The sequence below is a fragment of the Ranitomeya imitator genome, chromosome 7 (assembly GCF_032444005.1).
Source record: "Ranitomeya imitator isolate aRanImi1 chromosome 7, aRanImi1.pri, whole genome shotgun sequence".
Classification (NCBI taxonomy): Eukaryota; Metazoa; Chordata; class Amphibia; order Anura; family Dendrobatidae; genus Ranitomeya; species Ranitomeya imitator.
The window spans coordinates 71,596,266-71,668,354 of NC_091288.1; the positions used below are offsets into that span (position 1 = coordinate 71,596,266).

At 44.4% G+C, this 72,089-nt stretch overlaps 1 protein-coding gene across 3 annotated transcripts; it reads left to right on the forward strand.

Annotated features, from left to right (window-relative positions):
- The first annotated feature begins 18,080 nt into the window (after positions 1 to 18,080).
- LANCL1 (LanC like glutathione S-transferase 1) lies at positions 18,081 to 51,275 on the forward strand. Of its 3 annotated transcripts, none has more exons than XM_069733424.1 (10): positions 18,081 to 18,247; positions 22,493 to 22,583; positions 26,216 to 26,333; positions 28,081 to 28,288; positions 34,003 to 34,150; positions 35,227 to 35,373; positions 39,827 to 40,009; positions 40,484 to 40,660; positions 41,810 to 41,882; positions 47,617 to 51,275. In XM_069733424.1, the coding sequence occupies exons 2-10, from the start codon at positions 22,500 to 22,502 to the stop codon at positions 47,691 to 47,693; spliced, it is 1,215 nt and encodes a 404-aa protein (XP_069589525.1). In that variant the 5' UTR covers positions 18,081 to 18,247; positions 22,493 to 22,499; the 3' UTR covers positions 47,694 to 51,275. The 3 variants fall into 3 exon arrangements, with proteins under 3 accessions (XP_069589525.1, XP_069589526.1, XP_069589527.1); XM_069733425.1 differs by having other exon boundaries at positions 18,212 to 18,325; XM_069733426.1 differs by having other exon boundaries at positions 18,219 to 18,360.
- Positions 51,276 to 72,089: the final 20,814 nt, after the last annotated feature.

Below are 72,089 nucleotides of genomic sequence, written 5' to 3' on the forward strand. Positions count from 1 at the left end.
ATTTTTGCATCGCTTTATTCTCAGGACTATAACTTTTTTATTTTTTTGCTGATGATGCTGTAGGGCGGCTCATTTTTTGCGGGACAAGATGACGTTTCAGTGGTATCATGGTTATTTATATCTGTCTTTTTGATCGTGTGTTATTCTACTTTTTGTTCGGCAGTATGATAATAAAGCGTTGTTTTTTGCCTCGTTTCTTTTTTTTTTTCTTACAGTGTTTACTGAAGGGGTTAACTAGTGGGCCAGTTTTATAGATCGGGTTGTTACGGACGCGGCGATAGTAAATATGTGTACTTTTATTGTTTTTTTTATTATTTAGATAAAGAAATGTATTTATGGGAATAATAATTTTTTTTTTCATTATTTAGGAATTTTTTTATTTTTTCTTATTTACACATTTGGAAAACATTTTTTAAACTTTTTTACTTTGTTCCAGGGGGGGACATCACAGATCGATGATCTGACAGTTTGCACAGCACTCTGTCAGATCACCGATCTGACTTACAGTGCTGCAGGCTTCACAGTGCCTGCTCTGAGCAAGCGCTGTGAAGCCACCTCCCTCCCTGCACGACCCGGATGCAGCGGCCATTTTGGATCCGGGCCTGCTACAGGGAGGGAGGTAGGAAGACCCTCGCAGCAACGAGATTACATCGCGTTGCTGCGGGGGTCTCAGGGAAGCCCGCAGGGAGCCCCCACCCTGCACGATGCTTCACTGTACCGCCGGCACACCGCGATCATGTTTGATCGCAGTGTGTCGGGGGTTAATGTGCCGGGGGCGGTCCGTGACCGCTCCTGGCACATAGTGCCGGATGTCAGCTGCGATAGGCTAAAAAAAAGATATTAAGTGAAGTCAAAGAAGTTAAGGAGGAGGATAAGAAAAAGAATGTAATAAAGTCATTTAACAATTGGTTGCAGGAGTTCTGCATTTTTGCATCGGTTTTAAGAGAAAAGAGTCCGGATTAATGCACAGGTCTTTTCCATTATGTTGACATTATTCTGGAAGCATATAGGAATTTCGGTGGGAATGCCTGGTTAATTTATGATATGTTCAGGCAGAAGTTAGCGGTGCATTCTCTGATGAAATGGGGTCAGAAGGATGTTAGTTTGTGGATCAACATAATGTTACCACAGAGGTCTAGTAGGTTGGCCCCTGCCAAAAGTAATGTTAATTTTCGCAGAGGAGCATGCTTCGCATTCAGTGAGGCGCAGTGTAAGTGGTTGTCTAACTGTCGCTACAAGCATGTATGCTCATTTTGTGGAGGAGCACACCCCATGGTCCACTGCTTCAAAAAAGCCATCCAGATTTTCCAACAGCAACTTAATTAAAAGGATTCATTGGTCAAAGGCTCTGACACCAGTGAAGCTGTCAAAAATGCTTCCCTGGTTAGAAGTGCATCCAGAATGCTTGAAGATGGAACTAATAACTAGTGGTTTTAGAGATGGATTTTATGTTCCGGAATTCAAGGGTGAAGGTCGCACATGGGTTGACAACTTAAAGTCGATCGATTTTAATAAAGAGGTGGTTCTTCATAAAAATTGTAAAGAAGTGGAGGAGGGCCGAGTTGAGGGACTTTTTCATCTCCGCCATTTGAGAACTTCCGTTTGTCAATTCTCAGTTTAATTCCTAAGAAGGAACCGAACAGTTTAGATTAATTCACCATTTGTCTTATCCATTGAAGCCTGTGTTAAAGAAATCGTTGAATAAGTCAAAAGCTTCAGTATATTATGTATCTTTTGACTTGGCGTTGGCTTTGTTGAGAAAGTTCAGGCAGGATGCCCTGTTAGCAAAAGCAGATATTAAATCTGCTCTTAGGCTCTTTCCAGTGGCCCCTAAGGGTTTTAATTCTCTTGGATTTCAGTTTAATGGATGTTTCTATTTTGATAAAGCTTTACCAATGGGTTTCACGTTGTTTCACGTTGTCTTGTTTTTATTTTGAATCATTTCCATCATTCCTTGAATGGGTTGTTGGAGTCGAATATAATGGCCAAGGGGGCATGTTACATTATCTCGACAATTTTTTATTTGTTGGAAGGGAGGGATTTGACGATTGCAACAAGTTACTGGATACGTTTTCAAATTTGATTATTTTGGCATTCCGATAGCTGAAGAGAAAACGGTTCACCCATGTCATTGATTGGATATTTTGGGTATCACAATTGATACAGTTTCAATGAAGTTTCGTTTGCCGACTCAAAAGTTGTTGAAGATAACACTGGTCAACGCAACGCAATTTTTCTGGCAAAAGGTTTTAAAACATATTTTAAGTCAATTTTGGCTGCTGATTACGAATATGAACTCCGTTTTTGGCTATCACATCAGGATTTCGAGATATTTTCAATTTTTAATGAAAATTACTCCTAATGTTTTATGATAAAAAACACATGATTTTCAGTACTACATTTTGTATATTTTTAATCAAGGAATAACAAAGATTACAAAGTCTATGTACAGCAAATGAAATATACTTACAGAATTAAACTACAAAATATAAAAAAAGATATATATGGCACACAGATGAATGGCAAATGGCAGTTATTTGAACTTTCTGTTCTTGGCTGATCTGTGATGTACAGCTTCTGGGTTGTCTCTCATCAAGCTCCAGCTATAGTAAGCCATCATATGTGCATACGATGAAACAAGAAAAGAAAACAGTGCGGCACTCACCCTTATTATTTGAAGCTGTGAAATCGTGCTCTTTATTGGAGAAAAATGTATAAAACATCCATTAGGACATCAGGTCAGCGAGAGGGTGCGGAGGTGGAGTGTGGACGACGGCCGTTTCGCACGGTATGTGCTTCAACGGGTCCAGTTCCTGGAACTGGACCCGTTGAAGCACATACCGTGCGAAACGGCCGTCGTCCACACTCCACCTCCGCACCCTCTCGCTGACCTGATGTCCTAATGGATGTTTTATACATTTTTCTCCAATAAAGAGCACGATTTCCCAGCTTCAAATAATAAGGGTGAGTGCCGCACTGTTTTCTTTTCTTGTTTCATCGTATTTACTCTGGATTGCCTATCAGTGCTGAGCACCATATACCCAGAACATTCGTGCCACCTGCGTATTTTTCGGATGTTCTTTAAGGAGTGTATGTCCATATTGTATTTGTGCTTCTCTAGTGCCGTCCATTGCTCATTCTGTGTGTTGGTCATCATATGTGCATCCCACCGGCCTTGATACCATTCTTCCATTGTTTTAATGTCCTGATGAAAATGCTCCCCTTGTTCCTCGCTCACATCCCCAAGGTTCTCTGGAAAAAAGTCCAAATGGCTGTGTAAATAGTGAATCTTGATCCTCATTCTACATCCAAGATTTCGCAGACTCATTAGTAGCTCTTCCACAATCTCTTCATAGTTGTCTTGAAGCTTTCTTATTCCCTAGAAAATTCTGCACCACATTACAAAATGCATTCCAAGCTCTTTCTTCTGTCTCATTCATTGATGTAATAAAATTTGGGTCTCTCATAAGTGTTCTTATTTGAGGTCCATCAAATATTCCAGCCTTTTTCTTCTCTTCACTAAGACCAGGAAAAGTTGAACATATATAGTTAATACATTCTCCACTGTGATTGAGAGCTTTGACGAACTGCTTCATCAATCCAAGTTTTATGTGTAAGGGAGGAAAGACAATGTCCTTCCTATCCACTAGAGGATCATGGATGACATTCTTATCGCCAGATGCCAAACTCTGTCGCTGAGGCCATTCAGTTTTCACCCAACGCTCTGCTGTAGCTCTACTGTCCCAGTAGCACAGAAAACAAGGGTGTTATCATAACAAATGGGAATTATGCATGTTTAAAGAAAACAAAGATATTCACACATTTATTGGGAGACTAAATGAAAACTAAATTTACCTTAGTGAACCGTATAAACCGACACTTTTCATACACTACTCATATTTATCATGGAATTCATGAAAATGGGCTATATACCTATAGCGCAAAAACGTGATGTGATAGAGAAATTTATAAGATCAGATTTGAATTCAGCACCCTCAAATTAGTCTAAAACTGTTCTTAACCCCTTCCCGACCTTTGACGCCACGTAGGCGTCATGAAAGTCGGTGCCATTCCGACCCATGACGCCTATGCGGCGTCATGGAAAGATCGCGTCCCTGCAGATCGGGTGAAAGGGTTAACTCCCATTTCACCCGATCTGCAGGGACAGGGGGAGTGGTAGTTTAGCCCAGGGGGGGTGGCTTCACCCCCTCGTGGCTACGATCGCTCTGATTGGCTGTTGAAAGTGAAACTGCCAATCAGAGCGATTTGTAATATTTCACCCATTATAACGGGTGAAATATTACAATCCAGCCATGGCTGATGCTGAAATATCATCGGCCATGGCTGGAAATACTAGTGTGCCCCCACCCCACCCCTCCGATCGCCCCCCCAGCCCTCCGATCTGTCCAGTACACTGCTCCGGCTCCCCTCCGTCCTGTGCTCCGCTCCCCCCCGTGCTCTTGTCCGCTCCCCCCGTGCTCCAATCACCCGCCCGTGCTCCAATCACCCCCCCTGCACTCCGATCCACCCCCCCGGTGCTCCGTTCCACCCCCCCGTGCTCCATTCCAGCCCCCCCGTGCTCCGTTCCACACCCCCCGTGCTCCGTTCCACCCCTCCCGCACTCCGATTCCCCCCCCCGTGCTCCGATCCCCCCCCCCGTGGTCCCCCCCCACCCCATCATACTTACCGATCCAGCCGGGGTCCCGTCCGTCTTCTCCCTGGGCGCCGCCATCTTCCAAAATGGCGGGCGCATGCGCAGTGCGCCCGCCGAATCTGCCGGCCGGCAGATTTGTTCCAAAGTGCATTTTGATCACTGAGATATAATCTATCTCAGTGATCAAAATAAAAAAAATAATAAATGACCCCCCCCCTTTGTCACCCCCATAGGTAGGGACAATAAAAAAATAAAGAAATTTTTTTTTTTCCACTGTTAGAATAGGGTTAGGGTTAGGGTTAGGGGTAGGGTTAGGGGTAGGGCTAGGGTTAGGGGTAGGGCTAGGGGTAGGGTTAGGGTTAGGGTTAGGGCTAGGGGTAGGGGTAGGGTTAGGGGTAGGGGTAGGGTTAGGGTTAGGGTTAGGGTTTCGGTATGTGCACACGTATTCTGGTCCTCTGCGGATTTTTCCGCTGCGGATTTGATAAATCCGCAGTGCTAAACCGCTGCGGATTTATGGCGGATTTACCGCGGTTTTTCTGCGCATTTCACTGCGGTTTTACAACTGCGATTTTCTATTTGAGCAGTTGTAAAACCGCTGCGGAATCCGCACAAAGAAGTGACATGCTGCGGAATGTAAACCGCTGCGTTTCCGTTCAGTTTTTCCGCAGCATGTGTACAGCGATTTTTGTTTCCCGTAGGTTTACATTGAACTGTAAACTCATGGGAAACTGCTGCGGATCCGCAGCGTTTTCCGCAGCGTGTGCACATACCTTTAGAATTAGGCTATGTGCACACGGTGCGGATTTGGCTGCGGATTCGCAGCAGTGTTCCATCAGGTTTACAGTACCATGTAAACATATGGAAACCAAATCCGCTGTGCCCATGGTGCAGAAAATACCACGCGGAAACGCTGCGTTGTATTTTCCGCAGCATGTCAATTCTTTGTGCGGATTCCGCAGCGTTTTACACCTGTTCCTCAATAGGAATCCGCAGGTGAAATCCGCACAAAAAACACTGGAAATCCGCGGAAAATGCGCAGGTAAAACGCAGTGCCTTTTACCCGCGGATTTTTCAAAAATGGTGCGAAAATATCTCACACGAATCCGCAACGTGGGCACATAGCCTTAGGGTTAGGGTTGGAATTAGGGTTGTGGTTATGGTTAGGGGTGTGTTGGGGTAAGGGTTGTGGTTAGGGGTGTGTTGCGGTTAGGGTTGTGTTTAGGGTTATGGCTACAGTTGGGATTAGGGTTAGGGGTGTGTTGGGGTTAGTGTTGGAGGTAGAATTGAGGGGTTACCACTGTTTAGGCACATCAGGGGTCTCCAAACGCAACATGGCGCCACCATTGATTCCAGCCAATCTCGTATTCAAAAAGTCAAATGGTGCTCCCTCACTTCCGAGCCCTGACGTGTGCCCAAACAGTGGTTTACCCCCACATATGGGGTACCAGCATACTCAGGACAAACTGCGCAACAATTACTGGGGTCCAATTTCTCCTGTTACCCTTGTGAATCAAAAAAAATGCTTGCTAAAACATAATTTTTGAGGAAAGAAAAATGATTTTTTATTTTCACGGCTCTGCGTTGTAAACGTCTGTGAAGCACTTGGGGGTTCAAAGTGCTCACCACATATCTAGATAAGTTCCTTGAGGGGTCTAGTTTCTAAAATGGGGTCACTTGTGGGGGTTTCTACTGTTTAGGCACACCAGGGGCTCTGCAAACGCAACGTGACACCCGCAGACCATTCCATCAAAGTCTGCATTTCAAAAGTCACTACTTCCCTTCTGAGCCCCGACGTGTGCCCAAACAGTGGTTTACCCCCACTCATGGGGTATCAGCGTACTCAGGAGAAACTGGACAACAAATATTGGGGTCAAATTTCTCCTGTTACCCTTGGGAAAATTAAAAAATTCTGGGCTAAATAATTATTTTTGAGGAAAGAAAACGTATTTATTATTTTCACGGCTCTGCATTATAAACTTCTATGAAGCACTTGGGGGTTCAAAGTGCTCACCACACATCTAGATAAGTTCCTTTGGGGGTCTAGTTTCCAAAATGGGGTCACTTGTGGGGGGTTTCTACTGTTAAGCCACATCAGGGGCTCTGCAAACGCAACGTGACGCCCACAGAGCATTCCATCAAAGTCTGCATTTCAAAACGTCACTACTTCACTTCCGAGCCCCGGCATGTGCCCAAACAGTGATTTACCCCCACATATGGGGTATCAGCGTACTCAGGAGAAACTGGACAACAACTTTTGGGGTCAAATTTCTCCTGTTACCCTTGGGAAAATAAAAAATTGCAGGCTAAAAGATCATTTTTGAGAAAATAATTTTTTTTTTTTTTTCATGGCTCTGCGTTATAAACTTCTGTGAAGCACTTGGGGGTTCAAAGTCCTCACCACACATCTAGATTAGTTCCTTTGGGGGTCTAGTTTCCAAAATGGTGTCATTTCTGGGGGATCTCCAATGTTTAGGCACACAGGGGCTCTCCAAACGTGACATGGTGTCCGCTAATGATTGGAGCTAATTTTCCATTTAAAAAGCCAAATGGCGTGCCATCCCTTCCGAGCCCTGCCGTGCGCCCAAACAGTGGTTTACCCCCACATATTGGGTATCTGCGTACTCAGGACAAACAGGACAACAATATTTGGGGTCCAATTTCTCCTATTATCCTTGGCAAAATAGGAAATTCCAGGCTAAAAAATCATTTTTGAGGAAAGAAAAATTATTTTTTATTTTCATGGCTCTGCGTTATAAACTTCTGTGAAGCACCTGGGGGTTTAAAGTGCTCAATATGCATCTAGATAAGTTCCTTGGGGGGTCTAGTTTCCAAAATGGGGTCACTTGTGTTGGAGCTCCAATGTTTAGGCACACAGGGGCTCTCCAAACGCGACATGGTGTCCGCTAACAATTGGAGCTAATTTTCCATTCAAAAAGTCAAATGGCGCGCCTTCCCTTCCGAGCCCTGCCGAGTGCCCAAACAGTGGTTTACCCCCACATATGAGGTATCGACGTACTCGGGAGAAATTGCCCAACAAATTTTATGATCCATTTTACCCTACTGCCCATGTGAAAATGAAAAAATTGAGGCGAAAAGAATTTTTTTGTGAAAAAAAAGTACTTTTTCATTTTTACAGATCAATTTGTGAAGCACCTGAGGGTTTAAAGTGCTCACTAGGCATCTAAATAAGTTCCTTGGGGGGTCTAGTTTCCAAAATGGGGTCACTTGTGGGGGAGCGCCAATGTTTAGGCACACAGGAGCTCTCCAAACGCGACATGGTGTCCGCTAACGATGGAAATAATTTTTCATTCAAAAAGTCAAATGGCGCTCCTTCCCTTCCGAGCCTTACCATGTGCCCAAACAGTGGTTTACCCCCACATGTGAGGTATTGGTGTACTCAGGAGAAATTGCCCAACACATTTTAGGATCCATTTTATCCTGTTGCCCATGTGAAAATGAAAAAATTGAGGCTAAAAGAATTTTTTTGTGAAAAAAAAGTACTTTTTCATTTTTACGGATTAATTTGTGAAGCACCTGGGGGTTCAAAGTGCTCACTATGCATCTAGATAAGTTCCTTGGGGCGTCTAGTTTCCAAAATGGGGTCACTTGTGTGGGAGCTCCAATTTTTAGGCACACGGGGGCTTTCCAAACGTGACATGGTGTCCGCTAAAGAGTGGAGCCAATTTTTGATTCAAAAAGTCAAATGGCGCTCCTTCCCTTCCAAGCCCTGCCGTGCGCCCAAACAGTGGTTTACCCCCACATATGAGGTATCAGCGTACTCAGGACAAATTGGACAACAACTTTCGTGGTTCAGTTTCTCCTTTTACCATTGGGAAAATAAAAAAATTGTTGCTAAAAGATAATTTTTGTGACTAAAAAGTTAAATGTTCATTTTTTCCTTCCATGTTGCTTCTGCTGCTGTGAAGCACCTGAAGGGTTAATAAACTTCTTGAATGTGGTTTTGAGTACCTTGAGGGGTGCAGTTTTGAGAATGGTGTCACTTTTGGGTATTTTCAGCCATATAGACCCCTCAAACTGACTTCAAATGTGAGGTGGTCCCTAAAAAAAATGGTTTTGTAAATTTCGTTGTAAAAATGACAAATCGCTGGTCAAATTTTAACCCTTATAACTTCCTAACAAAAAAAAATTTTGTTTCCAAAATTGTGCTGATGTAAAGTAAACATGTGGGAAATGTTATTTATTAACTATTTTGTGTCACATATCTCTCTGGTTTAACAGAATAAAAATTCAAAATGTGAAAATTGCGAAATTTTCAAAATTTTCGCCAAATTTCCGTTTTTATCACAAATAAACGCAGAATTTATTGACCTAAATTTACCACTAACATGAAGCCCAATATGTCACGAAAAAACAATCTCAGAACCGCTAGGATCCGTTGAAGCGTTCCTGAGTTATTACCTCATAAAGGGACACTGGTCAGAATTGCAAAAAACGGCATGGTCTTTAAGGTCAAAATAGGCTGGGTCATGAAGGGGTTAAAGTCCATGCAAGAAATTTTTTATTTTTTTTTGTAGACCAGTGTAATAGATAAGTATGTTAGCCAAGAAGGTTTTACAAAAATACTTGTAATCGTTGTTAGGCATGTTAGTATTTGTGGCTTGGGTAATTCAGATGGGCAGAATTTTTGCTCGGAGACTGTACTTTTCGGCAAAAGGTTTAGTGTCCCCATACTCTCATATTCACCTCACTAAGCCTCTGAAGGAGGACTTGAGAATTTGGTGTGTTTTTATCAAATTTTAACTGTCATTATCTGTGGCAGTCGGATATAATTGAAGCAGGGGCACTAGGCCTTTTTACTGACGCAACTGGTCGTAAAGGGTTTGGAGCTTTTTGGAACAGTCACTCAGGGCCGGATTTAAGAGGTGGGTGGCCCGAGGCCCATTTTTCAAGGTGTTGCAATATGTAATGCAAAAACACAAGATGAAACGAACGCAAGTTTATTTACAGAAATAATTTACGCAGAGTAATTCAGGTAAAATCATTCATTTTTTACAATCCAGGCACTTTCCTTGATTTTCGTGCTACAAAATCACTAATGATGTCACTAAAGTCCAATTCACGCAGTATACCTGACTCGATGCTCATGGTAGCCAAATTTACAAGTTGTTCCTGCTTCATGGATGTCCTTAATCGGTTTTCAAGTTATTTGAGTTTTCAGAAGGAACACTCACCACGGCAGTTTGTTACCATCAAAATTAGATATATCCTTAGAGCTATCTCAATATTTGGGAAAGTGTCCTGCACACCCTTTTCCATGATAAGCTTGTACATGAAAAGTTCAGTGCTGATATCTTTTGGCTCCTCATCTGTCAATAAATTGGCAAATGTTACAAACTGACACAGTTCTTCGATAAATGTGTTGTCCAAGTCATCTGAATAAGACCTGACAAGTTGCTCTGCTGTGGCCTTAAGCTCGTCTGAAGACAGTTCTTTCAGAAGGCTAAAAGAGCTAAATTTGCTTGATAGATCTTAATATGCTTGAAGACGTTGGTAAGGAGAAGCAATAAACTGATCAATGATAGGCAAGAAAGTTTCTGTTCTGTGTTTTTCAGAAGGGCTGAGTTGTACTTCTTCCGTATGGCCATAATACAATGGATTGAGACACGTTTCGGCGCCTGTGTCGAGTTATCGTCTGAACATACTCAGATGAACCAGACAGCTCTTCGCCTTGCTTCTCATAAATTTTGAAGAGTCATGCTTTGATGCAACATAGTTTTTTAAGCTTTTCAGTGACGCCACAGCAGTGTTTAGATCGAGTTTTGCGTGTTATAGATTTTTACTAGTAGCATCTGTTCTTTGCAGGATATCACGCCAGAAGGTGGTGTTAATACCAATTTCAAGCTGATTCATTTGTCTTAACAGTCCTTCTGCTTCACACCGTACACAGCTTTTTTCTTCAAAGTCATCAGCAATCTGTTTAAGTACATCTTTAATCTGCTGATAGTCATGCTTAAGGGCCTTAGTAGCATTAGCTCTGCAGGACCAACGCATTGTTGTGACACGTTTGAGAGTCAATGCTGTTGCTGAGTCAATAATTTTCAAACGGGAGCTGAATAATTTTGACGGGAGCTGATGCCGATGCGCTGAAACTGAAGAAGAACAGCTTTTCAAAGAAGTAAAAAAAATGTACAGCACTCGAGCAGCTTTCTACAGCATTTTTAGCAACCTGATTTAAAGAGTGTGCCATACAAGGAATCCATGATGCAAGATTGTTCTTCTCTCTCACTTTGGCTTGCAGGCCGTTGTATTTGCCACTCATTGCAGATGCATTGTCATAACTTTGACCTCGGCAATTTCACAGGTCTAGGTCATGTCTCTTCAAAAATTCCAACAAGGCATTGAACATGTCTTGAGCGCCATGGCCTTTGTTTGCCATGAATGTTACAAAGACGTGTATTTTACATGTTTTGGGATATTTATTCCTATATTGGTGGGAGGCCCCACTTGGTGGGGCCTGCAGTCAATGGTGTGCAGAATGTTGGGACCAATCTTGGATTGATGTTGGAATAACAAGGAATTTAGTGCTACTTGAATTGTTTCCAGTCATAGTTTCTATAGAGATTTGGGGAGATTTCTTTAAAAATAAGAGAATTATTTTAAATACTGATAATAAAGGTGATTATGCTGTAAATTGCTTGTCATCAGAGTGTAGTAGTAGTGAATCTATTAAGATTTTGGTTTTATGTCGCTTCAAAGCAAAAATCTGGTTAAAAGCTAGGCATTTGCCCGGTTCACGCAATTTAATTGCTGGATCTCTTTCACATTGTCAAATGGACAGGTTCCGGATTTTGGTTCCAATGATGGACGAAAAAGGTTTAGATTGCCCCAAGCATCTATGGAATTATTATGGAAATATGGAACTAGCGTCCCGGTATCTTCAACAATCAGTAGCAGTCAAGAAGTGGGAGAGTTATTGTAACGCTTGGAATTGCCGGAGCCACTTTTGCAAGGATGGTAATATCTTGTGCAATAATTGTAAATCTGATGTGGCCCTGTCCTTTATCGGTAGACTTTTAAGTAAAAATCTATCAGTAAGTTATATTTCAATGTTATTAGCCGGAATTTCACTTTTTCAGAAATGCTGCAAAGTAAGGCCAATTGTTAGCTTGTTTCAAGTGAAGCAAGCTTTAAAAGGTTTTAAGATGAATAAAGTTACTCAGGACAACAGAAGGCCAGTCAGTCTTAATTTATTAAAAAAATTGATTGAGTCTTGCCCACCAGTTTGTTCGTCACCATACGAGAGTCACCTTTTTAAGGTTGTGTTTTCCACAGTCTTTTTTTGCAGCCATTAGAGTGGGTGAGTTTATGGCAAGTAGTAAATCTTCTGGTTCTATTTTGGAATATTCTGATGTGGTGTTCAGGGATGAATCAGTTTATATTAATCTTAAAAGATCTAAGACTGATCAGTTTTCGAGAGGTTCATGCATTAGAGTTAATAGTTTGAATGACAGTAAGTTTTGCCAGGTATTTTTATTGATGGAATTTATGAGGCTTAGGCTTTTGTCTTCTAGGTCATTCTTCATTCACTCAGATTCTTCACCATTAACAAGGTTCCAGTTTTCTTCAGTCTTACGTAGATCTTTAAATTTTCTCGGTTTGGATGATTTTAAAATTTCTTCCCATTCATTTCGTATTGGGGAGGCAACAGAGGCTGTCAGCTTAAAGGGAACCTGTCACCCCGAAAATCGCGGGTGAGGTAAGCCCACCGGCATCAGGGGCTTATCTACAGCATTCTGTAATGCTGTAGATAAGCCCCCGATGTTACCTGAAAGAGGAGAAAAAGACGTTAGATTATACTCACCCAGGGGCGGTCCCGCTGCTGGTTCAGTCGGATGGGTGTCTCTGGTCCGCTGCGGCGCCTCCCATCTTCTGATCTTCAGCCACAGCTCCGGCACAGGCGTACTTTGCCTGCCCTGTTGAGGGCAGGACAAAGTACTGCAGTGCGCAGGCGCCGGAAAGGTCAGAGAGGCCCAGCGCCTGCGCACTGCAGTACTTTGCTCTGCCCTCAACAGGGCAAAGTACGCCTGCACCGGAGCCGTGGCTGAAGATCAGAAGAGGACGTCTTGGAATGAAGATGGGAGGCGCCGCAGCGGACCAGAGACACCCATCCGACCGGACCAGCAGCGGGACCGCCCCTGGGTGAGTATAATCTAACGTCTTTTTCTCCTCTTTCAGGTAACATCGGGGGCTTATCTACAGCATTACAGAATGCTGTAGATATGCCCCTGATGCTGGTGGGCTTACCTCACCCGCGATTTTCGGGGTGACAGGTTCCCTTTAAGTATGGGTTAATCAATCATAAAAAGATTGGGTAGATGGTCGTCTGATAGATTCAACATTTATATAAGGCCTGACCTAATCGTTTATTAATTTATGTTTTACAGGAGTTCGGAAGTTGTTATTTTGGATTGTCAGCCATTCTTTCATCTTCTGGGCCCATAAAAGAGCTGCTTCCAGATCTTATGGAATCAATTTGTTTAATGAGGATCAGTTTGTTTTGTACTGGATAGGAGTTAGAGGTTTGAGATGGAGCCAATTAGAAGGTCTAATTCTTAAACAAGTCGACTTTCGGTCGGTGCTGGATGTTCTAATTATTCATCTGGGAGGTAACGACGTGGGCCGTTTGAATACTGCGGTGCTACTGTCTCAGATGAAATTGACAATGCATACTCTCAAATGGCTATTCCCTTGTTGTATTTTGTGATACTCGGAAATGGTTCCCCGTTTAGCATGGTCTTATCATTTGGGCTTTATGAAAAACATCAGGAAGCTATTGAATAGGGGTATGTCTAAAATTCGCAAGCGTGTTGGAAGTTTATCGTACAGACATGTTGACATGGAGGGTTTTTTCTTCTGGGTTCTAAAGATCTAATTTAGTTCATGCATCACAGGGGTCCCCAACCTGTAGCTTGGGAGCCACATGTGGCTCATGGTCCCATGAACTGTGGCTCGCGGCTGTCTGCCAGCTTGGTGCATTAGCTTCAGATTTAGTAAACTGGCATGAAGAGCACATCTTAAAATGGTAAACTTTGTGAGTAGCCCTGCACAGAAGAACAGATCTAGGTACACATCTACTGGTCTTGGGGGTTTAGAGATAATTTAAGTATGGTATGCTGGAGACAGGATGATACTACTGGTCAGAGGAGGTGCTTGAAGATGGATGTGACTGTGTTGGGAGTGCGTGATGGAATGCTGAATGAGGGTTTGGTGGAAACTCCTGGATCTTGGTATACTGCTTCAGGATGATTTGTTTGGAAAAGCTTTGGTCATTATACCCGTAATGGGAGTTTTGGTTGCCACTACTGTGAGGGGGACAGAAGCTGGATGTGGCTCGCGACCGTCTTGCAGAGCTGAATGTGGCTCTGAAGGTCAGAAAGGTTGGGGACCACTGATCTATTGGATATAGGACTAGATATTTATAATGTAGGCATTAATGGTTGTCTATGCATATCTCTCTTTTTCTATGGATTGATAAAGGCCCTGCACGGCCGAAATGTTGATCTATTGGATATAGGACTAGATATTTATAATGTAGGCATTAATGGTTGTCTATGCATACCTCTCTTTTTCTATGGATTGATAAAGGCCCTGCACGGCCGAAATGTTGTGATATTTATGCACTAAAAAAGCTACCAAAACAGAGTGCGTCTGGTGCCCTTGTTCCTGAATTTCTCTGTACTGCTGCAACCTTGTGGAGGGTTGCACCAAGTGTGCATGTCTACAGACTGGTGCACGGGACTCACCTATTGCAAACACTGCAGCTCTGTGAACTCAGATTGGGACAGACCCCTTAAAAATACAGTTCCAGGAGCTCAAAACCATATAACCCAGACCAGACTCCCTCTTTACCCCTTCATGACATGCACCGTACATGTACGGCGCAAATAGGCAGTGGGTGTATGGAGCCCCATACCAGGCAGATGATTCCTGTGTATTACAGCCAGGACCTGCCTCTAACAATCGTGGGTGGATTGGAGCTCCGCACGCAATTGTTAACCTGTTAAATGCCGCTGTCAAACTCTGACAGCCACATTTAACACATGGAAGCATGGGGCGGCATCAATCTGCATGCCTGTCAGCATGCCCGTGATGTGATCAGGGTCGCCGATGAGTCACTATGACAGCAGGGTGTGTGCTGAAGACCAGGGTCGGACTGGCTATCTGGCAATTCTGGCAAATGCCAGAAGGTCCTGTCTGGTTGTGGGTTGCCTTGTCTGCTATGTTGTTAACAGAATCGGTGTTCTCAAGATACCCATACTGTAAAGAGTTGTGAAGGAGCATAAAGTCGCTGACTCCATCACTTACCCCATCTGGCAGCGGGTATCAATAGAAATATTGGTCTTGTAGTAAATCTTGCTTTCCTCCATCCAGAGTAATATTATTAATATATTCCATCTGTTGCTTGGGGCAGGGACAGCATGGGCCTGTGTGATTTCAAATGCCAGGGTTGAATTTCAGCCTCAGTCCATACCTGCTGAAGACTCCTGTGCTTTTCATTACGGAGCTCCTTTGAAACTCTTCCTGTGGCCGGACATCAAAGGAGACCCTGATTTCTACTATATGCAGAGATGCTGTGGCATTGGACAATTGCATATATACTTATTTCGTAGACCAGCACTATTCCAGTGATCACAGCGCCATTTCTCCCGCCATTCATGTGACATATTTTTTTTAATTTTTTTGATGGGCAGTTTACTCGTAAGTAGGGGTTGTCCAATAGTGGACAATAATTATAAAGACTCAAGAGCAGACTTTCCGTGAAAGTGAATCTGTCACCAAGATTTTGCTATTTAACCCCTTCACCCCGAAGCCTGTTTTCACCTTCCTGACAAGCCAATTTTTACAATTCTGACCAGTGTCACTTATGAGGGAATAATTCTGGAACGCTTCAATGGATCTCACTGATTCTGAGATTGTTTTCTCGCGACATATTGTATTTTATGATAGTGGTAACATTTCTTTGACATCAAGGAAAATTGAAAAGCAATGTCTGACTTTAATTTGTTCATTTTCATAGATCTTTTAAGTATTATTACTTTTGTCAGATTCAAGTTATTTATGTGACCATTGTGGGTTTTTCTGTCATTAAATGAGGGGTACCAACAATTTTGACCACGTGTGCATATATATATATAGATGTCAGTGACACACACATATGTACAGTGGGTACGGAAAGTATTCAGACCCCTTTAAATTTTTCACTTTTTGTTTCAGCACAGCCATTTGGTAAATTTAAAAAAGCTCATTTTTTCTCATTAATGTACACTCTGCACCCCATCTTGACTGAAAAATCAGAAATGTAGAAATTTTAGAAAATTTAATAAAAACGAAAAACTGAAATATCACATGGTCATAAGTATTCAGTCCCTTTGCTCAGACACTCATATTTAAGACACATGCTGTCCATTCCCTTGTGATCCTCCTTGAGATGGTTCTACTCCTTCATTGGAGTCCAGCTGTGTTTAATTAAACTGATAGGACTTGATTTGGAAAGGCACACACATGTCTATATAAGACCTCACAGCTCACAGTGCATGTCAGACCAAATGAGAATCATGAGGTCAAAGGAACTGGCCAAGGAGCTCAGAGACAGAATTGTGGAAAGGCACAAATCTGGCCAAGGTTGCAACAGAATTTCTGCATTACTCAAGGTTCTTAACAGCACAGTGGCCTCCATAATCCTTAAATGGAAGAAATTTGAGACCACCAGAAGTCTTCCTAGACCTGGCCGTCCAGCCAAACTGAACAATTGTGGGAGAAGAGCCTTGGCGAGAGAGGTAAAGAAGAACCCCAAGATCACTGTGGCTGAGCTCCAGAGATGCAGTAGGGAGATGGGAGAAAGTTCCACAAAGTCAACTATCACTGCAGCCCTCCACCAGTCGGGCCTTTATGGCAGAGTGGCCCGACGGAAGCCTCTCTTCAGTGAAAAACATATGAAAGCCCACATAGAGTTTGCTAAAAAACACATGAAGGATTCCCAGACTATAAGAAATAAGATTATCTGGTCTGATGAGAGGAAGATAGACCTTTTTGGGGGCACATGTTTATAGCCTGGGAAGGGGGTAATACACATGGAGCTTCCCACACTATTAATATCAGCTCACAGCTGTATACTTAGCTGACATAATTATTGATTTGTAAAGGCTTTGCCCACGCTTGGTGTTCGAGTCTGCAATCACTATAGCGGCATTTATCCAGAATACCGCATTATTCTGCATTACTTGGAAATACATGACAGCAACGGGAGAGATCAATCATGAACAACTGACACGGTCTGGAGGAATCTGTGATTATGACCATGTTCATACCTTCAGTATATGGTCAGTACTCTACATTAGTATTTGTTCCACTCCTGAGTTTGGCTTATAAATACCGATGTAAAATAGTGAACGTGTGAATGTGGCCTAACAAGTCTTATCACCTATTATCACCGAGAAATACTGACATGAGTAAGGCCTATGGCTTAATCCACACTGGCATTCTGATTGTGTATTTCTGTCCTAAAAGGCCTCGGTCAGACGAGGACATGTGCAGTGGTGTGACTTGAGGCTCATGAGCCCCAATGCCAAAGCTCCAACGGAGCCCCCAATTATTGCAAGTCTTTAATAGTATTTGACTTTACATATAGGCCAAAGGGACTTTTTGGGCCTCTTAGGCTCCAGGGCCCGGGTGAGGTCGCGACCCCTGCACCTATGGTCCCTCTACAAGGAAGGCAGGACAGCAAACGACCAATGTCATTCTATGCAGCTGTTCAGAGACGTTTTTCAGACAAACCAACGGTCCGCGTGACGTAAATGTCCGCGTGCACTATCGTCTTCCAAATATCGGAGGAGACTCGCCCATTCGTGTCCTGCCCGAGCAACGAAAAAAATCGGGTCCCATAAAGAGCATCACTGCGGCATCCACATTTAGTAGCCTAACAAATGGCCTCATTTTCCGATCTACTGATGTTCTTGGGTGACAATACGGAGGAAACTCAGACTATTGGTCATATGCTCGCCAGAGGCCAAGTTTACACTTCCACAAATGGGGCCACAGCCCTAATAACAGTAATGGGGTTCATCGAATTTCTGCTGCGCTTCATTTGGAAGCTACAAAGCCTAAGGCTGCCGTCACACTAGCAGTATTTGGTCAGTATTTTACATCAGTATTTGTAAGCCAAAACCAGGAGTGGAACAAATAGAGGAAAAGTATAATAGAAACATATGCACCACTTCTGCATTTATCACCGACTCCTGGTTTTGGCTACAAATACTGATGTAATATACTGACCAAATACTGAATGTGTGACGGCAGCCTAAGTCAATGGACTCCGTGCTATGGCTGAGAGGCCCGGAACGGAAGAGCAGACGCTGTGCTGCGGACTGTAATAACCGGAGCACTCCGCCGTCCGCTGCACGCCGCTGTAGCTTGCACTGAGCTGAGCCCAGAGCCTCCACTGTAAGGCCGCGGGTGGTGGTGGGCGGAGACACCGCCGTTACGTCATAGGGGCGGGGCTCGCTCGCTCGCTCCGGATAACGCTGCGCACGTTGTGCTTCCTGTTGTCCTCTCGCTGCTCGTCTCCGCTGTGAGGTACGCGGTGCGCTCCGGACCGGGCCCGGGCGGCTCTGTGCACCGACCTGGGGTTTATCCATGCCGAAGAGCAGGCCTGTGCGTCCGTGTGCTCATACAGTGCCGTAGGCACGGCAAGTGGGGGTTTACAGGGGGAGATATATATAATCTATGTGTATTCACTCGGGACCAATTGGAAATTCTGCAGCCAATGCAGTGTGACTGGGTTTCCTCTGTGCTTCTGGTGGTCAAGTGTGTTGGTGACGGTCAGGCTCGCTGTACTGGCAGTCAGTCGCGCAGCGGGGGATCAGGCGAGGTGCTGACGGTCAGTCGCGAAGCCGGGGATCAGGCGAGGTGCTGACGGTCAGTCGGGGGTCAGGCGAGGTGCTGACGGTCAGTCGGGGGTCAGGCGAGGTGCTGACGGTCAGTCGGGGGTCAGGCGAGGTGCTGACGGTCAGTCGGGGGTCAGGCGAGGTGCTGACGGTCAGTCGGGGGTCAGGCGAGGTGCTGACGGTCAGTCGAGGTGCTGACGGTCAGTCGGGGGTCAGGCGAGGTGCTGACGGTCAGTCGGGGGTCAGGCGAGGTGCTGACGGTCAGTCGGGGATCAGGCGAGGTGCTGACGGTCAGTCGGGGGTCAGGCGAGGTGCTGACGGTCAGTCGGGGGTCAGGCGAGGTGCTGACGGTCAGTCGGGGGTCAGGCGAGGTGCTGACGGTCAGTCGGGGGTCAGGCGAGGTGCTGACGGTCAGTCGGGGGTCAGGCGAGGTGCTGACGGTCAGTCGGGGGTCAGGCGAGGTGCTGACGGTCAGTCAGGGGTCAGGCGAGGTGCTGACGGTCAGTCGCGCAGCCGGGATCAGGCGAGGTGCTGCCGGTCAGTCGCGCAGCTGGGGATCAGGCGAGGTGCTGACGGTGAGTCGCGCAGCCAGGATCAGGCGAGGTGCTGACGGTAAGTCGCGAAGCCGGGGATCAGGCGAGGTGCTGGCTGGGGATCAGGCGAGGTGCCAACAGTCAGTCGCACAGCTGCTGATCAGGCGAGGTCCTGTCGGTCAGTCGCGCAGCCGGAGATCAGGCGAGGTGTTGGTGGTCAGTTGCGCAGCTGGGGAACAGGCGAGGTCCTGACTGTCAGTCGCGCAGCCGGAGATCAGGCGAGGTGTTGGTGGTCAGTTGCGCAGCTACTGATCAGGCGAGGTCCTGTCGGTCAGTCGCGCAGCCAGAGATCAGGCGAGGTGTTGGTGGTCAGTCGCACAGCTGGGGATCAGGCAAGGTGCTGGCAGTCAGTCGCGCAGCTGGTGATCAGGTGAGGTGAGGTGCCGGCGGTCAGTCACACAGCTGGTGATCAGGTGAGGTGCCGGTGGTGAGTTGTGTAGCTGGGGGTCAGGTGAGGTGCTGGCAGTCAGGCTAGTTGCTGGCGGTCAGTCACGTAGCCGGTGATCAGGTGAGGTGCTGGCGGTCAGTCGTGTATCTGGGGATCAGGTGAGGTGCTGGCGGTCAGTCGCGTATGTGGATCAGGTGAGGTGCTGGCGGTCAGTCGTGTAGCCGGGGACCAGGTAAGGTGCTGGTGGTCAGTCGCACAGCCGGTGATCAGGTGAGTTGCTGGCGGTCAGTCGCGCAGCCGGGGATCAGGCGAGGCGCTGGTGGTCAGGCGTGCTTCGATGTCCACAGCCTCCGTTCCCATACTGCACGTCTGACCCACAGGCTGTTTATTCTCCAGATCAGGTTTCGGTACCTTTTATCCTCAGTGTCCGGCCTGTAATTTGCTGCAGATTTTCCATCCCGGGTGATTGAACCCCACAGGGTCAGGTTACAACTATGTTCTGCTCCATCAATGAAACTAACGGACAGAACCTGATGGACCCGGCTGACTAATGGTTTCTGTCTTGGCGACTCGCAGATTTGTGAATAGTTCCACTGAATTCTTTGGCTCCACATACCGCCTGCTTTTATAAGAGCGAAAAGATGGACGGGAAGTGCTGCTGTGTGAACATGGCTGACGTGAATGGCCGTTTACTTGTGTTGTATTCACATTTTGGTTTTGCGCCCTGTTTGCGTCCATTCGCCCAACATGCTGGGCTGATGTGAGCTCTTATATCTTTAGTCGCGGGATGTATGGATGGGCCTAGTAGAATGCAGGATATATACTTTTTGTTGCTAACAGTTTGATTCTCCGGGTGATGTACAACAGTAAACTGCGTGAAGAACAAACGCATCGCTCCAGTCAAGGGCTCAAATGTGAGGAGCATGGCCTTAGGCCAAACTCACACAGACTCAGGGTTTCTAACAAATTGCAGATACGATTCTTTTTGTCTACAACACCTTTATTCATCCTAACGCCTAACCGATGGGTGCAGGAGCCATCTGACCTTAAAAATAGTATGGTTTCCATCTGTAAATGATACGAGACCAGTGCATGTGACGGCCACCCCCCCCACACACAGTCTGTCCCTTATGTGCGTGTCTCATCCACTTATCCTCTGACATGTTACAGTATAGTAATTTTGTGCACAAAGGGGCAAAAAATGTATCTGCCAGCCCTGCACCATTATCAATATGGCCATTTGTAGGAAATGCTTGGTGATGGACCCAGGTGTTTGCTCTCTGAGGAAAGGTGGCCCTATGTGGATGTATATTCACTAGTAAAGGGGGTTCAAATCTCCAGTGCATAAGTCATAATTGTTGTGCCCACATCGCCCGTCCCTGCCGAGTTTATCAGGAGCAAGACTCTTCAGGAAACGGTGTTTTGTTTGTTTTTTTTTCTTTTATTTTGATAGTTTTTTTTTTTTTTCTTTAAGGGTATGTTCCCACGGCCAGTAAACAGTGCGTGTTGGATGCTGTGTGCATCCACAGCGGCCAGATGTTACAGCATAATGGATGGGATTTCAAGAAATTCCATGTCCACTATGCGTGTGATGCGTCTTTCCAGACCGCAGTATGTCCTTTTATGTTGTGGAGGCTCATGCCTCCACAAGATAAATATCACCTGTACAATGTATTGGGCGCGGTGATTCCGCACGGTTCAATGAGTAGAAGAGTCACCTGCGCTCAATAGCCGGCAGTGCTCTGGACAGAGCAGACATGTGCTGCTTCCAAAGCGCTGCCGATTACTGACCGTAGGAACGTACCCTTAAGCATCTTTTCGGTCATTTTCGAGCAGAAGCCATTTTCCCAGTCACTTCTTTTATCCACTTGACATCTTTGAAAATGTTGATGGGTTATAAAAGAAGTTCTAAAGCCTGAACATATGCGCTGCAGTATAAAATCTTTTGCTGTTCATATGTTTTTTTTGTGTTTGTTTTTTTAAAGCATTAATATAGCGCCTTTTCCAGCTGGTTATGGGATATACTTGTGTGAAAAAGATGTCCTTAAAAGAATGTTTTAGTTAAAAACAAAAACGAAAACCCGTCCCCAGGAGAAAAAAATAGAAAAGTTGTGTTTTAATAATCTCCCACCGTGTCCGGTGCTGACTCTCCGCCATTGCTCCGTTACTCTGTTACTGGTTTCAGCTCTTGTATCACATTGACCGAACTGCAGCCAATCACTGGGTGCGGTAATTGGCTGCAGCGCTGTTGACAAGACATTATCAGCAATGCAAACATTTAGACACCGGGATCAGAGTGTAAAGCAGTTTTTCATGAAAACAAACTGCAGCAAGAGAATGGTGTTTCTGAAACCAGAAAACGCATTAAAGCCAGCCATAGACCTGCAACATCTGATGGCCGATTGCTCGCTCAGTTGACAGCTATTTCTCCTGACTCCCACCAAAATACATGAATGTTCATCTCGTCTGCCCATACAAATGTTATCAAAGGGGAGAACAGCGAAAGCCGCCAAGTAAACTGTGACTGCCGACTGATGAATCCTCACAGTGTGCACATTGCGCACTGTCAGGATGCTCCAGCGCTGGGAGCGGGTGGTTATGTGACTGCAAGTATGCGATATATCCGTTCCTTCACGTTCTGACTAGACGTGCGTGACCTCGATCAATACAAGGACACAACTCGCCACGGACAGTGGGAACTCGGGGTTGGTGGTGGATCTTACCATGTCCCAACGGAAGGGCTAGTGTGTCCCAAATTCAATTTTCAAAACATCCAATGGTTGTCAATATCACATCTAATTTTTAACATGCTTTTTTTTCCCCCGAAACCATAGCATTTTACCTCAGTCTTGTGAAAATAGTTAAAACTGTAATATGAGCGCGACGTGGCTAGACCAATAGAAAAGGTAAAGTAACAACCATATCAATCAATATTCTCTTTTTTTTTCCTTAGTTATACCATGGATATCAGAGGCTTTCCAAATCCTTTTTTGTATCTAGATTACAGTAAAGATCCGTCCACACCCTTCAATTCGGCTGGACAGGTGAGTGAAGAGGCTCCTATTCTTAAAGTTGGAAACATCTAAAGATGGAAATATTTGGCCGATATATGAAGTAAGATGCAAAAATTCAGTCTCAAATTGAGGCAGATTACTGGCGCACATTTCATGTGACACACGTACTCTGTGTTCTAGACACTTTACTGAGGTGCCTAGAAAAAGGGATATGGCTTAGTGAATTTGGCATGTTTAAAGGAGTTTTTGGGAACTATTTTATTTTTATCTCAAGGGGCTAAGAACTGACGGAAAGTAGTTGCCAACTTTCTGCCTGTTCTGTCCAGCATTGGCTCAAAGAGGTCACTGACCGATCCTACCGGCAATTCTGCTGCTTCATTTGACCTCAAGTCAAAGAGCAGCTCTTCTTCTTCCAGGCTGCCCTGTTGATGGGGCATTACTGTCGATGCCATGCTGATTGACAGCTTACATCACTGCAGTTGGGCAGTAGGGAGCTGGCTGTCATTCGGCATAACTTTGGCAGTAATGCCCCGTGAACAGAGCAGAAGAGAAGCCGCTGCTCTGTCAACATCACAGAATGCGAAAGCTATAGTCACTGCCAGGTACAGTCTGTGACCACTATGAGCCAAAAAGAACAGGCAAAAAAATAGGTTTTGTCCTGATGAAGAGGTCCTGCGCGACCTCGAAACGCGTTGACTTTTAAAGGGAACCTGTCACCCCCAAAATCGAGGTAAGCTCATCGTCATCCGGGGCTTATCTACAGCATTCTGTAATGCTCTAGATAAGCCGCCGATGTTACCTGAAAGAGGAGAAAAAGAGGTTAGATTATACTCACCCAGGGGCGGTCCTCCTCCGATGGGTGTCTCAGGCCTGGAACAGCGCCTCCCATCTTGATTCCATGACGTCCTCTTCTGGTCTTCACGCCGCGGCTCCGGCGCAGGCGTACTTTGTCTACCCTGTTGAGGGCAGAGCAAAGTACTGCAGTGCGCAGGCGCCGGAAAGGTCAGAGAGGCCCTGCGCACTGCAGTACTTTGCTCTGCCCTCAACAGGGCAGACAAAGTACGCCTGCGCCGGAGAGGCGGCGTGAAGACCAGAAGATGATGTCATGGAATGAAGATGGGAGGCGCCGGAGCGGACCTGAGACACCCATTTGACCGGACCGCAGCGGGACCGCCCCTGGGTGAGTATAATCTAACCTCTTTTTCTCCTCTTTCAGGTAACGTCGGGGGCTTATCTACAGCATTACAGAATGCTGTAGATAAGCCCCTGATGACGGTGAGCTTACCTCACCATCGATTTTGGGGGTGACAGGTTCCCTTTAAATGTCTCAATATTTTTTAATGTAATATTTCGATATCAGCAGCGCATGAGAGATGCCTCTGTCTTCCTCTCTATATTTTGAATTGATTTAGTTTCATTGGGGCAGAAGAGAGGATTGGAACTTTCATATTTTTCTTTTTGTCATATTTTTAATTCATTAAGACGTGTGTGCATTTTAATGAATCTGGAGCATCTGATAAATGACGTGCGCCTCACCATGAATCTTGCTGCAGTGAGGGACTAGACCAAGATCTCTGGTGTAAGTAATGCCACAGTTTGTCATGAATTAGATGAGCTGTGGCACCATGTCCCCATCCCATTATAGTTCTGCCCATTTTGGCGGATCTGAGAGAATTTGGGTGAAAACTCTAACATTAACTTTGCTCAGTTTAAGCAAAAGTTTTGACTTAAAAGCTGGAGCACAAGTAGGCCCGATTCATCAAAGCATATATGTTTAAAAGGAACCTATAATTTGATTAATTCTGGTTAAATTATGAAATCAGAGACTGGGTGCCTGTTTGCAGCCAGGTATGTATGTATTAACCACTTTCTGCCATCGGACGGAATAGTATGTCCAATGGCCGAACCCCCGCTTTGATGTGGGCTCCGTTGGTGACCCCGCATCAAAGTTTTGAACAGCTGACATGTGCCTGCAATAGCCGTGGGTGGAATCGCGATCCACCCGCACCTATTAACTCGTTAAATGCCGCTGTCAAAGTCTTTGACAGCGTCATGTAACAAGCGCTTCCGGAAATGCGTGCATCGGTGACCCACATCACGTGATCGGGGGTCATCAGTGCGTCGGCATGACAACCAGAGGTCTCCTTGAGACCTCTATGGTTGTTGATGCCGGATTGCTATGTGCGCCACCCTGTGGTCGACGCTCATAGCAATGCTGTAATTCTACTACATAGAGGCGATCTGATCATCGCTAATAATAATAATAATAATATTATACATTTTTACCTCTATGTAGCAGAGCCAATCAAGTTGTGCCAGCTTCTAGTCTCCCATGGAGACTATTGAAGCATGGTAAAAGTAAAAAAAAAAAAAAAAAATTTATAAAAATATGAAAAAATAAAAAAATATAACAGTTCAAATCACCCCCTTTTGGCCCATTCAGAATAAAACAATAAAAAAAATCCTACACATATTTGGTATCGCCGCATTCAGAATCGCTTGATCTATCAATAAAAAAAGGATTAACCTGATCACTAAACGGCGTAGCGATAAAAAAATAAATAAATTGAAACGCCAAAATTACGTTCTTTTGGTCGCCGCGACATTGCAGTAAAATGCAATAACGGGCTATCAAAAGATCGTATCTGCACCAAAATGCTATCATTAAAAACGTCAGCTCGGCATGCAAAAAATAAGCCGTCACCCAACCCCAGATCACGAAAAATGGAGACGCGATCTGTATCGGAAAATTGCGCAAATTTTTTAAACTTTTTTTTTTTAGCAAAGTTTGGAAAAAATTTTACCACTTAGATAAAAAAAGACCCTAGACGTGTTTGGTGTCTATGAACTCGCAATGACCTGGAGAATCATAATGGCAAGTCAGTTTTAGCATTTAGTGAACCTAGCATAAAAGCCAAACAAAAAACAAGTGTGGGATTGCACCCGTTTTCTAGTACACGACATGGTAAAACCAATGGTGTAGTTCAAAAGTACAACTTGTCCCGCCAAAAATAAGCCCTCACATGGCCATATTGACGGAAAAATTAAAAAAGTTATGGCTCTGGGAAGGATGAGAGCGAAAAACGAAAATACCCCGGGTTATGAAGGAGTTAATAATACTACTAACGTCCGGACCGAGGCCGTAGGTTCATAGGTCTCTTAATATTTGTACATTGGAAATGACCTGTTTGTCAACTAGTGCTGTGGAGAGATGATGGCCGGGAGCGGCATTGGACTAGTCGCAACAGTCCCTATGGTCACTGGTCGGGTCTGCATACTATGCTTTCACTGCCAGGCCAGAGGATTTAAAAAAAAATAAATAAATAAAACATACCTGGCATTATACATTCCGTTAATAAATTCAACTAAGAACCTCGTATTCGGTTTTGTAAATTTTGTTTAGCTGCAATAGATCAATGTATAATGTTTGGATGTGAGAACCAAATCTATATTTTATTCTACAGTTATCCATGAAAAGTAAAGAAAGTACTGGTTCTAGTAAAGAAATAGACTAAAAATAATACTTATTCTATTCTTGTATTCAATTGCAGTTTCCATGTTCCCTTTTGTGTTTCCACTTTCCAACCTAATGTGTTTATGGACTCCTTTCTAAATATTGCTGGACCTAACAAATGTTTTTGGTTTTTTTTCCCTCTTTAAAGCTGAGTCCTGTTTTTATTGATCGTTTGAATAATAAAATCAAAGAGCTGCTACTGTTTATGGAAGCTGGCCTAAAATCTGCAGATCGTGGCGATTTCACTGTATACACCGGATGGTCTGGTAAAATACTTTTTTTTTTTTTTTAAGGAATTTGTTAGAGCTTTATTATAAGAGTGTTTGTTTCCTGCTATGCAAAGTCTAGATGACCATTTCATGTTGTATAGCATTATATTGTTTATTTCTATAACGAGGATCTTTATGATTGTTGCAATTGACCCAGGTTACAAAACTAAAGGGATATCCCACGATGAACATTCATCCTCTATCCACATGATGGGTAATAAATGTATGATCACGGGGGTCTCACTGGTAGGACCCCCGAGCTCCCCGTTTCTGCTCATTGCACGACCACAGTGAAGAGAAGCCTAAATGGAGTGGTGGCCATGTAACTGCCTTCTATATTCATTATCTTTGGTGGCCTTCTATATTCATTATCTTTGGTGTGGATCCGTGATAAAACGATTTTTATTGGATGACTCCATTGTACAAGAAATGATGGAAATCGATTGGTCGTGCTTCAAAATTTCTTAGTTTTTGACGGTTTGCTGCAAATGTAAGTGACTGTACGTCTATGTTGGGGGTTTTCATGAGTTTAACCTGCTGAGAGTTAAACAAACTCCTCACATGGCACATGCTGGCTGTGTTATACAGCTGTCATCAGCCTGTAAAAGTAGTGATTGGAGATGGCTCTCATCACTTGTGATGCAGGCTAAGCTTCATAGGAGACCGCAATCTTGACTATTTTCAAGTCTCATACGGAGCTTGAAAAACAAAGTTAAAACATTTTAAATAAAAATATTAGTACAATAAATAGCTATTTATTCCCCTTTCTAGTTTAAAAAATACAAAAATGTTAAAAATTGTCCAATAAATCAAAAGTAATTATGCCCCAAATTTATTTTTTAGTACATTGTCCCGTAACATGTGTTTCAGCCCCCTTGCTGTTTGTCTTCTATAGGTACTGTTCTTCACCGGTCACACCATGGCGGTCACACCATGGCGACACTTTTTGGTGCACAGTAGGCTTGCAGAATAGGGTAACGAAGGTGAATTCGTGTAGAGTCTTTTATTTTTGAAAGTTTGGGTTTATATTGTGGATAGTTTCTAGGAGTATTAGGTTACAGTGTAAAGGAAATACGTTATTTAGAGAGGTCGGGTTTAATGCTCAAATGTAGTTGTAATAGACAAATTAAGGATGCCATTACCACTGTCACTTTGTTGCCTAGCTGCCCCCTATATGCATTGGAGTGAAGTTGGTTGATCCTGCTGCTGAATGTTGTTGGGTGGGAGAAGGATCCAGACATTCTGAAATCGTGTCCTATCCTTTTACTAAAGATATTCTGTTGCCCTATTTGCAGCTGTGGTTTATTGTCTCGCCCAATAGGGTGAGAAGGGTTTGGGAGAAGACTTGTGTCCCGATCTTCCCTGGTTCTCCAGGATGAGTTGACTTGTGTAATAAGTTGCATTTGAATTTTGCTTCTTCATTTAGCTTTTTTATGACACTGACAATGCCCAAAATCTGCTGTTATGGACCTGTCACTCCATTCATCTTCATGTAGAAAATCTGGAAAAAAAAGTATCCAAGTCCCACATGTCTACGTTTAGGGTGGGTTCAGTGGACGGGTAATCCTTTGTTTTGTCTGGAACTTCCAGTGTAGTGGGATGATCCCATTATTTCTATGGTGTCCCAGTGGCAGGCCAGTGGGAACAGGTGATATCTGTATGCCTCCAGATCAGCTATGGGCGTTGGAGATTTTCATTACATTCCTTATTGTATAATTATTTGCATGTCTTTTATTTCCTCCAGGAATAGCCCTTTTATATCTTCACCTCTCTGAAGTGTATAGAGATCAGTCATTCTTGATAAGGGCTCAGGAATATGCCTCCATAGGACTGCGCTGCTTGACAAGACGAGATGTCACTTTTCTGTGCGGTGAAGTAGGACCATATGCAGTAGCTGCTGTAATTTTATATAAGCTGGGGTCCCATAAGGAGGCGGATGAATGTATTTCAAGGTAAGGGTTTCATATCTGCCAATGAAAAAAGTTACTTCTCTACAATATGACTAAACTAATATATAAACTCTGTTCCGCCCACTTGACTTGTGAGCAGCTGCAGGGAGAATATACCAAAACTTTTTCTCCCTGCCACCAAACTTCCTGTTTAAATAGAAGTGGGTATTTGAAAGGTATTTTCCTGCAAGTTAACCCTCTAGACTTTTTTTTGCTAGTTTCATTTTTTTATACACGAATCCAACTCAAATTGCTGGCATCTCATTCATTGATCTAACTAGTGATGTGTGGCTGACAATAATTCCTCTCCATACAGTCTGCACATTCTCATTTATTGCTGCATGTAACACAAGCGCTGTCCAAGGCTTGTAGTTGTTTTCTGCCCAGGAAAGGGACGCTTCATCTGACAATTTGTGTCAAAAGATCTTTTAGCTGCGAAAAAATGTACCATCTATTGACATTTTTGCATCCAGACAATCTACTTTTCAAAAAGTGTTTAGGGCTTAGTTGGAGTGGCGCGTCCGAGCACAGCCCAACAAATTACCCGTAAGTTACAGTGGTATAAATTACTACCCATCTGAATGCCACTGTGTGGCTGGAGGACATTTCTTGCGCTGGCACAAAGCATCTGTAACACGCACCATCTTTTTTGACTCCTGTGGTTTCATGTATTGGCCCCAATGTATTTTACGTTTCTAAACCTCTGAGCTGTAACTATGCAGAAGCTTCTTAAATTGAAGCATTTGATGAGCTTATACAAAAGTCACTGAGAAGGGAGGGCGAGCAGGGTAAGCTGTGATACCGCTTATTGTGATTGTTGTATCCGGTGGTGTTAGCTGTGGATAGAAGTGTTGCCTGTCATTGTAATCCTGCCTCTGATGATAATGAGCCTGTTGAAAATTCTTCCTAAAGAGTACAAGAATCTAAAGTGGCAAGTGTGAAAATTGTAAAAATTAAAAAAAAAAACTATATGAATTACAAAACCTGGCTTAAACTATCATTTTGTGATAATACATTCTCTTCAAAGCTATAATCTACTTTGGCTTCCAACATGCCAATTTTTTTTCTGTTTTCTTTTGTTTCATAATCTTATTTGAAAATCCATAAGGATGGCTATCCTATCTAGCAACCTACTTGACATCGCTTCCATTCCACTAATTACCTAAGACTAAGGCTACTTTCACACTAGCGTTAACTGCAATCCGTCACAATGCGTCGTTTTGCAGAAAAAACGCATCCTGCAAAAGTGCTTGCAGGATGCGTTTTTCCCCATAGACCTGTATTGATGACGCATTGCGACGGATTGCCACACGTCGCATCCGTCATGCGATGGATGCGTCGTGCTTTGGTGGACCGTCGGGAGCAAAAAACGCTGCATGTAACGTTTTTTGCTCCCGACAGACCGCTTTTTCCGAACGCGCATGCGCGGCCGGAGCTCCGCCCCCACCTCCCCGCACCTCACAATGGGGCAGCGGATGCGCCGGAGAAATGCATCCGCTGCCTCCGTTGTGCAGTGTGTTAAATGCTAGCGTCGGAATCTCTGCCCGACGCATTGCAACGGGGAGATTCCGACGCTAGTGTGAAAGTAGCCTTACACCCTCTCTGACCTGAACTTCCCGCTCCCGTTTCCAGGACTTCTAGGGCAGCACCGTGGCTCAGTGGTTAGCACAGCAGCCTTGCAGCGCTGGAGTCCTGGGTTAAAATCCCACCAAGGACCACGTCTGCAAGGAGCTTGTATGTTCTCTCCGTGTTTGCGTGAGTTTCCTCTGGGTTCTCCAGTTTCCTCCCACATTCCAGTGACATCCTGATGGGGCTCACAATCTAGATTCCCTATCGGGGACAGCGTGATAATGTGTGCAAACTGCTGCGGAATATATTAGCGCTATATAAAAATAAAGATTATTATATTATTATTTTTTTTGTGCTGCACCAGTTTTCTGGAATGCAGTACCCGAAACAATCCTGTTAATTCCCAGCATCCAGTTTTAAGGGAGCCCTAAATACACATTTCTTTAGGCTGGCCTATGCTCTCACTAGTTTAACAAACTATTCCCTGTTCTCCCTTCAATGCCGTCAATAGCAGTCTGTATTGGTACCTGCACAGATACTGGCTGATGACCGCTTTATTGCCCTATTTATTGGTGCCTGGACTGTGGACATGCACTTTTTACCATTTATCTTTCGTGTCTCCCCTATCGCCTCATAGATTGTAAGCTTGCAGCAGGTCCCTCACTCCTTTTGTCTCTGTTGAATTGTTAAGGTAACGTCACACTAGACGATATCGCTAGCGATCCGTGACGTTGCAGCGTCCTCGCTAGCGATATCGTCCAGTGTGACAGGCAGCAGCGATCAGGCCCCTGCTGTGATGTCGCTGGTCGGGGAAGAAAGTCCAGAACTTTATTTCGTCGCTGGATCTCCCGCTGACATCGCTGAATCGGCGTGTGACGCCGATTCAGCGATGTCTTCGCTGGTAACCAGGGTAAACATCGGGTTACTAAACGCAGGGCCGCGCTTAGTAACCCGATGTTTACCCTGGTTACCAGCGTAAAAGTGAAAAAAACAACCACTACATACTTACCTACCGCTGTCTGTCCCCGGCGCTGGGCTTCTCTGCTCTGGCTGTGAGCACAGCGGCCGGAAAGCAGAGCGGTGACGTCACCGCTCTGCTTTCCGGCTGCCCGGCGCTCACAGCCAGAGCAGAGCAGCACAGCGCCGGGGACAGACAGCGGTAGGTAAGTATGTAGTGGTTGTTTTTTTTTACTTTAACGATGGTAACCAGGGTAAACATCGGGTTACTAAGCGCGGCCCTGCTCTTAGTAACCCGATGTTTACCCTGGTTACCGGGGACCTCGGGATCGTTGGTCGCTGGAGAGCTGTCTGTGTGACAGCTCTCCAGCGACCAAACAGCGACGCTGCAGCGATCCGGATCGTTGTCAGTATCGCTGCAGCGTCGCTTAGTGTGACGGTACCTTTACTCTATAATGTCTCATATTGTCCGTACATGTCCCCTCTGGATTGTAAAGTGTGGAACATATTGGGGTAATAGAAATTAAATATTATGTCACACCCTTACACCACAAACGAAGCAGCAGGACACGTGCCGCCAGTCACTCTCCACTAGAATGCATTAGGCAGCAGTTTTGCGTTAGAGGGAACAGTGGATGTGAATCACCTGTTCTGGCAATTGTGGGGGGTTGAAGCACTGGAACATCACAGATATAACGATTATCACATGTCTGGTGAACAAGCCACGTTATCAGTGTTTCTTGCTATCAGGGCTGTGGAGTCGGTAAGTTAAACCTCCGACTCAGAGTCCCCAATTTCTCTGACTTTCAGCTCCCCAGCACTGATCACTACTGAGCATGTGCATAAAGTGCAGCACAGATTCATCTCCACTAACAGCTAAGATCCTTAGATCAGGAACAGCACAGACATTTACAGTTAACAACTTGTTAATCGTAAATCGAGTATTTTCACACTCATTCACAATTATCCTGCAGTGTAAAAGTCCCTTTTAAAATTTAAAACTGTGATGTTTTAGAGAAACAGATTGTAGAGCCGGGGCTGACTGGTGTGGTGCAGTTGCCAGCCGCATTTGATTGACAGGTGCTTCCCATGTATGTACATAGTGAGAGTTGTCAATCATCTGGAGCAGGTAGAATCTGACTCGGGTCTGCACCAGACTGGTCAGGGCTTTCCTAATAGTCCCCAGCCAGCACTTCAAGCTTAATTGTAGGCTCGTGTGGGTTTTTGGTTTTGTTTTGTTTTTTGTCACAGTCACCATATTGTTTATCCAGTTCTCTCTCCCGGTCGGCGCTAGAGGGCACCATAGTGACTTAACTGCCTGCCTGGCTGAGTTTTCTCACCATCTATTAAGAATACTATGTCCTCTACCTTGCACACTGAATGGTGTTGCTGCTACACTGGGCCCTGATATTCTTAGGGTATGTGCACATGCTGCGGATTACTCTGCGGATTTTTCCGGACTGATTTTGGTAAATCCGCAGGTAAACCGCACTTCGGATTTCCTGCGGAATTACCGCTGATTTACCGCAATTTTTTTTTTTTTTGCCGATTTTGTCCGGATTCCACCTGTGGTTTTACACCTGCGGATTACTATTATGAAGCAGGTGTAAACCGCTGCGGAATCCGCACAAAGAAGTGACATGCTGCAGAATAAACAACGCTACGTTTCCGCGCAGTATTTTCCGCACCATGGGCACTGCTGATTTTGTTTGCCATAGGTTTACATGGTACTCTTAAAATCAGGGAAAACTGCTGCCAATCCGCTGCGGATTCGCAGCAAAATCCGCAACGTGTGCACATACCCTTATAACTATAATGTTAGTGGCAAATGAGCACATGAAGACCTAAGATTTGTCAGCATTATGTTCTTTCTTGGAAATATTAGATGTGCTACCAACGAAAATGCACATTGAATGCAGTGCAGAATTTATTGTTCTTCTAAAATAACTCCATATTTGAAAGTAAATGAGCGCCGATTAGCTTGCTATATCTATCTTGCGGTCTATGTTCTGGCCTTAAGGTCTATGAAGGCTAATAGGGTAAAATCTTGTGGAAACTTCAGTACTGTATGGTAAGAACCCAACAAATTATGGTGTCTTTCATCAGTCTGTTTAATTGTTCATCTTTTGTTTTTATGTAGTGAGATCTGGAAGCCTGTCCCCACCAGCTTTTTTTCATCCATATGTTAGTGATGAGTGAGTGTACTCGTTGCTCGGGTTTTCCCAAGCACGCTCGGGTGATCTCCGAGTATTTGTTAGTGTTCGGAGATTTAAGTTTTCATCGCCGCAGCTAGATCATTTACAGCTATTAGCCAGCTTGATTACATGTGGGGATTCCCTAGCAAACAGGCAACCCCCACATGTACTCAGCCTGGCTAATAGCTGTAAATCATTCAGCTGCAGCGATGAAAATATAATCTCCGAACACTAACAAATACTCGGAGATCACCCGGGCAACGAGTACACTCGCTCATCACTACCATACACCATTATAGGATATATGAATAGGGGTGGAGAACAATGGACTGCCCCTTTACTTGTGTATAGGGGTGGGGGACAATGGACTGCCCCTTTACTTGTGTATAGGGGTGGGGGACAATGGGCTGCCCTTTTACTTGTGTATAGGGGTGGGGGACAATGGACTGCCCCTTTACTTGTGTATAGGGGTGGGGGACAATGGACTGCCCCTTTACTTGTGTATAGGGGTGGGGGACAATGGGCTGCCCTTTTACTTGTCTAAAGGGGTGGAGGATGATGGGCTGCCCCTGTACTTGTGTATAGGGGTGGAGGACGATGGGCTGCCCCTGTACTTGTCTATAGGGGTGGAGGATGATGGGCTGCCCCTGTACTTGTGTATAGGGGTGGAGGACGATGGGCTGCCCCTGTACTTGTGTATAGGGGTGGAGGACGATGGGCTGCCCCTGTACTTGTGTATAGGGGTGGAGGACGATGGGCTGCCCCTGTACTTGTCTATAGGGGTGGAGGATGATGGGCTGCCCCTGTACTTGTGTATAGGGGTGGAGGACGATGGGCTGCCCCTGTACTTGTGTATAGGGGTGGAGGATGATGGGCTGCTCTTTTATTTGTGTATAGGGGAGGAGGATGATGGGCTGCTCTTTTATTTGTGTATAGATCCATTGTTGCTTGCAATGTTTGGATGAGTTCATGCTTTGTACTATTTTGTGTTCCCAGAGTTCTCCAGTTTCACCCTGCTGTGATGAAGTTGGAGTCCCGTCTACCAGATGAGCTTTTGTATGGCCGGATGGGTTACCTATACGCCTTGTTATTTATCAACAAGCATTACAAGGGAGAGAAGGTTTCTTACAGATACGTACAGGAGGTGTGTGCTTGACCATTGGTAATGTTTTCTTATTGGTGGTTCTTGACCATGTGGTAGGAGAACTCGCATGTAATTTGGGATTTGTAAACCAGCATCGATTCAGTTCTATGTCCAGTAATAGTAACGGATCGACTCGCAACACGCTGGTCTATTGTGCATGCATCAACCTGCCACAATGTCATGTCGGCCCTACTACTCAGGAGGAGTGCCAGCAGCTAGGAGGAAGTTCTCGGGCCATTACTGATGTCACTGCTGGACTAGGGTTGTGTGAATCGATTTGTCTTCTCTTGTCTGCAAAGAGCAATGTAGTCATGGTCTACACAGCAGCTGCAGGCACCAGTTGGTCCAGCTCTTAACTATTCCCCTAATTAGTTTATATATTATATCCCGTATGTTCACATTACCCCTGAAGAAGCGACACGTGCTGGTGGCGATACGCCTGGGGTCTCCCCGTCCTCTCTACCATTTGTATGGCCTCTACTCCTTTTTCTTGTCAGTCAGGTTTGATTGCAGTCTCTTCACATACATGCTTTTCCACATCGGCACAATTTGTCTTATTTATCTGCTTTTATTGCGGCCTGTTAATAGCCATTTTTGGTCTCTGCATATTACCTTGCACTTCACTATTATCCCTTATCCCCTGTGTTTTACTTGCTTGGTATTCATTATTTTCACCATGTGATTATACCAGCTCCTTTTCATTCTTGCTTATTGCTTTTTTTAAGTGAGTACAGCTTTGAATTACCAGGTTTTGTGCATAGTGCAGATGTATATTTCTAGCACAAACTGTTGTGTTTTACCAATATTACGGTACCATTTAGATGGTTTGACATTATATGTCTTAGGACATTGTATCATAATTCTTGTCTACATTATTATATAATTAGCGGTCAGCATTTTTCACATTATTTGGCAAAGACCAGACCTTGTCCTTTGTAGATATTACCTTTTTTGTTTTAACTGCAAATAATGTTGTTTCATTGTTACTCCCTTGTTTGGCATGCTTCTTTCTCTTTTCTAGACACCACTTGTATTTCTCACATTTGTCTATTTTTGTTTTGTATTTTTTCACTAAGGTGTGCGAAGTAGTGCTGAAATCTGGTGAGAACTTTGCTGTTCACAAACGAATGAAACATCAAAGCCCGTTAATGTACGAATGGTATGGAGAGTACTACGTAGGACCGGCCCATGGTCTCGCAGGCATTTACTACTACTTAATGCAGGTAAGTTTACCAGGCAAAATAATAATAATAAAAAAAAGTATATAGCTGAAAAGGTTTGTCTTGTAAGCAAATAAAGCTTCATCTAGAAGAGATGAGTGACCATTACGCTTTACGTATTTAAAGAGACAGTGGGAAGACAACGCTCCTATAGGTCTTCTTAGATGGGACACAGAGTTCATCTGCTCAATGCCTGCCACTGTTTGCCAGGACTGCTGTCACTCTAGGGGCAGTATTATAGCCATGTATTATATGGACAGCCCTTGATACAATAAAAGCGCATTCTGAAACCAGGCATATGTAACTCTATACAGACCAAACTTAATAAAGGCATAACGACCAAGAAATGGGTTTTTCTTGCCTCCCTGGTTTTCAGTGATTGCAGCTTTTTTAAATGCAGAAAAAAGTCTTTTTTTTTTTTTAATGTATGTACAATAAGTGTTTTTAATTTTCGTGTGTGTCTATATACAGTTTGGGCACCCATTGTCAAAATTACTGTTATTGTGAACAGATAAACCCCTTTTAGAGATCATTTCATCTTTGACTTGCTTAAGTTAAAACAACACATTTCTTTTGTATTTTAGGCAAAATATTTTCATCTTTTTACATTTTAAAAATTGCAAAAAGGAAAATGGGCCCATGCGAAAGTTGTGGCACCCTTGGAGAGTTGTGTGCTCAGATGACTTTGACCAAGGTTTCAGACCTTAATTAGGCTGTTAGGGTTATGGCTTGTTCACGATCATTGTTAGGAAAGGCCAAGTGATGCAAATTCCCCAGCTTTATAAAAACCCAGCCTCCTCTAACTTTGTGTCAAAAAACAGCAGCCATGAATTCTTCTAAGCAGCGGCCTAGCACTCTGATAATAGTGGAGGTACACAAAGCAGGAGAAGGCTATAAGAACATAACCAAGCGATTTCCAAGTTGCCCTTTCCTTAAGGTGCCGTCTCACAGTGGCACTTTGGTCGCTACGACGGCACGATCCGTGACGCTCCAGCATCGCACCATTATCGCTCCAGCGTCGTAGACTGCGGTCACACTTCGCAATGCACGACGCTGGAGCGATAATTTCATGACGTGTTTGCGATGTAGAAGCTGTTGGTTACTATGCGCACATCGTATACAATATCGTGCACACCTTTGTTACACGATGCGATCATGCCGCCACAGCGGGACACTTGACGACGAAAGAAAGTTTCAAACGATCTGCAACGACGTACGATTCTCAGCGGGGTCCCTGATCGCAGTAGCGTGTCAGACACAGCGAGATTGTAAGTATATCGCTGGAACGTCACGAATCGTGCCGTCGTAGCGATCAAAATGCCACTGTGTGACGGTACCCTTAGTTCGAAATGTAATTGACATGCCAATTATCAGGAACAATGGAGGTCAAGATAGGGTCTTGAAGACCAAGCTAAATATCAGTGAGAGCTTCTCATTGGATCACTAGAGAGGCAAATCAGAACCCCCGCTTGATTGCAAAAGACCTTCAGAAAGATTTAGCAGACTCTGGAGTTGTACATTGTTCTACTGTTCAGAGACACCTGCGCAAATATGGCCTTCATGGAAGAGTCATCAAAAGAAAATCTCTCCTGCGTTCTCACCATATAATATGCAGAAGAACATCTAAACAAGCCTGATGGATTTTGGAAACAAGTCTTATGGACCAATGAGGTTAAAATAGAACTCTTTGGTCACAATGACCAAAGGTATGTGTGGAGAATAAGGGGCACAGAATTTCAGGAAAATGATATCTCACCAACCATTAGGCATGGGGGTGGATCAATCATGCTTTGGGGTTGTGTTGCAGCCAGTGAGAGGGGGAACATTTCACAGGTCAACAAATTATTGATGCAAACATAACACCATCTGTAAAATAGCTGAAGTTGAAAAGATGGCTTCTGCAAATGAATAATGATTCTAAACGCACGTCAACATCCACAATAGACTACCTCAAAAGGCACAAGCTGAATGTTTTGCAATGGCCCTCACAGTCCCTGATCTGAACATTGTTGAAAATCTGTGGCTAGACTAAAATAGCAGTGCAAGCAAGACGACCCATAAATCTCACAGAACTGGAACAATTTTCCAGAGAAGAATGGATAAAAATCCTTCGAATGTGTGTTGAAAGACTCTTGGCTGATTCTAGCAAAAAAGGGGTTGCTACTAGGTACTAACCATGCAGGGTGCCCAAACGTTTGCATAGGCCAATCTTCCTTTGTACTTTTTAAAATGTAAACGATGAAAATATATATATATATATATTTCTCATTTATTTATTTCTTTTTTGCTTAAAATACAAAAGGAAATTTCAATTTTTGCTTTAGGTCTTTTAGAGATCATTTCATCTTCTACTTGCTTAATTGTTCACAATAACAGTACTTTTGACCAGGGGTGCCCAAACTTTTAGATGCCATTGTATAATGTCCACCAAGAAGTCCTAAAAGTTCTCTGGGGGATATTGCATTTTTATTTAGTTGTTCACTGTGACTGGGGCATCCATAGAAGGTCTGGAAATTGGGAAAAACAGACCCGTATTGTGACAGGAGCTACCGGAAAAAAGAATCTGTTAATATCCAGCAATAGTGATAAACGAGTATAATCGTTGCTCGGGGGGTCTCCGAGTATTTGTAACTGCTCGGAGATTTAGTTTTTGTTGACACAGCTGCATGATTTGCAGCTGCTAGCCAGCCTGAGTACATGTGGGGGTTGCCTGGTTGTTAGGGAATCCCCACATGTATTCTGGCTGTCTAGCAGCCGGAAATCATGCCCGAGCAGTCACAAATACCATATATACTCGAGTATAAGCCGACCCGAGTATAAGCAGACCCCCCTAATTTTGCCACAAAAAACTGGGAAAACTTATTGACTCGAGTATAAGCCTAGGGTGGAAATGCAGCATTTACCAGTGAATTTCAAAAATAAAAATAGATCATTATTTCCCCATAGCTGTGCCATATAGTGCTCTGCACCGTTCATTATTGCCCCATAGCTGTGCCATATAGTGCTCTGCACCGTTCATACTGCCCCATAGCTGTGCCATATAGTGCTCTGCACCGTTCATACTGCCCCATAGCTGTGCCATATAGTGCTCTGCACCGTTCATACTGCCCCATAGCTGTGCCATATAGTGCTCTGCACCGTTCATACTGCCCCATAGCTGTGCCATATAGTGCTCTGCACCGTTCATACTGCCCCATAGCTGTGCCATATAGTGCTCTGCACCGTTCATACTGCCCCATAGCTGTGCCATAGTGCTCTGCACCGTTCATACTGCCCCATAGCTGTGCCATATAGTGCTCTGCACCGTTCATTATTGCCCCATAGCTGTGCCATATATGCTCTGCACCGTTCATATTTCCCCATATCTGTGCCCCATATATGCTCTGCACCATTCATATTTCCCCATAGATGCTCCACATAAATCTGTGCCGCTGCTGCCGCTTCAATAACAAAAAAAAAAGCCATACTCACCTCTCTTGCTTTAAGCTCCCAGCGTCCGGTCCCGGCGTCTCTGCGCACTGACTGATCAGGCAGTGGGCGCCGCGCACACTAGTACGTCATCGCGCCCTCTGACCTGAACAGTCAGAGCGGAGTGACGCCGGGAAGATAGAGCGGCGGCTGGAACGTGGACAGGTGAATATGCGATACTTACCTGCTCCCGGCGTCCGGCTCCTTCCCCGTACAGCTGGTCTTCGGTGCCGCAGCCTCTTCCTCTATCAGCGGTCACCGGCACCGCTGATTAGAGAAATGAATAGGCGGCTCCACCCCTATGGGAGGTGGAGCCGCCTATTCATTTCTCTAATGAGCGGTCCCACGTGACCGCTGAAGAGGGGAAGAGCTGCAGCACAGAAGACTGTGGGACAGGCGGGGAGCACCAGGATCGCTGGAAGCAGGTAAGTATGCCTCAGCGCCCTCACCCGCCGACCCTGCCACCCACCTTGACTCGAGTATAAGCCAAGAGGGGCACTTTCAGCCCAAAAATTTGGGCTGAAAATCTCAGCTTATACTCGATTATATACGGTACTTGGAGACCACCCGAGCTGGCTCGGGATATACTCGCTCATCACTATCCTGCAACTCTTCTATGCCCGGCACAAGAGTTGAGAAAACATGATTTGCATGATCCTAGTCTGGTGGCCAGGACACACCAGCATTTTGTCAGTGCACTGGTCCAGCTTGTCACGGAGTGAGAACGTAGACATTATACTGGGGGTATGTGAATATTTTTGCTCCGTTTTACCCAGCAGACGTCGTGCTTTTTTGTTTTTCTTGTTAGTTTGTTAGGCTCAGCTGGCAATTTGGGATTTGTTTTGTTACGTTGGAGGAGAGGGATCGCTTCTGTGTGTGCATCTACTAATTTAGTATAAATCCAAATGATTTACTAGCAATGTTGTATTTGGCTTCTGGTAGAAGTAATACGTTGGTAGTAAAAAATATATTGTTTTTTTTTCCGCAGCCTGAATGTTTTGTCAGTAGTGAAAAGCTACAGATCCTTGTTCGGCCAAGTGTGGAATTTGTCCGCCACCTCAAGTATCCTTCCGGAAACTATCCTGCCTGCATCGGGGATAACCGGGATCTTCTAGTACACTGGTGCCATGGCGCTCCTGGTGTCATTTACATGTTAACCCAGGCTTACAAGGTACTGATCGCATCTTTTGAGTATTTAATACAATATTGCTTGAAAAGGAATGATTAGGAGCTGAACGGAGTTTGTCGGACCCCCAATGATTTGATTTTGATGAACTGTTCTAAGAGCTCATCTGTGTCATCGTAGAGAAAAACTCTCTTTAATAATAGAAGGCCTCATTATGTAATTTTAGCATGGAAAATACAGCTTATGCAAAAAATAAATAAATATTCTTATGCAATAAATCCAATATTTTATTTTATGTATATCTTGTCCACCTGCTGTTCTTACAGAATTTGCTAGAGTTGGGAGCATCTATTTGCAGGCCCTCCTGTTCAGCGGCCACAGATTACTGACTTGTCCGATGGATTGGAGTTCTGCAAATCGATTTTTTTTTTTTTTTTTTTTCTTCTCCCCCATTTGTTGCATTCACTTCTCAAAAGGACCCATGTAAACAAAAAAACAATATATATATTTTATTCTCAGGTTTTTCAGGATGTTGAATATCTGGCAGATGCCGCACAATGTGCTGAGATCTCTTGGCAGCGTGGATTATTGAAGAAGGGTTATGGCATATGCCATGGAGTAGCAGGAAATGCCTATTCTTTCCTTGCAATGTACAACCTGACGCATGATTTGAAATATTTGTACAGAGCGTGCAAGGTGAGTGGTTTGTAAAATCCTTTCCTACCAAAAATACTTTCAGTGCATGACGATTACTCCGGAGTCTTCCATTGAAGCGGGGTTTAGATGATGGACATTCATGGCGTCTTCTATATGATTTGGCTATTTCCTCCATAGACAATAATGGCGAAAGCATTGTACATGCAAGGCTGGTTCTACCCTGTGTATCCACTGCCTTGCATTGCGCCCACAGAGCTTATACTGTAAATTCTGACACATACGTTCTACTTAAATGTGAGGATCCCCCCCAATTTAGTCTTTTATTATTCTTATGTTGTTGGGGGCCATTTCCTTCTTCTAAACTCCTTAGAAATGTATTAATGCACCTCGTACAAAAGGACCTATAGGTGCAGTGCAGTGCCCTGGGTGAACGTGATGGCTAGGAGTAAAATGCTGGAATGCAGCGACCATGTGATCTGCGCGGGTGTAATGGGCATGCTCCAGGTCTTATTACACTGCACCTATACCTCTTTTTGCATCAAGTGCATTTCAACATATCCTACTACTTTTGAGCCACAGGGGGATGCGGCAGCAATTGGACTAACACATTATCTTTGGTGTTATGACTACAGCACAACATCATAACGTAAGAGTCCACCGCATGGCTGGGATCAGAGTTCACCTAACCCTGGTCGTCACAGTGGAGCCCGGCTGAGCTTCTGTTGATCTGCAAGATGAAAGAAACTCTGACATACATGCACTTTGTGGTCTATTGAGAGATGGAAGGGAATTTATAAATGACTTAATTGTATAGCAGACCCTCAACGTGTGATCGGGGTCAGTCCGGCCCCTGGGAAGCCTGAGATTAGCAGGGTGATGGTGCCATGTTACTGCTCATCAGTGTGGCTGAGCTGTGGAGCAAGGCACACTGCATTTATGGATGAGCCATGTGCCCACTTAACGATTTTCCCTGATTATCACACTTAGAAGAGATTAGAAAAAAATATTTCAGGTTAGCTTGCTTGTGGACCAACACGCAGGACATTTTCTGTAGCTGCCAGTTGATTTCGATGTGGAGTATGTCGCCTTACTCCATTCTCAATGAAGGTTAGCAGAATATGATTGATGTTCATTAGTAATTGTATAATTGCTTAAATTCGCCCTTTTGATATCGGGCTCTTCTGTCAGTTTGCAGAGTGGTGCATGGATTATGGAGAACATGGCTGCAGGACACCAGATGCTCCGTTTTCCCTTTTTGAAGGTATGTAAAGTACTACATTTTGACAAATGTCACTGTCATGATTCTACCTTGAATCCCCAGAGGATATCGTATGGTCGTACTGGCCATCACCAGGATGGTTATAGTGAGTCTCCAATAATAGAAGTGGTGACAAGAACTTAAAGGGATTTTCCCACAAAAGTGCTGATTTAATCAATAGAGAATGGAAGATTAAGTATTTCACAATTTGGGTGTATTTGCACAGATAAGACGATAATGGTGCCCTTGAAATTTTAATAAGAAAAGATAAATGTTTGAGAGACGGTCAGGCGGTGGGCTGATATCACGGAAAGTTCTGTTCCATCTGGAGGTAATTTAAAAACCCTTAAGGGTATGTGCACATGTAGAATGGTCCACTGCAGATTTTTCCACAGCGGATTTGATAAATCTGCAGGGCAAAACTGCTGCGTTTTTCTCCTGCGGATATATCGCGTTTTCTATTGCGGATTCCGCTGCGGATTTACATCTGCAGTTTTCTATTGGAGCAGATGTAAAAACGCTGCGGATTCTGCACAAAGAATTGACATGCTGCGGAAAATAAAACTTTCTGCTCGTTTTTTTCCGCAGCATGGGCACAGCGTTTTTTGTTTCCCATAGGTTTACATTGTACTGTAAACTCATGGGAAACTGCTGTGGATCCGCAGCAAAATTTGCAACGTGTGCACATACCCTCACACCTTCATGACCTTGGGATTTTCCGTTTTTCCGTGTTCGTTTTTCGCTCCCCTCCTTCCCAGAGCCATAACTTTTTTTTTTTTTCCGTCAATATGGCCATGTGAGGCCTTATTTTTTGCGAAACAAGTTGTACTTTTGAACGGCATCATTTGGTTTTAGCATGTCTGTCGTGTACTAGAAAACGGGGAAAAAATTCCAAGTGCGGTGAAATTTGCAAAAAAAAGTGCAGTCCCATACTTGTTTTTTGTTTGGCTTTTTTGCTAGGTTCACTAAATCAGGGGTCCCCAACTCCAGTCCTCAAGGCCCACCAACAGGTCATGTTTTCAGGATTTCCTTTGCATTGCACAGGTGATGCAATTATTACCTGGGCAAGACTAAGGAAATCCTGAAAACATGACATGTTGGTGGGCCTTGAGGACTGGAGTTGGGGACCCCTGCACTAAATGCTGAAACTGACCTGCCATTATGATTCTCCAGGTCATTACGAGTTCATAGACACCAAACATGACTAGGTTATTTTTTATCTAAGTGGTGAAAAAAAATTCCAAACTTTGCTAAAAAAAAAAAAAAAAAAAAAGTGCCATTTTCCGATACTCGTAGCGTCTCCATTGTTCGTGATCTGGGGTTGGGTGAGGGCTTATTTTTTGCGTGCCGAGCTGATGTTTTTAATGATACCATTTTTGCGCAGATACGTTCTTTTGATCGCCCGTTATTGCATTTTAATGCAATGTCGCGGCGACCAAAAAAACGTAATTCTGGCGTTTCTGATTTTTTTTTCTCGCTATGCCGTTTAGCGATCAGGTTAATGCTTTTTTTTAATTGATAGATCGGGTGATTCTGAACACGGCGATACCAAATATGTATGTTTGATTTTTTTTTTTTTTTATTGTTTTATTTAGGATGGGGCGAAAGGGGGGTGATTTAAACTTTTATATTTTTTATATTTTTTTCATATTTTTAAAAACATTTTTTTTTTACTTGTGCCATGCTTCAATAGCCTCCATGGGAGGCTAGAAGCTGGCATAGCCTGATCGGCTCTGCTACATAGCAGCGATCATCATATCGCTGCTATGTAGCTGAAATGCAGGTGTGCTGTGAGCGCCGACCACAGGGGGGCGCTCACAGCAGGCCTGCATCAGTAACCATAGAGGTCTCAAGGACCTCTATGGTTACCATCCTGATGCATAGCCGACCCCCGATCATGTGACGGGGGTCGGCGATGACGTCATATCCGGCCACCCGGCCGGATGCGGTAGTTAAATGCCGCTGTCTGTGTTTGACAGCAGCATTTAACAGGTTAATAGCGGCGGGTGAATAGCGATTTCACCCGCCGCTATTGCGCGCACATGTCAGCTGTACAAAACAGCTGACATGTCGCGACTTTGATGTGGGCTCACCGCCGGAGCCCACATCAAAGGGGGATTCACGGCATGCGCAGTACTAGTACGGCGCATGTCGTGAAGGGGTTAAACTTTTTATATATTTATTTTTTTTACTTTTGCCATGCTTTAATAGCCTCCATAGGAGGCTAGAAGCTGGCACAACTCGATCGCCTCTGCTACATAGCAGCGATCATCAGATCGCTGCTATGCAGCAGAAATGCAGGTGTGCTATGAGCGCTGTCCACAGGGTGGCGCTCACAGCTACTGGGGATCAGTAACCATAGAGGTCTCAAGGACCTCTATGGTTACTATACAGAAGCATTGCTGACCCCCCGATCATGTGACGGGGGTCAGCGATGCGCTCATTTCCGGCCGGAAGCGGTAGTTAAATGCCGCTGTCAGCGTTTGACAGTGGCATTTAACTAGTTAATAGCGGCGGGTGAATCGTGATTTCACCGGTCGCTATTGCGGGTACATGTCAGCTGTTCAAAACAGCTGACATGTCTCGGCTTTGATGCGGGCTCACCGCCGGAGCCCGCATCTCAAGCTGGGGTTCTGACCTCGGACGTACTATCCCGTCCGAGGTCAGAAAGGGGTTAAAGAGAATCTGTCAGTACAATCAATTCTCCTAAGCCATCTATATGGGCACCCAGGTCATCGGAAGCTGAATAACATATCTGCCATCTAATGTCTTATTCCAGAGAAATCCATGTTTTTGTTATGAGCTGTTCCAGGCAATGGGACATGGATGTGCATGGGAATCTTCCTCCAGAGATTAATGTATTAATGTTTGATGTATAATGGCCGCTCTCTGCTCTCCTGATCTCACTGCAGAGCTGTGTGTGATTATACCTGACACATCTGCAGGTTCCTCTCTGCTTCAGCAATAGTTTTGTAATACAGCAGAGTTATAGAGCTGCAGCAAAAGTGTTTGTAAGGAGACAAGGTTCAGTTCTGCTCTTCATTGTTAGTTACATGTCTCATGCTGGTAACACCCTTTTTCATTTTCAACGATGTCTGATGGCAGATTCTCATGCAGATCTGTGTCCGGCCCACAGTCCTGAACAGTCTCATTTACATGTAAGACAGATGTGCATTTCTCTGGTATAAGACGTTGGATCTTGGCTATCACTTAATTAACTTCCTGTGGTTTGCATGCCCATATACTTAGGAGGGTGGGTTAGGTTTTTGCTATGTAATCTGTGAATAACCTGTTAGAGCAGAGACTCTGATTCCAGCGTTGTCACATACTGGGCTGTATGTTTGATACAGTATAATCGGCATTTTATTAGAAGGAGATTATCACTATCTGACGAGCTGCCTCTTGCTTGCTGGCCCAACCCACTTCCACCACTGATTATCAGCTCTCTGTCAATATACACTGTTCACAAAAAGCTGCCAATCACTTGTGTGGACGAGGTTATTTAGGGCTCAGCATTCTAATCTGTTAGAACATTTAACCACAACTTAGTATCCCTTCTGTCACCTGTACACATGTCTGCTAATCCCTCCCTAAAAAATCTAAAGCTCACCCTTCACATTCTAACTAGCCGCCCACCCACCATAATCATCAGAGTGGTGATAAGGTGTTGTCCGGTGCTGCTAACTTCCCATTGGAGGCAAGACGTCCAAAGAACGTTATTAAGCCCAAATACTCGCCGAGTCCTGTGTCCTAATGACGAGGACATGTTCTGACCCAACAGACCTGCCTGTTGTTGTGCACATCACCTGATGGAGAAGTAAGCGGTACTGGACAACTTTTTGAAGCTTAGTTGACCAAGTCACGGCCCCCACGTCTACTTGCTTTCAGCCCAGCTTCATGCAAGCATCACGGTAAATGATACAATAGATTTTAACCCCTTGGGTCTGTAAAAAGATGCATTGGTAGTCACTGAGATATGAGAACCGCATCCCCCGATGTGTGACCATGCAGCAGCTGTCGGCTGTACACTATAGCGGACATCATCAGCCGTGATCAGTGTTGCACAGACCATGGTCCTTTAATCCCTTGAGATTCTGCTGTCCATTGTTAATCATCTAGATGCCATAGTCACTGAGTGTGGGGGGCTCCCTCCTTAACCCCATCGGCACCCTAAGATCAGGATTGTGTGATCCTGATGGTTGTCAATGCAAATCACAGTCACATAATGACCTTGAAGTCAGCCGGCTATACTGACCTGTCCAGAAGTTCGCAACATTTAGATGGTGAAAATCAAATTTTGAATTAAGGTATTGCCACTTTTGAATTAATTCCTGAAAAACAGCTGACGGGTTAATAAACTCCCTGGCAGCAGTTCTGAATATGTTGAGGGCGCTGTTTTTAAAAGCAGTATCAATTTTGGGAGTTTCTCAATATATAGGACCCTGAAAGTTACTTTAAAAATAACTAGGTCCCTTTTTGAAAGAAAAAAAAAAAAAGTTTGTAAAATTCCTTGAAAAAAAATGAAAAGTTGATGCTACGTTTTGGAACCTAACATCCTAATAAAATAACATTTTACAAATGGTGCTGATGTAAGGTAGACATAATATAATGTAGCTTCACTTCTTTGTGTAGTATGACTATCTAGATTAAAGGGATAAATTCAAAGTTAAGGTACCTTCACACATAACGATATTGTTAACGATATCGTTGCTATTTGTGACGTAGCAACGATATCGTTAATGAAATCGTTCTGTGTGACAGCGACCAACGATCAGGCCCCTGCTGGGAGATCGTTGGTCGCTGAACAAAGTCCAGAACTTTATTTCGTCGCTGGACTCCCTGGAGACATCGCTGGATCGGCGTGTGTGACACCGTTCCAGCGATGTCTTCACTGGTAACCAGGGTAAACATCGGGTAACTAAGCGCAGGGCCGCGCTTAGTAACCCGATGTTTACCCTGGTTACCATGCTAAAAGTAAAAAAAAACAAACACTAGATACTTACCTAACGCTGTCTGTCCTCCAGCGCTGTGCTCTGCTCTCCTCCTGCACTGGCTGTGAGCCGGAAAGCAGAGCAGTGACGTCACCGCTCTGCTTTCCGGCTCACAGCCAGTACAGGAGGAGAGCAGAGAAGCAGAGCGCAGCGCTGGAGGACAGACGGCTGTAGGTAAGTATCTAGTGTTTGTTTTTTTTTACTTTTAGGATGGTATCCAGGGTAAACATCGGGTTACTAAGCGCGGCCCTGCGCTTAGTTACCCGATGTTTACCCTGGTTACCGGCATCGTTGGTCGCTGGAGAGCGGTCTGTGTGACAGCTCTCCAGCGACCAAACAGCGACCCGAATCGTTGTCGGTATCGCTGCAGCGTCGCTTAATGTGAAGGGGCCTTTAGAAAATTTTGGTTTTTTTCTTCTTACATTTTTGTTAAATTTTTGATTATTTTTGTAAATCATCGTCAAACATGTTTGACCTAAAATTACAATTTACATAAAGTGTAATGTGTCACAAAACCGATCACTGGGATCTTTTGAAAAATTCCATAGTTATTGCCACATAAAGTGACTTGTCAGATTTGAAGCATTTTGGCCTGGTCACTAAGGTTAATTAAATTTGGCGTTCCACAAGCTGTGTAAATGCCCTCTGCCTACCGCCTCTCACGGTTTGTGGTTGCAGAGGGAGTGTTCTGATCATGGACAGCATGATTCCATAACTAATTGCTGTTTCTCATTGCTTACTTACAGGGCTGGCTGGTACCATTTACTTTTTAGCAGACTTAATGGATCCTGCAAATGCGAAGTTTCCTGCTTTTGAGATCTAGCTCCTGTTCCTTTTCTCTACGCGGAGCAACGGGGGTCTGTCCATGTCTTCAGCACTTAGAATACTTCCTCTTACCAAGAGACGAAGTTCATAGATGTAATGTTTTCAGTGAATATGACGAGTGATGTCATTTTGCAGCTCTTTGTTAGCATGACAACGCTTGTCAGATGAATCTGTGTAGCGCCCAGCAGCCGCCTTGCTTCCCGTTACAATGGAGAAGATGTTAAGCAGTGATAGTTCTGCACAGTGGACCGGCTCTCGCCCTCTTCTTCCTGATAACGGAGGCCATTGTTATGTTTTTTTTTTTTAAATGCTACTTGTGTTTCTGTATATTACATGGACTTTCAAGAGGAAAAACTGTACAAATAGTTGAGCACGAACAGTGATATTAGTGTTTGGAGCACATAGCGTTCAGTTTTTGTATAACACTATCTGAAAAGAAAATCTGAAATTTCACAAATGTTTTCTTTGTTAACCTATTCAAGTCACGTATATTTTTTTTTTCTTTATTTATGGTGCAATATGACAGTCTTACAACTATTATGCTGATGTTCTGAAAACAAAATTAATTGGGACTAAATGTACACAGTTTAAAGGTGAAATCTCCAAGTAACTGAAAAGAATGTAACATGGGTATTCATGGTGGCTGGTGATCATTTTTCTGTGACTTTTCATTTTTCTTCTAATTTAAAGTGGTTGTTTTATTTGGAGCACTTATAGCATATTCACTAATCATTGTTTTTTTTATTTTTTATCCACAGCCTCTGTCTAAAAATATATATATATAGTACAGGCAGAGTATGGGGGTAGTAGTATGAAGTAGGTCTGGGCGGAATCGAACTGTTCTGGACAACATGTTTCTTATACATTATATATATCATGGGGGTAAATATACACTTACACTCCTCAAACAAGGTCAACCAATCGCAAAGGGTTTTAGGCCTTTGGAAAAGTTTCACCCAACTTAGTCACTAACGCTTTTTTTTTTATTCCATAAATCAATAGTAGATATGAAAATAAGCCACTTTGTAATATATCTTTTGTGAGAAATCAACTTCTTTCTCCTCCAGGACTGACCTTTCACTCAATTCAGGAGTAAAATCTGTTTGCAGTCAATACTAATGCAACTCCAACTAATATTGGACATTACTCGCCCACCCGGGGTTTAGCACTGGCTCTCTTCTATGCTCTATGGGCACTGGCGACTGTGCTGATGTCATGACTACAGCGCACATCACCGCTGCTGCCAATTGCTGAGCTCAGCGGCTGTGCTGATGTCATGACTACAGCGCACATCACCGCTGCTGCCAATTGCTGAGCTCAGCGACTGTGCTGATGTCATGACTACAGCGCACATCACCGCTGCTGCCAATTGCTGAGCTCAGCGGCTGTGCTGATGTCATGACTACAGCGCACATCACCGCTGCTGCCAATTGCTGAGCTCAGCGACTGTGCTGATGTCATGACTACAGCGCACATCACCGCTGCTGCCAATTGCTGAGCTCAGCGACTGTGCTGATGTCATGACTACAGCGCACATCACCGCTGCTGCCAATTGCTGAGCTCAGCGACTGTGCTGATGTCATGACTGCAGCGCACATCACCGATGCTGCCAATTGCTGATGTCATGACTGCAGCGCACATCACCGCTGCTGCCAATTGCTGAGCTCAGCGACTGTGCTGATGTCATGACTACAGCGCACATCACCGCTGCTGCCAATTGCTGAGCTCAGCGGCTGTGCTGATGTCATGACTGCAGCGCACATCACCGCTGCTGCCAATTGCTGAGCTCAGCGACTGTGCTGATGTCATGACTACAGCGCACATCACCGCTGCTGCCAATTGCTGAGCTCAGCGACTGTGCTGATGTCATGACTACAGCGCACATCACCGCTGCTGCCAATTGCTGAGCTCAGCGGCTGTGCTTATGTTGACCACATGAGTTGCTGAGCACAGTGATTGGCGGCAGCGGTGATGTGCCTTGTAGTTGGGACATCACTTTAGCAGCCAGTAAACAGACTCGATGGATGTAGAGAAGGCGCAAGTGGCATCCAGTCTTATTTTATCTATTCTTTCCCGAAACCTATAACCGGAAAATGCCTATGCACCAGTCTGAGGGCATCTATAAGGGCTTTTTCACAAATATACTGTTCTAATTTATTTTTATTTTTTTTCTGATCAATGGACTGTGTTGCATGAAAATCATAAATTGCGCACTTGGGTTCTTCTACTCGTATTTCACGGTTCTGTCTGCAGCAGTGATTTCGTGACTTCAACGAATTGTTCGGTGTATCATTTTGGCCCTCCCTATCGGCCCCATTTTCTAGTGTGGCCCTTGTGGGATAATTAATTGTCCACTTGTGGTCTTCACTGGATGCCGAGGTTACAGCGTGAAGTCAGTCGAGGAAAAGACGGAATGAGATTTATTAAGGTTAATGGTTGTTTATTTTCTTGCATACTGTTGATTTATGAACTATGGAGTTAAAACCATGCTTACTCTGTAAGTCTGATGTACAGTATTAGGAATATGGCTGCATATAAACACTGGTGGTACTGCAGCTCCGCTTCCCTGAAGATAATGGGGCTGAGCTGCAGTACCCCACACAGCCAGTATATGAGGCTGGGGGGGCTTATTTACATGTTTATGGGAGACCCCCAGTTAAGGCGTTTCTCACTTTTTGTGTTTGACCTATATGTTTTCAAACACATCCTTGGTGCCCCATTTATTTAATAGAGGGCAAGACTCTTTGGCCTCTTTTGGGCTGGCATATTTAGGTTTATTCATTTACTTATTTTTTTTTTTCCTTTATGCTTTTCCATACAGTACAAAAAGGCATCCCGCGAAACAAATTTCCATTTGCTTTAGATGCATTGGCATTGTTCAGAGCCTCGTACTATACACGTATATGTCTGACAATAGGCTCAGAGCAGAACCTTAGTTGTCCTCCCTCTGAAAACGGGACACCTGAAAAGATCAGTTTATTGTGACTGTTCTAGAGACAACATAAAAGCTAATAAAGAAAAGAACTGATGAAAGCGACACTCCAGTACGCTAATAGTAATGGGATAACATTTCAGCCCGAGCATGAGAATAGCTCTATGGAAAGACTGTAATTGACAGCTGGAGTGCAGATTTCATATGCCATTTGTTTTGTTTTTCTAGAGAGCTGCTCCTTTCCCGAAGGAGGGGGGGAAATAACAAAAACCCATGACACATTATCTAAATCAGGTATGTGTACTTGATTCAGCCCATCAGGGTGTTACTGGTGCAAACATGCATAAAGGGACTGCTTGGGATCAGGGAACCCTGTTGTCGTAATTTCAGTAACTTTTACATGTTAGGAAAAAAAAAAAAAAGTTGGTCTTGAAGAAAAAAAATTACAATGAATTATGTGGTTGTTACCGTGGCCTGTATTGAAATGAAGGAGCTGAAAAATGTATTTTGTTGATGTTGTGTTCCTAAACAGCCAGCAGGTGGCAGAAGAAATGTGGTTAGGTGGGTTTTTCAGGGAGGATGCACTTACAATGACATGTACGGATAGCAGTGTTTCTAGACATTTATTCATTAAACAGGTATTACTGATTTGTCTGGCGTCATGTGTCACTGGGTTCAAATTATGGTAATCATTAACGGTATAAATGCTTTGCGTTTACGTTTCTTTTATGCTTAATTGTTAAGAAGATTGCCAGCACATCCTCGGCTACAAAAGCACTTTCATTTAATGCAGCATTGGAGGAAACCGGTCTGGTACTATTTAGTTAATGATTTCCTCTCCCCCCGAAATATTTTGTTTTCTGTGAAATTATCCTGGCACTAAAAAATATATATATAATGTACAGCACCATGGAATCAATGGTGCTATATAAATATATACCGTATATACTCGAGTATAAGCCAAGATTTTCAGCCCACTTTTTTGGGCTGAGTGTGACCCTCTCGGCTTATACTCAAGTCATTGTCAGCAGGGGAAGGGGGGGGGTCGGCAGGTGAGCGGCGCAGTGATATACTCACCTGCTCCTGACGCTGTCCCTGCATGTCCCATGGTCTCCGGGCAGCTCTTCCTGTGTTCAGCGGTCACGTGGTACCGCTCATTAAAGTAATGAATATGGATGCATATTCATTACTGTAATGAGCGGTACGTGACCGCTGAACACAGGAAGTTGCCGCCGGCTCCCAGAGACCATCTGACAGTGAGACGCTGCCAGGGACCGTGCCGGGAGCAGGTGAGTATATCGGGGAGGTGAGCATTGCGCGATAGTCACCTTCCTTGTTCCACCGCTGCACGCTGCTCTGTCTTCCATCCTCTGCACTTACTGTTCAGGTCAGAGGGCGCGATGACGCGATTAGTGTGTGCGCCGTCCTCTGCCTGAACACTCAGTGCAGCGGATGGAAGACAGAGCAGCGCACAGCGGTGGAACGAGGAAGGTGACTATCGCAAGTGCCAGGGGCCTAAGCGAAGAGAGGTAAGTATGTGATTTTTTTTTTTTTATTTTAATCGCAGCAACAGCATGTGGAGCATCTTATGGGGCTATTATTAACCTTTGTGCAGCATTTTATGGGGCATATTTTAATATGGAGCATTATATGGGGTGTATTTTGTATGGAGCATCTTATTGGTCCCATCATGAACTGTATGGAGCATTATATGGGGCTCCTGATTCAATATAGATGTTCAAAAACACGTAACCTACTGATGTCTCAATTAATTTTGCTTTTATTGGTATCTATTTTTATTTTTGACATTTACTGGTAGCTGCTGCATTTCCCACCCTAGGATTATACTCGAGTCAATAAGTTTTCCCAGTTTTTTGTGGCAAAATTAGGGGGGGGTCGGCTTATAATCGAGTATATACGGTATATATATATTTATATATATATATGGAACAGAATATAACTCCAAGTTATATCAAACTTCTGTGAAGTCAAACTGTCCACTTAGGAAGCAACATTGATTGACAATCAATTTCACATGCTGTCGTGCAAATGGAATAAACAACAGATGGAGATTATTGGCAATTATCAAGACACACTCAATAAAGGAGTGGTTCTGCAGGTGCGAACCACAGACCACATCTCAGTACCAATGCTTTCTGGCTGATGTTTTGGTCACTTTTGAATGTTGGTTGTGCTTTCACACTCGTGGTAGCATGAGACAGACTCTACAACTCACACAAGTGGCTCAGGTAGTACAGCTCATCCAGGATGGCACATCAATGCGAGCTGTGGCAAGAAGGTTTGCCGTGTCTGTCAACCTAGTGGCCAGAGGCTGGAAGCGCTACCAGGAGACGTGGAGGGGGCCGGAGGAGGGCAACAACCCAGCAGCAGGACAGCTACCTCAGCCTTTGTGCAAGGAGGAGCACTGCCAGAGCCCTGCAAAATGACCTCCAGCAGGCCACAAATTTGCATGTGTCTGCACAAACAGAAACTGACTCCATGAGGATGGTCTAAGTGCCTGACGTCCACAGATAGGTTGTGCTCACAGCCCAACACTGCAGGATTCTTGGCATTTGTCACAGAACACCAGGATTTTCAAATTCGCCACTGGGGCCCTGTACTCTTCACAGATGAAAGCAGGTTTACATTGAGCACATGTGACAGAGTCTGAAGATGCTGTGGAGAGTGATCTGCTGCCTGCAACATCCTTCAGCATGACTGGTTTGGCAGTGGGTCAGTAATGGTGTGGGGTTTGCATTTCTTTTGGAGGGCCGCACAGCCAGAGGTATCCTGACTGCCATTATGTACTGAGAGGAGATCTGTTATGAACTGGTAATTCAGAACCACAATGGACCTTGAAGTTCAGAGCACACAAAGTGACCTGACATTTACCAAAAAACATATGACGAGCTCTGAGACGTGGAAACTCTGCTGACCGCAATCCCTAATCCTATCACACCACACTAGAGGTAGCCATGGATTGCGCCTAACGCTCCCTATGCAACTCGGCACAGCCTGAGAAACTAACTAGCCCTGAAGATAGAAAAATAAGCCTACCTTGCCTCAGAGAAATTCCCCAAAGGAAAAGGCAGCCCCCCACATATAATGACTGTGAGTAAAGATGAAATACAAACACAGAGATGAAATAGATTTAGCAAAGTGAGGCCCGACTTACTGAATAGACCGAGGATAGGAAAGATAGCTTTGCGGTCAACACAAAAACCTACAAACAACCACGCAGAGGGGCAAAAAGACCCTCCGCACCGACTAACGGTACGGAGGTGCTCCCTCTGCGTCTCAGAGCTTCCAGCAAGCAAGAAATACCAATATAGCAAGCTGGACAGAAAATATAGCAAACAAAAATAACAAGCAGAACTTAGCTTATGCAGGATAGACAGGCCACAGGAACGATCCAGGAGGAAGCAAGACCAATACTAGAACATTGACTGGAGGCCAGGATCAAAGCACCAGGTGGAGTTAAATAGAGCAGCACCTAACGACTTAACCACATCACCTGAGGAAGGAAACTCAGAAGCCGCAGTACCACTCTCATCCACCAAAGGAAGCTTATAGACAGAACCAGCCGCAGTACCACTCACGACCACAGGAGGGAGCTTGGCCACAGAATTCACAACAAAGATCCTCAGACCCCTTGTGAGGCCATATGCTTGTGCGGTTGGCCCCGGGTTCCTCCTGATGCAGGAAAATGCCAGACCTCATGTGGCTGGAGTGTGTCAGCAGTTCCTGCAAGATGAAGGCATTAAAGCTATGGACTGGCCTGCCTGTTCCCCAGACCTGAATCCGACTGAACACATCTGGGACATCATGTCTCGCACCATCCACCAATGTCATGTTGCACCACAGACTGTCCAGGAGTTGGCGGATGCTTTAGTCCAGGTCTGGGAGGAGATTCCTCAGAAGACCATCTGCCGGGAGCATGGCCAGGCATTGTAGGGAGATCATACAGACATGTGGAGGCCACACACTACTGAGCATCATTTCCTTGTCTTGAGACATTTCCACAGAAGTTGGATCAGCCTGTAATTTCATTTTCCACTTTGACTTTGAGCATCATTCCAATTCCAGACCTCCGTGGGATATTAGTTGTGATTTACATTGATCATTTTTAGGTTTTATTGTTCTCAACACATTCCACTATGTTATTATTATTTATTGTTATAGTGCCATTTATTCCATGGTGCTTTACATTTGAGGAGGGGTATTCATAATAAAAACAAGTACAATAATCTTAAACAATACAAGTCATAACTGGTACAGGAGGAGAGAGGACCCTGCCCGCGAAGGCTCACAATCTACAAGGGATGGGTGAGAATACAGTAGGTGAGGATAGAGCTGGTCATGCAGCGGTTTCGTCATCACTATGTAATGAATAAAGACTTACAACTGGAAAATTTAATTCGGTGATATCAAGGATGTGAAATTTTAGTGTTCTGTTTTTTTTTTTTTAGCTATATATATATATATATATACATATATATATACACACATATACACATATACACATATACACATATACACATATACACATATACACATATACACATATACACATATACACAACCTTGCATGACTTTTGGTCTAAAAATAAGTGTCATTGGTAGAAGAAGATGGACAGCACTCACCAATCCTTATAAAATTCTGTGCTTTATTCAAACCATTAAAAACATCATGGCCACGAGAGTGGATCTAGGTGTGCAAGCATGTGCTGATGACTGCCGTTTTGCGCTAAGCGGCGCTTCCACGGCTTGCACACCTAGATCCACTCTCCTGGCCATGATGTTTTTAATGGTTTGAATAAAGCTTGGAATTTTATAAGGATCGGTGAGTGCTGTCCATCTTCTACCAGTGCCACTTATTATGACGTCTTTCCTGGAGGAGCACCCAGAATCCTAAGGTACAGCCTGTTAATAACACGTGTGTTATGATAAGGTAATTCAGTACCACAATGGACATAGAGGTCAGAGCACATACAGTGACCTGACAATAACCCAAAAACATTGAACGAGCTCTGAGACGTGGGAACTCTGCTGACCGCAATACCTAATCCTCTCCAACCACACTAGAGGCAGCCGTGGATTGCGCCTAACGCTCCCTATGCAACTCGGCACAGCCTGAGAAACTAGCTAGCCTGAAGATAGAAAATAAGCCTACCTTGCCTCAGAGAAATACCCCAAAGGAAAAGGCAGCCCCCACATATAATGACTGTGAGTAAGATGAAAAGACAAACGTAGAGATGAAATAGATTTAGCAAAGTGAGGCCCGACTTTCTGAACAGAACGAGGATAGGAAAGTTAACTTTGCGGTCAACACAAAACCCTACAAAAAACGACACAAGGGGGGCAAAAAGACCCTCCGTACCGAACTAACGGCACGGAGGTACACCAATGCGTCCCAGAGCTTCCAGCAAGCAAGAAAAAACAAATAGACAAGCTGGACAGAAAAAAACAGCAAACAAAATAGCAAAGCAGAACTTAGCTATGCAGAGCAGCAGGCCACAGGAACGATCCAGGAGGAAACCGGTCCAATACTAGAACATTGACTGGAGGCCAGGATCAAAGCACTAGGTGGAGTTAAATAGAGCAGCACCTAACGACTTCACCACATCACCTGAGGAAGGAAACTCAGAAGCCGCAGTACCACTTTCCTCCACCAACGGAAGCTCAAAGAGAGAATCAGCCGAAGTACCACTTGTGACCACAGGAGGGAGCTCTGCCACAGAATTCACAACAGTACCCCCCCCTTGAGGAGGGGTCACCGAACCCTCACTAGAGCCCCCAGGACGACCAGGATGAGCCATATGAAAGGCACGAACAAGATCGGGAGCATGGACATCAGAGGCAAAGACCCAGGAATTATCTTCCTGAGCATAACCCTTCCACTTAACCAGATACTGGAGTTTCCGTCTTGAAACACGAGAATCCAAAATCTTCTCCACAATATACGCCAACTCCCCCTCCACCAAAACCGGGGCAGGAGGATCAACAGATGGAACCATAGGTGCCACGTATCTCCGCAACAATGACCTATGGAATACGTTATGTATGGAAAAAGAATCTGGAAGGGTCAGACGAAAAGACACAGGATTAAGAACCTCAGAAATCCTATACGGACCAATGAAACGAGGTTTAAACTTAGGAGAGGAAACCTTCATAGGAATATGACGAGAAGATAACCAAACCAAATCCCCAACACGAAGTCGGGGACCCACACAGCGTCTGCGATTAGCGAAACGTTGAGCCTTCTCCTGGGACAAGGTCAAATTGTCCACTACATGAGTCCAAATCTGCTGCAACCTGTCCACCACAGTATCCACACCAGGACAGTCCGAAGACTCAACCTGCCCTGAAGAGAAACGAGGATGGAACCCAGAGTTGCAGAAAAACGGCGAAACCAAGGTAGCCGAGCTGGCCCGATTATTAAGGGCGAACTCAGCCAAAGGCAAAAAGGACACCCAGTCATCCTGATCAGCAGAAACAAAGCATCTCAGATATGTTTCCAAGGTCTGATTGGTTCGTTCGGTCTGGCCATTAGTCTGAGGATGGAAAGCCGAGGAAAAAGACAAGTCAATGCCCATCCTACCACAAAAGGCTCGCCAAAACCTCGAAACAAACTGGGAACCTCTGTCAGAAACGATATTCTCTGGAATGCCATGTAAACGAACCACATGCTGGAATAACAATGGCACCAAATCAGAGGAGGAAGGTAATTTAGACAAGGGTACCAAATGGACCATCTTAGAGAAGCGATCACAGACCACCCAAATGACTGACATCTTTTGAGAGACGGGAAGATCTGAAATAAAATCCATAGAGATATGTGTCCAAGGCCTCTTTGGGACCGGCCAGGGCAAAAGCAACCCACTGGCACGAGAACAGCAGGGCTTAGCCCGAGCACAAATCCCACAGGACTGCACAAAAGAACGCACATCCCGCGACAGAGATGGCCACCAAAAGGATCTAGCCACTAACTCTCTGGTACCAAAGATTCCAGGATGACCAGCCAACACCGAACAATGAACCTCAGAGATAACTTTATTCGTCCACCTATCAGGGACAAACAGTTTCTCCGCTGGGCAACGATCAGGTTTATTAGCCTGAAATTTTTGCAGCACCCGCCGCAAATCAGGGGAGATGGCAGACACAATTACTCCCTCTTTGAGGATACCCGCCGGCTCAGATAAACCCGGAGAGTCGGGTACAAAACTCCTAGACAGAGCATCCGCCTTCACATTTTTAGAGCCCGGAAGGTACGAAATCACAAAGTCAAAACGGGCAAAAAACAGCGACCAACGAGCCTGTCTAGGATTCAACCGCTTGGCAGACTCGAGATAAGTCAAGTTCTTATGATCAGTCAAGACCACCACGCGATGCTTAGCTCCTTCAAGCCAATGACGCCACTCCTCGAATGCCCACTTCATGGCCAGCAACTCTCGATTGCCCACATCATAATTTCGCTCAGCAGGCGAAAACTTCCTGGAAAAGAAGGCGCATGGTTTCATCACCGAGCAATCAGAACTTCTTTGCGACAAAACAGCCCCTGCTCCAATCTCAGAAGCATCAACCTCGACCTGGAATGGAAACGAAACATCTGGTTGACACAACACAGGGGCAGAAGAAAAACGACGCTAAAACTCTTGAAAAGCTTCCACAGCAGCAGAAGACCAATTGACCACATCAGCACCCTTCTTGGTCAAATCGGTCAATGGTTTAGCAATACTAGAAAAATTGCAGATGAAGCGACGATAAAAATTAGCAAAGCCCAGGAACTTTTGCAGACTTTTCAGAGACGTCGGCTGAGTCCAATCATGGATGGATTGGACCTTAACAGGGTCCATCTCGATAGTAGAAGGGGAAAAGATGAACCCCAAAAATGAAACCTTCTGAACACCAAAGAGACACTTTGATCCCTTCACAAACAAAGAATTAGCACGCAGGACCTGAAAAACCGTTCTGACCTGCCTCACATGAGACTCCCAATCATCCGAGAAGATCAAAATGTCATCCAAGTACACAATCAGGAATTTATCCAGGTACTCTCGGAAGATGTCATGCATAAAGGACTGAAACACTGATGGAGCATTGGCAAGTCCGAATGGCATTACTAGATACTCAAAATGGCCCTCGGGCGTATTAAATGCAGTTTTCCATTCATCGCCTCGCTTAATACGCACAAGATTATACGCACCACGAAGATCTATCTTGGTGAACCAACTAGCCCCCTTAATCCGAGCAAACAAATCAGATAACAACGGCAAGGGGTACTGAAATATAACAGTGATCTTATTTAGAAGGCGGTAATCTATACAAGGTCTCAGCGAACCATCCTTCTTGGCTACAAAAAAGAACCCTGCTCCTAATGGCGACGATGACGGGCGAATATGCCCCTTCTCCAAGGACTCCTTCACATAACTCCGCATAGCGGCGTGCTCAGGCACAGATAAATTAAACAGTCGACCTTTTGGGAATTTACTACCAGGAATCAAATCGATAGCACAATCACAATCCCTATGCGGAGGTAGGATATCGGACTTGGGCTCATCAAATACATCCCGGTAATCAGACAAGAACTCTGGAACCTCAGAAGGGGTGGATGACGAAATAGTCAGAAATGGGACATCACCATGTACCCCCTGACAACCCCAGCTGGACACAGACATGGATTTCCAATCTAATACTGGATTATGGACTTGTAGCCATGGCAACCCCAACACGACCACATCATGCAGATTATGCAACACCAGAAAGCGAATAACCTCCTGATGTGCAGGAGCCATGCACATGGTCAGCTGGGTCCAGTACTGAGGCTTATTCTTGGCCAAAGGCGTAGCATCAATTCCTCTCAATGGAATAGGACACTGCAAGGGCTCCAAGAAAAACCCACAACGCCTAGCATATTTCAAGTCCATCAAATTCAGGGCAGCGCCTGAATCCACAAATGCCATGACAGAATACGATGTCAAAGAGCAGATCAAGGTAACAGACAGAAGAAATTTTGACTGTACCGTACCAATGGTGGCAGACCTAGCGAACCGCTTAGTGCGCTTAGGACAATCAGAGATAGCATGAGTGGAATCACCACAGTAGAAACACAGCCCATTCAGACGTCTGTGTTCTTGCCGTTCAACTCTGGTCAAAGTCCTATCGCACTGCATAGGCTCAGGTTTAAGCTCAGGTAATACCGCCAAATGGTGCACAGATTTACGCTCACGCAAGCGTCGACATATCTGAATGGCCAAAGACAGACTCATTCAGACCAGCAGGCATAGGAAATCCCACCATGACATCCTTAAGGGCTTCAGAGAGACCCTTTCTGAAAATAGCTGCGAGCGCACCTTCATTCCACTGAGTGAGTACGGACCACTTTCTAAATTTCTGACAATATACCTCTATCTCATTCTGACCCTGACACAGAGCCAGCAAATTTTTCTCTGCCTGATCCACTGAATTAGGTTCATCGTACAGCTATCCGAGAGCCAGGAAAAACGCATCGATATTACTTAATGCAGGATCTCCTGACACAAGAGAAAATGCCCAGTCCTGAGGGTCGCCACGTAAAAAAGAAATAATGATCCTAACTTGTTGAACTGGGTCACCAGAGGAGCGAGGTTTCAAAGCCAGAAATAGTTTACAATTATTTTTGAAACTCAGAAATTTAGTTCTATCTCCAAAAAACAAATCAGGAATAGGAATTCTCGGTTCTAACATAGAATTCTGAACCACAAAGTCTTGAATATTTTGTACTCTTGCCGTGAGCTGATCCACACATGAAGACAGACCTTTAATGTCCATCGCTACACCTGTGTCCTGAACCACCCAAATGTCTAGGGGAAAAAAAAGGCAAAACACAGTGCAGAGAAAAAAAATGGTCTCAGAACTTCTTTCACAGAGAGAATCAGCCGAAGTACCACTTGTGACCACAGGAGGGAGCTCTGCCGCAGAATTCACAACACACGTGTGACAGCGGATCTTGAGTGGTGCCGTCAACTTTTTCTATTGTACTGTGAAAAATAAGTGTTATGGCTCTTGGAGGGTGAAAAAGGCAAAAGCGCAAAAAAACTAAAATGGTCTGGTATTTAGGATGCTAATAAAGCTGAAAATTCGCATTGCCAGAAGTGTAAGACTAGGGTTATGTGCCGACTGTGACAGCAACAACTGTCACAATGCAAATGAATGTCGGTCTTGCTGCGACCATGACAAGCAATTTGCAAAAAATCCATCACAGTTGTTTTTTTTTTTTGCGACTTGTCACAATACTCTTGGTCACTTTGTGACCCTTACTGGCTTCGATTGCACTGCAGTGTAGTAGTGTAGTAGTGACACCTGGCGAATTTTCACACTGTGACAGTTGTTGTGGCCAAAGTCGTTGTGTAGTCCTATCCTTAGTGTTTGCCCCCCCCAATTCTGGATATCCTGCATCCTCGGTGTGCATGCAAACTGAAGTCTGTGCTAGCCAAATCTCACCAGTATCTCACCAAATCTCACTACTGCAAAGCGACCATGTTACACCATTGCTTTATTATTCACTTCACCTCCCAAAATCACTAATCGATGGCCAACTTTAGATCTCAATTTTTAAAGTTCTGTTCTTAAAATGTTTTCTAACTTCTTCTGAACTCCATTTTCAGCTTCAATTTCTAACACTATTAACCTGTAGTTATGGGGTTAATAGCGTTCTGACACTGTGCAGCCGCTGCTCTTAGAGCCTCGCTGCCGGAAGGAAGTGAACTCCTCCACCCCAGCAGCTTTCGGCTTTCATTCATAGGGGTGGTGTCGGCACGTTTTCAGTCACCGCTCTGTCTATAGAGAACGACGGCTGTAACTGCTCCCCCAGCACTGACTGACAACTGGTGCTAATGCTAAGCTGCTGTCAGTCAGTGCTGGGTGCGTGGTTACAGCTCAGTGACTGAAACTGTGCTGACGTCACCCCTATGACTGGAAGCGGAACGCTGCGGGGGGGAAAAAAGATTTGCTCCCAGCAGCGGGAATCTTAAAGGGACTCTGTCACCTGAATTTGGAGGGAACAATTTTCAGCCATGGAGGCGGGGTTTTCGGGTGTTTGATTCACCCTTTCCTTTCCCGCTGGCTGCATGCTGGCTGCAATATTGGATTGAAGTTCATTCTCTGTCCTCCGTAGTACACGCCTGCGCAAGGCAAGATTGTGGCTTATGAGAAGGAGTATTTCAGGTACGTGAACATTGTCAGGTACTTGATCCATCTTGGCTCTTGTTCTCCAGACCTCTAAGCACTGCTAGACAAGTGTGTCCTTCGTCGCCTCTTGTCAGACTTCTACGTAATTACTGGAATATTCAATTCATATGTACAATGGGTACATGTGACTGCCCAAACTGTATATACCGCCTCCATCCCTGCCCTGAGAAAGGATTTCTCCTGCCTTCATTCGACAATACATGAATGGGATTTCAATATCCTATATACATGATGGGGGAACAGAATTTTTATATATATATATATATATATATATATATATATATATATATATATATATATATATATATATATATATATATATATATTTACTTGATATACTATAAATCTGCATCCATTTTGTATCTGCGCAAAGCCTCTTTTTTAGGCAGGGAGACCCATCTTCAAGAAGACGAACCTTTAAGAAACTTTTTGTTTGTTTCTTGAATGAGTTTTTGATGTATATTACTTCAGGTGTTTTTATATTTTTAAGAGTGTCATTTTTGTGTAAATCAAGTTTATTAAAGGAAGTTGCATATAACAATACTTTGCAAGTTAGAATAGTACAAATAGAAACATCAGGTACCTTTTACAGTGTCAAGCATTATAATTCAGAAAAGGCATAGTAAAGTTTTCAAAATCAACCCATGAAATAATTTCTCTATCTCCTTAAATATAAAGAGTGCTATTCTAAGAACTTTTCAAAGGAGAATCTGTGAACAATAAACACTTTATAGAAATCGGGACTAGGAACGTCTTCCCGTTAACTATATAGTAATCTATTACTTTTGGCAATGGGGTTCCTGGCCACTATAGCTCCAATTCTCCAAGACCCATTCTGTTGATTAAAGTTGGTTAATGCTAGGATATGGGTACCAGGATGTTACATTATATAAACTTTGGTGTAAATTAAACCAACTTTATGATTAGTAGAGGAATTTGAAAATGAGTGAAGAGAAGAGAAAAGAGAGAGGAGATGGGGTGGGGAGAGAGGGTAAGGTTTCCGGCGTCCCGTCCAACTCAACTTTCAGTTAGTATTAAAGCAAAAATGTTCCACCACCTGAAAAGTAGATACATTAGGGAACCTATAGTATATTTAGTAAATTAACCAAGCCAGGTAGTTGGCTCCTCAGTCTCTCTAAACACTATCCAAGGGGTCCATATATTTAATACTTTATCCAAAGTTCCCGTATCCTGACCCACCAGTTGTTCCATACGAAGGAGATGGTTTAGTTCTGCCACAAGTTCAGATTTTGAAGGAGAAATTGATTGTTTCCAATAACGAGGTATTAGATTTCGTTCAGCTGTCAAAAAATGTCTAAGAAGGTTTTTCTTAAATTTGGCTAGGGAGAGATCAGAAATAGACAACAGAGCCACCTCCATTGTGGGTCGGACCTTATGGAGGGATAATTTGTTGTGGAGATCAAAAACAGCCTCCCAAAAACCTCTAATGGGTGGACAAGACCACCAAACATGTGCATACGAACCCCTCTCCTTCCAACGCCTCCAACATGTATCTGGGGTAGTAGGGAACATAATGTGAATACCGTCTGGACATCTGTACCAACGAGTCAGCAATTTATAACTCCTCTCTTGGAAATCTGCACATAGTGAAGATCTGAACGTGTGGAGGAGACTCTTATTCCTGTCCTCTAATGTCAATGGTTTGTGCAAATCGTTTTCCCACTTCGAGAAGAAAGCTGGAGGATCAGATGTAGACACCTGGTGCTCCTGAAACATTTTATAGAGGAGTGATACAGTGTGTGTTGGAGGGTCCCCAAGAGTGTCATTTTTACTGTCGGTTTCAGGATATGCATTTCGTTTTTGTTTAGTTTTTTTTTTTTTTAAACTGAAGAAATTGCTAGTGGGTTTTAAAGCAAAAATGCTGGGATAATGCACATAAAGACACTCATGCACCTTGTCTTATAAAGGATCCACTAACTGATGCATAAACTTGTGTGGATGCGGTCTCCTGTCTTGTCCTCTAGTGGATACTTGTTCCTCCGTAGAGCTGTCTTTGTATGAATTGGTTAAACGTCTGCCTTCTACATTTACCACGTACAAGGGAGGGCAGCACGCTGGTGGTGGAATGCTAGGAGATTTTTGGTTTTGGGTGCCTGTGATTGGTGGTCTTGTGTCGCTTTGCAGTCAATGGATTTTCGTCGCAGTCCATTGCAGTTGTACAGAGTGGGGCCTGGGTTGCCTGACAGTAACTTAATATGGGATTTGGTCATCTTGCTGAAGCTTTTTGGAGCAGGGCCCATAAATAGCTGTAGAAATGCTGCTGAGGAATGTCAGATGTGCAACATAGTCGGTGGCCTCTGATGAGAGCAAATTACCGTATACACTTCTACCTATGTAAAACTCCTCCTTTACAGCTTTCCGTTAGAGAACTATAGTATAGTCTAGTTCTCCTCAAACTGTGAGGTGTCCTACTGCGTTTTTATGGGGCATTCTGCTTCAGGGCATAAATTGACCCTGCATGGCCCTCCTGTAAATTTACAACATAACTGCAGAAAAGACATGGACCACACATCCAAAACTTATACTTTAATCTGTTGTGCAATAATGTACAAATCTGAGGATAGTGTTCTCGATTGACATTATGTTCAGAATGTATGAAGCCCACGCCATGTCACTGCAATCCTGGAGCTATAGGGGCATTGCCTTGTAGGTTCGGCATCTGGGTCGCTCCTCGTGCTGGTGCTTTATTGTTTTCATGATGGCTTGCACTCAGCGTTGCACCTTTTAAGTTTGGGGACTCCCGAAGAGGTTTTCCATGACGTGTCAGTGGGCTTGATACATTCTCAACTTAATGTTAAGGTAGAACCTTGTGTTTAGGTTTGTAAATTGTTGCGTGGCTGCGAGATAGAGAGATTATATAGATATATTTCATACACATCTCAGTATTGCAGTAGATTATACAAGTATATATTAATTATAAATTCCGTAAATAAATTCTAGCAGTTCTGACCTAGATTTTGGATGTTTGTCCCGACTCCCAGAAATCAACTCAGAAGTGATGTCTTCATGCCCCAAAAAAGTGGATAACCCATAAAGTGTACTTCTGGTTTAAAAAAAAAAAAGTGTTCTTATTGTGAAAAATTAGTAATTTTTTTCTATAGCACCAACATATTCTGCAGTACTTTACAGTTCTGAGGGGATATGGACAGACGATAGCATGGTGACTCAGTGGTTAGCACTGTTGCTTTGCAGTATTCTCTTGGTTAAAATCCGACAAAGGACAACATCTGCAAGGTGCTTTTGTGGATTTCCTCCAGGTTCTCTGGGTTCCTTCCACACTCCTAAGACATACGGATAGGCAATTATAGATTGTGAGCCCCAATGGGGACAGTGATGGTGATGATGACTGTAAAGCGCTGCAGATTAGGATAGCACTATATAAGCAATGCATGATAAATAATATCAGACATTGCAGAGTAACACAATTTCAACAGCCGCAAAGAGGATTGAGGACACTGCTCATAAGCTTACAAACTATGAGAAGTAAAATATGAATAATGTATAGAACGTTGGTATTACAGTGACTGTATAGAAGGGCAGAATCAGATTTAAATGGAACTCGTCAGGCCAGATTACACTGACCTGCAGATATAGAGTTAATCTGCAGGTTAACCGTGTTCGCAAGCCTCCTGACCATTGTGCTGAAAGTGCGGCATCTTGGAGAAAATGAACTGTTTATTTGGTCTCCAATGATGGCACCATGAGAGAGGGAATCTGCCCTTCAAGGACAGGAAACCTACAGACATAAAAGGGAGGCACCTCTCTCCCACATCAGTCGGTTTCCTGTCCTTGACGGGTGAACCTTTTCAGACATACCTGTGAAGACGGTAGAAAATAGAAGTCATTCCCAGGCCTGGCCGGTCGGCTCAAGCAGCAGGGGTCCCCTGCCTCAGCCGGTCTGGGGTCCCTGGAAGTGCCACAGTGGGTTCAGGGGGACTGTATGATAGTGAGCGACAGCAGAAAAGTGGTGTCTGGGCAGGATTACGGGCTTGGTCGTGGTCTGACGCACAAGTGCAGGTAAGTATACCCGGGGATGGAGGCGGTGTGTGCGCTTCGGGGCTGCAGTTCTGGCACATGGCTGATGCACCTCCGGCGGCCGAGCAGGCCTGGGTGGCAGTGGCTAGTCGCGCCACCCGTGATGCAGCTGAGGTGTGACCCCAGAGATGCGGCCGGGGCACGCCCCCTGTGATGCATCCGGGAATGCGGTGAGGCTGCCGTGGCTGTAAGTCCTTGGAAGCGGTTCCTGGGGCTGTGGGCAAGCATGTCCAGGAAAATGGGGGGCACCGGTCGGTGGTCATTCGGGTCTGGGGTATCGGACCAGAAGGGGTATCACTGGCGGTGGGCTTGTTGGGGAGAGGGGCACAGCCTGGAGACCCCAGTGGAGGAAGCACCTGGCAGACCATGTTGAGGACCTGCTGACCTGGTAGACCAAGGGTGCTGAGCTATGTCTCCCGGCATTCTGGTACCATTCAGTTAATCTTCACTGGTAAGTGATGCAGTCTTCCCCTTCTCTCCTAATTTCTTCTAGGGGAACAAGTGTACCGCTAAGGCCAAGCTTTAAGATTCTTCAATTTGCCAGATTCATATGGGAAGAGGCCGTGCCAGCCATGCATTCAAGAGACCGTAGCGGAAGAAACACCAGACTTCACTTCTAGCCTGAGGGAGATCATTAGGGCAGAGTTTAGGGAATTCCCAGGAAAGTGTCCGCAAAGTGAAAATAAGGAAGCCTAGATCTCCGGTGTCGAACAGTGATAGTGGCTCGGGTGAAATTGTCTCTGCATCATCTGCTTCGACTTTATCCTCTTCGGATGCCTGGTCAAGCCATTCTTGATTCCCTGTTGACCAGATGAATAAGCTAGTAAAAGTGGTTAATAATACCACAAGGATTGTTGAGCCCAGGCCAGTAAAATCCATGCAGGATGTAATGTTCGGAGGTCTGGATTAGAGACCACGCAGGTCCTTTCCGCTGAACGATAAGAAATGTTCTCATTCTGCGGCAATGGAAGATACTAGAAAGGAAAGGCTCCTTACCTCTGGCGTTCAAGAGAAGGTATCCAATCGAGGAGTCTGCCTGCTCCTCGTGGGATAAAGCCCCAAAGCTGGATGCAGCTGTCGCTAAAGCATCTAGAAAATCCCCACTACCTATTGAGGACATGGGAAATCTGAAGGACCCACTAGATAAGAAAGCAGATACCTTTGTAAAAGGCATCTACCCAGAATCAGTCACGGAACAAGGAGTGTATATAAAAAATCAATGAAGTTTATTTATAACAAATACATAAAATCATTAAAGTGTATACTGGATGCCTCAATCCAAACTAGAGAATCAGCAGGTAGAAAACACCACAGAATATTCCATATTGCTCAATTAATATATATTATATGACCGGGTAGTATATTCAATCAGGAGAAACAGCCATACTTCAGGGATAGATCTAAAATTACCATATATATTTGTATAATACAACCACTTAAGTCTCCATAAAGATTGCCTGCCAAGTTCCTATGTCAGAATATACAAAAGCCTAGTACATACCCACAGTCTAAAGTGCATAAATAGCAAAAAATTACCTAAGTGGCGTGTGATCCCTGCTGCGTCAAACCCCAAGGCGCGTTTTGCCTATCCTTCCGGGGTGTGACCTATGTTTTTTCTAGGGTATTCTAAGGACTAATATGTATACACCTTTGTAAAAGGCACCTGGGAAATGTCAACAGGGTCCCTTAAGCCGGCAGTGGCAGCCACCTGTATAGCCAGGTCTTTAATGGTCTGGCTGGACCAGTTAGTCACAAATAAAGGACAAGGCTTCCAGAGAAAGCATCTTGATTACGCTTCCCATGATGCAAGGAGCTGCAGCCTTTCTGTCAGTCGCATTGATGGACTCAGGTTAACTGCAAGAGCCGTGGCCCTTTCTAATGCAGCCTGAAGGGCCTTATGGCTAAAGTGTTGGCTAGAAGACATCCAGGCCAGGTCGAAGCTTTATGCCATCCCTTGTGAAGGGGAACTCTTGTTCGGACCAGTGTTGCTAATGTGTCGGTCCCTTCCTAGAAGATTCAGTTGTAGAAAATCCTCCAGGGGTAAAAGCAGATGGGATGACAAGAAAAGGCAGAGGGTACATGTTTAGCTCCTCTCGAGATCATAGGAAACCACCACAATGACTGCTAGCCCAGGTAGAAGGAAGGCTGTCTGCCTTCTACCCGGCCGGGTCAAGAATATCGATTAGCAGATAAATCCATAATCTGATTAGATCAGGACTAAGGTTGAAGTTCTGTTCATTACCGCAGGACAAATTTGTGATAACGCCCACTTGTTCCTCAGCTGCGGAACAGCAGGCCCTGGAGTCAGAAGAACTGGAGCTATGGCATTAGGCAGTCTTGGAGGAGGTATAGAAAACATATGAAAAAAACAGAGCTTTTAAATTCCAAAACATAACCAAAAATGCTACAAAAAAATAAATAAATTAGTGTAAGGCAAGAAAGGGGTGTATAAAAATGTATAACTTGATTATAGTACAAATATTAAAGCCAAACACACAAGTACAAAACATAGAAACAAAGAAAACAAACAAAACTGGACAGGTCTACAGAATGATGATACAAACTGGCAGGGGCCGGCAATCCAATAAAACAGAGGCGCTCACAAATATATGATAAATCTACATACCAAAAAATGCACAGTAAATATAAAGGCAGAATGTCATATCACATGGCATGTATGGAGGACAGAGCAACCTAATGGAAATCCACTAAGATAAATGGGGATAGAGTACGCCACATATCACAGGCAAAAACAGACCAGGATGTGAGTGGGAAGTAACATGTAATAACCCGGCCACATTATAATAAAGCTGACAGTGCAACGCCAAAAGTACATAGGGATGAAATAATAGGCATATCTTACCCGTGGACGCCGTGACCCACCGCACAGATACCCCAACGCACGTTTCGCTGCTGCTTTTTCAAAAATGCTACAAAAAAATAAACTAGTGTGTTTTGGAATTTAAAAGCTCTGGTTTTTTCATATGTTTTCTATAGTTCTAGTGGAGTTTTCCTCTAAATATGGTCATACTATATCAGTTCTGGTATGTTATCATCAGTCTTGGAGGAGGTGCCTGTGTCCAAAAGATGCTGGGGGTTTTACTCTCCCCTCTTTTTGATAAAAAAAAAATAATGAACCGTTCCTTTCGGATCATTATTAATCTAAAAGGTCTGAACAAGTTCCTGATAGTTCACCCATTTAAGATGGAGTCTGTTATTACAAAAGCATTAACATTGCTCTTCAAAAATTGCTTTATGGTAGTGTTGGATCTTAAGGATGCATACTACCATATACCTATACATGCAGATCACCAGCAGTTCCTTGGAGTGGCGGTGTCTCTGGGGGGTACGATTAGACATTTCCAATTTAAAGCCCTCCCGTTTGATCTCTCCATTGCCCACTGGTCTTTACCAAGGTGGTTGCAGAGGTCATGGCACATCTCCATGAACAAGATGTAGTGATGGTCCCCCTATTTAGATGATTTTTTTAATAGTAGGCAGTTTGGACCTTCACTGCACTACTCAGTTGAAAGGTGTAATGTCCACGCTAGAAGGGTTGGGATAGCTTTTGAATCTGAAAAAGTAATGTTTGCAACCCCTGAAGGTGCAGGAATTCCTGGGTCTTGTGCTGGACTCCGAGACTCAGGAGTTTCGGCTACTGGTGCCCAAATTAGACAGTTTTCAGTATCAAGTTTTGTACGCAGTGGACAATAAATCTATGTCCCTTAGGAGGACAATGTCCCTTTTTGGGTCGCTCACTTCCTGTATTCTGGCTATCCAGTGGGCCCAATTCTATACTAGGGCCTTACAGTAGGAAGTATTGCGGAACAACCGCCGGCTTAGAAGGTGCCTAGAAGGAAAGTTCTCTCTGTCCCCCTCTACGATACAGTCCCTTCTTTGGTGGTTAAAATTATCAAACTTGTCCAGATGGTTCCCTGGGTGAACCATATTTCCCCTATTGTCATTGCGGTTGCCAGCCACTCGGGTTGGGGGGTATCATTTGGGGGAGATGATTGTCCAAGGGGAGGTGAACAAGGTGTAAGTGGTGGTTCATCTAACCTGAAAGAGTTGTTGGCAGTGGAGCTGGCAATAAGACGGCTCCTTATGTGCCTAGAGGATCAATATGTCAGAATACTTTCCGACAATTTGGTAACAATGGCCTACATCAACCACCAGGGGAATACCCAGTCCAGGTCTTTGATGGAAGTGGCGGATCGTACATTTCAGATGGCCGAAGCTCATCTGCTGTCATTAACCTCCCTGCACATAAGAGGAAAAGAGAACATCAAGGCTGACTTCCGAAGCCGAATGGGTGTTAAACCAAGCTGTCTTCATCCGGATTGTTCATATGTAGGGATTTCCAGACATAGACCTCTTTGCCACCATGGAAAACAGGAAGGTGCATCGGTTCTGCTCTCTAAACCCCAGAGAAGGTCCGCAAGCGGTGGATGCTCTGTTGATTCCATGGTACTTCAATCTGGCATATGCCTTTCCCCCGATAGCTCTAATTCCGTTGGTGTTGAGGAAGATCAGGGAGAACACGGCACGTGTTATCTTAATCGCCCCTTTTTGGCCCAAGAGGCCATGGTTTTCCTGGCCGAGGAAGATGTCCGTCACCAACCTGTTGTGAATTCTGTGGCAGAGTTCACTCCTGTGGTCACAAGTGGTACTTCGGCTGATTCTCTCTGGGATCTTCCGTTTGTGGAGGAAAGTGGTACTGCAGCTTCTGAGTTTCCTCCCTCAGGTGATCTGGTGAGCTCGTTAGCTTCTTCTCTACTTAACTCCACCTGATGCTTTGATCTATGCTTCCTGTCAATGTTTCAGTGTGGGACTTGTTTTTTCCCTGGATCATTCCTGTGGCCTGCTGCTCTGCAAAGCTAAGTTTTGCTTATGTTATTTTGTTGCTATTTTTCTGTCCAGCTTGCTTTATTGGTTTTTCTCGCCTGCTGGAAGCTCTGAGACGCAGAGGGACCACCTCCGTACCGTTAGTCGGTGCGGAGGGTCTTTTTGTCCCCTCTGCGTGGTTTTTTATAGGTTTTTGTGCTGACCGCAAAGTTATCTTCCCTATCCTCGTTCTGTTCAGCTAGTCGGGCCTCACTTTGCTAAATCTGTTTCATCTCTATGTTTGTGTTTTCATCTTACTCACAGTCATTATATGTGGGGGGCTGCCTTTTCCTTTGGGGAATTTCTCTGAGGCAAGGTAGGCTTATTTTTCTATCTTCAGGATTAGCTAGTTTCTCAGGCTGTGACGAGGCGCCTAGGTTCTGGTCAGGAGAGCTCCACGGCTACCTTTAGTTGTGGTTTGATAGGCTTAGGGATTGCGGTCTGCAGAGTTCCCACGTCTCAGAGCTCGTTCTATTATTTTGGGTTATTGTCAGTTCACTGTATGTGCTCTGACCTCCATGTCCATTGTTATTCTGAATTGCCTTTCATAACAGTACAGGAAGCCCCAATTGCTAATGATTCTCAATAGAGGGAAAAAAGAAGTTCTGAGACCATTTTTTTTTCTTTGCACTGTGTTTTGTCTTTTTTTTCCCCTAGACATTTGGGTGGTTCAGGATACAGGTGTAGCAATGGACATTAAAGGTCTGTCTTCATGTGTGGATCAGCTCACGGCAAGAGTTCAAAATATTCAAGATTTTGTGGTCCAGAATTCTTTGCTTGAACCGAGAATTCCTATTCCAGATTTGTTTTTTGGAGATAGAACTAAATTTCTGAGTTTCAAAAATAATTGTAAACTATTTCTGGCTTTGAAACCTCGCTCTTCTGGTGACCCAATTCAACAGGTTAGGATCGTCATTTCTTTTTTGCGCGGCGACCCTCAGGACTGGGCATTTTCTCTTGCGTCAGGAGATCCTGCATTGAGTAATATCGATGCGTTTTTCCTGGCGCTTGGGTTGCTGTACGATGAGCCTAATTCAGTGGATCAGGCAGAAAAAAATTTGCTGGCTCTTTGTCAGGCTCAGGATGAGATAGAGGTATATTGTCAGAAATTTAGAAAGTGGTCAGTGCTCACTCAATGGAATGAATCTGCGCTGGCAGCAATATTCAGAAAGGGTCTCTCTGAAGCCCTTAAGGATGTCATGGTGGGATTTCCTATGCCTGCTGGTTTGAATGAGTCTATGTCTTTGGCCATTCAGATCGGTCGACGCTTGCGTGAGCGTAAACCTGTGCACCA

What these genes read in the sequence shown, in the direction of transcription:
- LANCL1 (XM_069733424.1), top strand. Translation starts at nt 22,500, where the DNA reads ATGGATATCAGAGGCTTTCCAAATCCTTTTTTGTATCTAGATTACAGT. An exon ending in TTTACTACTACTTAATGCAG is followed by an intron (nt 35,374 to 39,826) that starts GTAAGTTTACCA and finishes TTTTTTCCGCAG; the next exon opens with CCTGAATGTTTTGTCAGTAG. An exon ending in TCCGTTTTCCCTTTTTGAAG is followed by an intron (nt 41,883 to 47,616) that starts GTATGTAAAGTA and finishes GCTTACTTACAG; the next exon opens with GGCTGGCTGGTACCATTTAC.